Source organism: Sylvia atricapilla, chromosome 6 (assembly GCF_009819655.1).
Source record: "Sylvia atricapilla isolate bSylAtr1 chromosome 6, bSylAtr1.pri, whole genome shotgun sequence".
In the NCBI taxonomy this organism is placed as follows: Eukaryota; Metazoa; Chordata; class Aves; order Passeriformes; family Sylviidae; genus Sylvia; species Sylvia atricapilla.
The window spans coordinates 44,128,664-44,199,968 of NC_089145.1; the positions used below are offsets into that span (position 1 = coordinate 44,128,664).

General features: G+C 45.9%; 1 protein-coding gene across 1 annotated transcript; it reads right to left on the reverse strand.

The window, feature by feature from the left end:
* Window positions 1-1,297: 1,297 nt before the first annotated feature.
* On the reverse strand, window positions 1,298-22,366 carry EXOC3L4 (exocyst complex component 3 like 4). Its single transcript, XM_066321739.1, has 12 exons — window positions 22,300-22,366; window positions 20,389-20,779; window positions 17,125-17,776; window positions 14,649-14,766; window positions 13,551-13,676; window positions 12,190-12,290; window positions 10,754-10,849; window positions 8,613-8,727; window positions 6,579-6,701; window positions 6,145-6,297; window positions 4,685-4,806; window positions 1,298-2,640 (listed from the first exon to the last, which is right to left on the reverse strand). Exons 2-12 carry the CDS (start codon window positions 20,720-20,722, stop codon window positions 2,478-2,480), a joined length of 2,103 nt encoding a protein of 700 aa, XP_066177836.1. The 5' UTR covers window positions 20,723-20,779; window positions 22,300-22,366; the 3' UTR covers window positions 1,298-2,477.
* Window positions 22,367-71,305: the final 48,939 nt, after the last annotated feature.

The following is a 71,305-nucleotide window of genomic DNA, read 5'->3' on the forward strand; positions in this document are numbered from 1 at the left end:
GCAGCAGCTCATTTTGGAAAGCACATCCCTTCTTTTTCCTTGCTCAGCTGGCTCCAGGGTCTGCTCTGCAGCCCAGACCAAGCATCCCCCTGCCCAGAGGAGCCCCCTCTCCACTTGCACAGCTGTTGGGGCAGGGCTGAACCATGGCCTTGCCATAATGGGGTTAACCTTAAACTGGTTTTCTCAAGAGCAAGGAGACACAGAGCAGCAGCTCCCAGAGGAAGCTGGCTGTGTGCCTGCCACTCACTCACAGGATGCCAGGCTGCAGGATCTGAGTGTCCCAGGAGAGGCTGTGACAAAAGACAGACCATTGTGCCCAGCTTTCCTCCATGACTTCAGTGGAGCAGCTTGCTTTTATTAGAAAATGGAAACCAGGCACCTTATTTAATCCCAGGGATAGGCAGCTGGAGCCCGACAAAAGGTAGTTGTTTTGTGGAGGGTCTACCAGTAAAATATTGAGATTGCAACCCCAGTATACATTTAAATAATGCACTTGGGAAAATGCCACAGCTGCCTTGCATGAGGTGCTTGGATGAGAGATGCATTATGCTGTAGAAAGAAATTTCTGATGCACAAAGTCCCTCGCTAAGGCTTTAGTGCCTCAAATCCTGGACTGCAGGAGTGCAGTTTTAGAAGTCTCAGACCTAGCATGCAAAAGTTGAAATCCTCTTTGTATCTCTCCCACCCAGTCAATCCTTCTAACAATAAATGTAAGCCTCTCAGCATCAGCACTGTGATGCCCATCCCTGCTGCTGGGAGGGGAATATAGCTCACACACCCATGGAGGGTGTAATCACAGGGCTCCCTGCTTGCACCATGTCCCCAGGAGTGGGGAGGGAAGCTCTGAAGTGTTCATGTGTTCTGCACACCTAATGGGAGAATTAGACAATATTTTACTTCTCCTTCTCCGTAGCAAATACAGGGAGTCACCAAGCTGAGGGTTTGTGGGAATTGTCATGAGGTGTATTGAAGAATGATGCAGGGCAGAAATTCCGCCCAGGATTTCCTGTTTTAAGCTCTCAATTTATACCTGATATTTTAAAGCCTTAGAAAGACACCTTATTTTGACTGTGGAAGTAACAAGTCTACCTTAGAAAATGTTTCGTATGATGATTATGAATTAAAGGTGCACTCTGTGCTTCTTTATCCATCAGAACATTTCCCTTGGCCTGTCACCAGCACCTGCTGCTCACCCAGGCTGAAATTTATAGTGCAGCCGGAAGCAAAGGAAACAAAAGAGACTCACTGCTGATGCTGTAAGCTCTGCTGCCAGAAAAAAATAGTGTTCAAGGCTATGCCATGTCCACATTTATCATTTTAATAGATCATAAATGCATCTCTGTAAAGTCTTAGATTAAATCCTGTGGAGGGCAACCTAAAGGATAAATTGAATTAAATAAAATCAGATTTGTACAGCTTCAGGCTGAATGTCTCTTTCAGTCTCCCCTGCAGATGCTGGATGTAATGCTTTGGATCCTTCATTGAGTTAATCCTGTGGTGATCCATGCCCATCACTGGGATGATGCTGGTTAACACCAGATTAGGCTCTCATCTGTAGAACTGTCTGTCCACTTCCCATTTGGTTTCATACTCCAGTCAGATTGTAACAGATTTGTTAAAATGCATTTAAACACACAAGAAAATGGACTGGAGACATGGTGGCACTTTCCCCAAGTCAAGGAGAACTTGGAGCCTCCTTCCACATGGCATATCTGATCCAGACCTGTTTGTACATGTGGAGATGTGATGGCATGAACAGATCTTCAATCCAACAGGAGTTTTGTAAGGCAGCCCTCAACTGAGGAAACTTTGCTGAAATGCCAGAGGGGCCACCCTGGAGGGGAGAGTGTTCCATGTGTGTGTCCCAGCCATGGGGTTTGGTTACTCAGTGTTTTCCTCCCCAGGCAGGTAGTGGTTTGTGCCCTCAGATCACAACGTCATGACCTTGTGTCATGCCATCTCAGACAGCTGATTTGTGGGGGAGGAAATAAAACCTGGGTGCTACCACATCCCTGCCCAAGCTCTGCCCCTCGATTTCTCACGGGCAGTAATTATGAGGGAAGCTCTTGCTCTGCTGCTATGTAATTATGCAGAGCACAGTCCAAGCCTTAATATAGTGCTGAGGCCTTAATATAGCTCTGAGTGAACTGCTTTTGGTTTTCTCCTGTTCTTTGAAAATACATTCAATCTTCTACCAAACAGTGGAGCAGCCCCCTAGGAACAGAATCCACATGGAACATGTGATAGACGCCATGCCAGGGTTGGAGCTGCTGCACAGGAGCTCTTACACGAGGTTGGTGTCTTGGTGCATCTGTTGCCTTTGGGTTCTGAACTTGGGGTAGCAAGTTCAGGAAAGTACTTCTTTCTCCACAGCAATCAAAAATTTGGGTTTGCAGAGGAGCAAGGTGGGTTAGCAGATTTTGGATCGTGTGTAGAGGCAGGGTAGGAGGAGGCAGGATGCTGGCTTTGGTCCCATGTTAGAAGCAGCTGATGATTACTGGAACATCAATTTCAGCGAAGAGTCTGCAGCCCTCCTCTCCATCAGAGCTCTCCTGTGCAGGGCGCACTTGCTGAAAAATTGCCGCTCTCCTGGCACGCCCCAGCCCCCGGAGCGCCAGGATGGCCAGGACGTGCTCCTTCCTGCAGAAACCAAACAAGACCTGTCTCAGATCTGGCCAGCAAAACCAGCCCAGAGGTGAGCAACCAACAGCTGTGCTAGACACAGAGCAAGGCTATAGCAAAGTGCCAGGGACTGACCCCTCACCACACCGGAGGAGCCACCAGGATGGGAGTCTACAGCCTATGGAAGTACCAAATCAGTGATCAGCAGCTCCTGCCACACCACACTGGTGGGACAGCCTCCTGCTGCTGGCACTTCAGGGAATTTCCTCCTGTCCCTCCACACCTGTGATGTCCTTTGCGTGTTTTCCAGAGAGGCTGTGGAAACCTTTTATGTAATGATTATTTTGAGATGAGTAATGGAAGTGCTAATATTTAGGAAGCTGATAGGCACTAATTAGATTAGAGCTGGAAAGCCAACTTGGAAACATACCCTGTTCCAGTAATCTCAGTGTATACGACGTCTTTGAGGGCTCAGGGGAAAAATTAACAGGGACCTGAACAGGAAGCAATGCAGGTCCAGCAGGTTCCGCCTCGTTTTCCAAACTTCATTGTTAAAAATAATGTTACTCAATAATGGAAAATCAGAAATTAAATAAACCAAGAGGACAAGCCTTGAAACCTGGCTTGGGTCTGCGGCTAAAGATGAAAAAGTACCACAAATCACAGCCCTGTAATTGCTTTTCTGACTGGAAAATGGTTTTCAAATAGCCATCGTTGATGACTAGCCATCATTTACCTACCTCATCCTTCCCAGAACAGGCACTGCATGTCTGGCCACTGGAATTAAACCCTTATTGGGGTTTGCTTATTTGTTTGGTTTTGTTTGGGTTTTTTTTTTTTTTTTTTTTTTAAGATATGTATGTTCACCTAGGAAATTACTCAGAAAAAATTGTTCCTTTACATGTCCATATCTTGAATTCCCCCACACAGATAAGCCTGAAAAATATCTGAACCACTCAAGTTAAATCTAGTTAAGAAAAATTTTGAGCCTCAGTTTTGGGGAAAGGTGAATATATTTAATGTGATTTTTTTTTTCTCAATATTTGAGGGTCCACTTCAGTATTCTAGTAATTAGTTAAATCTTATGGATTATTTTGATTGCATAAATGTGCTGAAACTTTTGGGGTTTTTTTCTGAAATTACTCTGATGAAATCTGAGCAATCTGTATCACTGATATTCTTTCTCAGTGGTTGAAAGAAGAGCTTTAGAAGAGGAGGTAACTTCTGATGTGCAGCTGCTTAGCCATGCACAGAGCTAGTCACTTTCTTTTCTTTTCTGGGAGTTTTAAGTTTTCCAGATGCAGCCTTGGAACAGCAAATGGAAAGTACAAAAGAAAGAATTTGTAGTTTATTCCAAAATTTAATGGTTTTGTTGAGGCCATTTCAGAAACTGCAGCTGAACTATGTAAATGACTGCCACACTTTGAGGTCTGAGCCTGGAAACAGGAGACAAACTATTTCCTCCAAATCTGGAGCCTGCAGTGATGGCGATGCAGTGGAAAGCAAACTGGAGCTTTATTATGAAATAAGGTTCATTTAGAGCAATAAAATGGAATTCAGTGATAGAATGCATGGGAATGGTTCAAAGCTGTGTCAGGGGAGCTCCAGACTTGACATTAGGAAGCATTTTTTTAATGAGGTGCTGGAGCAGGCTTCCTAGAGAGGTAGTTGATGTCTCAAACCTGTCAGTGCTCAAGAGGCATTTGGACAATGCCCTTAATAATTTACATTAACTTTTGGTCAGGCCTGAAGTGATCAGGAAGTTGGACTGGATTATCACTGTAAGTCTCTTCCAAATAGATTGAAATACCTCTATTCCATTCCATTTCAAAATGAAAAGGCTTTTAAATTTGTGTGCATTGTAAGATACAGCACACAGGGGAAAAAAAGAAAAAGTATGCATCCATAAAGACAGAAAAATAAGTTGAGATTGCCACTGTTGTTGGCATCCTGATCTCTAACATGTGGCCACAAACAAAGAGAAGCTGAAGAGTTTGGCCCAGGCACAGGGGGTGCTTTTGGGGATGGAGCCAACAGTTCTGGCACCTGCCGCTTCACGTACCTGATATCTGGATAATCCTGGCACAGCTCCTTGACATATGCCTTGATTTTGTCTTTTTTCTCCTCCCCAATGATATTGGCAATGTGATCTATGGCTGGGAGGAGCCAGTCGGCATCTGAGCCCTGTGGACAAAGAATGACATGGGGACATCAGGGACAGCAGCAGCTGCTAAATGCCTTTTTCCCATGGTGAGAGCACAGCAGTGGGATGTACTGGAGTGAGCCAGGACTGATGCAGGCAGGACAGGCTGCCTGAGGCAGACAGCAGGGTGCTGGGTGGCAATGGCAAGGCAAGCCCAGGAACTCTCCCAGGCCTGATCCTGCACTTCCCCATGCCCACGAGCACTCAAGCAAGCCAGACGCTGAGCAGGGCATTGATGCTGTGGTCCAGCATAGAAGCAGATGCCAGAGGCTTCACCTCCTGCTGCCTGATAGTTTCATGTGCCTCATCTCTGGGATGGGATTTAGTGCCCTGGATGCCTGACTTTCCACAAGATCCAATTAATCCAACTTTGACTTTCCTGAAAATCCCAGAATGATGTTGCTGTGGGAGATGGAAATGTTAAAGGTTAACAACTCAACCAAATGCAACCAGTGTTTTGACCAACAGACACCTGAACTGCAACAATCAAATCTTGTTGCTGGATCCTCAGGTGGTGATAGTGTTCCTTTCTGCTATCTGCTCTTATCCTTTCTTTCTTTTCCTCATATTTCCTTAAGTGATATTTTTATACTTTTGTATTTTTATATTACTATAGGTAATGGCTACATACCTTCTTTCCATTGTAATAAAATTGTTTTAAAATAAACCAGTCATACACACACACATCTATCAATCTATCTATCTATCTATCTCACACTGGTCACTCAGTGTTGTGCCACTCTAACCTGTCCCAAGGGATTTATTAACAGGAGCCTCAGATACCCCATCTTCAGGAGTGGATTGTGACAGTTGTCCAGTCACAAAACACCCAGACTGCCACTGCTTTCTCCCCACACCCTGATGTACACAAACTATGTACCCAGATGGAACTTCTCATGGAACTTAACTCCATGAACTGTACCCAGGGCAAGGATCCTTTGGTGACAAAGTGCATCCCATGGCATGAGAGAAGAGGCCCAGCAAGAAGGTGGCACAGGATTAGTGTGATCCTACCCCACATGAATCATCCTATGCAAAGCTCCCTGGGGACACGTTAAAACACCAGGTGCTGCCATCAGAGAGCTGCTGGCTGAACAAGAACAAGCTGCCAGTGCAGAGAGGCTGCCAGGCTGGAAATCCACACCATGAACCTGCATTAACCACCTTGCTCACTCTCTTTTCAGCACCTCTATATTTCTTGAGGCTTGTCCCCCTCAAGAAATAAAATAAAAGACTTGCCTGGTCTCTGTGAAGCCAAGTGGGAATATGCAGCTCTGGGACTGGGGCAGCCAGGGGATGCCAGGAGACAACTCACATACCTGATCAATGAGTACATTGTGAATGGTTGCAGCTTCCAGGCTCATCTTTCTGCTCACTTGCTGACGTGTCTCCCTGTTCATTTTCCATCTGGGTTTGATGACCTGTGTGACATATTCCTTCACCACGTATTTATGAACTTCATGTAGAAGGTCCTGGTTAAAAAGAAGCAAACCTCATAGGTTCTTTTGTCCATTCAAGGTCAAGGCAGTGAGGGAGGGCTGGGAAAGCCCTCAGGTCTTTGGCAGCACCTGAGGGCATAGAGGAGGTACAGGAAGGCAGCACACCATCAGCACACACTCACTCATATCTCCAGCCCCCACAGTTATAAAGAGTAACCATTGTTGAAGAGGAGTCTGCAGGTGTTACTGCAGCCTGAAAATGATGGTGTGACCCCTCAGCTTCCCCGTGCCCAGGTGTGGGACCAGCTGCCTACCTGCCCCAGGGGCTCCCTCATGTGCTGCAGGTGCTCAGAGAACTGCGAGACTGCCGATGCCAGCAAGTCTGGCCTTTCTGTTGCCAAAATCCATTTCTTGGTCAGGATTTTCTTAAGGAGTGGCTGAAAAATAGACCAACTCAGTGATGCACAGGTATATTCAGACTAGCTGATGATGCCCTAGCTGAAGGCACCCAGCTATACAGCTGATCTCAGGCTTGAACTGAAAGCACAGAGCACCCCCTCTGCATGAAGACACACAAGGAGCAGGGTGGGTTTCTCTCTCCACCCCAGGGAATTCACACCCATATGTCCCCTTCCTGGGTAGGCCTCCCAGTGCAGAGAGGAGAAGCATCACATCCTGAGCAGGAGATGTTTTGGCATTAAAGGTTTATTTGGGATAGCTCATTTCCTTGCTATATGCCACCTTCTGATCCACCAACTCTATTTCTTTAGGTAAATAAATTTGTTTCTCTAATATACTGGGGAAGAAAGAGATGATAATCACAAGCAACTCAGGCATGACTAGAACAGGCTGTGGTGGGCAACCATGTTTGCCACTGTTACATGGGTTTGCACCAGCCATGGAAATGAGAAGTCACTTGGTAGTGAATCTGTTAGAAATTAGCACAGTAATCCATCACTTCTACAGCCTTCTCCATAAGGAAATAAAGCCCTTCCTGCAGGCTTGTATGAAGCCTTGCTGGGATATTCCTTCTGCTCCTTTCTCTGATATGGTAGTGGGGAAATGGCAGCTGGGATCATCTCCAGATTTATGCCTCAAGGTTAGTGATGGGAGTGATGACACTATTTCCCATCTGTCCTGGGTACAAGGTACTCTGACCAAGTGTCCGGAACAGGTTATTTTCCTTTGCTGGGTCCCTAGAGCTAATGTACTTTCATATAGAAACAGCAATATATGCTAAAGACTTCTGGCACCTGGAAGAGAGTTTGCCAAATGCAAAATATCCTTCCTCTGGCATGTCCCCTTTTCTCTTCCTAGCTCTCATGATCTCTGTCTTTAGACTCCTGGCAATCTCCTTCCCAATTATCTCACCCCTTGCTGTGCTCCTGGCCTGCTGGAGAGCTGTTTAGAAATGCTTTGCCTCGGCCTCTCTCAGTTCTCACGACATTTCAGCTCTCTTGCTCAATGCCTTGGCTCAGAGCCTTCTTCGCCTGCTGCTTAGGCTCCAAGACAAGATCAGCAGTCACTGGAAAGCCCCCTTGATTGGGAGGACTTGGCTTAGGCTGGAGAAGTTCCATGACTGTCTTAGTTTCTGGAAGTTATGTTTGGGGATTTAGAAAGTGAATTAGGATAAAGTGAAAAGGGATGGGACCAAAGGCTTGATTTTCCTCATCTCTTCTATAATACCAGCTGGAGCTAGTAGGCCCCAACTGGATGAGAGCAGAAAGGCTCATCTACAGCAGCTGAAACACAAACTCAATTGCAGCACATTGCCTTTAGGCCTCTTAACACAAGTCAAATTTTATCAGAGTTTTTTCAGTTGATACAAGAATTTTAGCATCCTCATTCTGGAACAATCGGTCTTTTATCACCATGGGAACAGCCTGGAAAAACCTCCGCTACCAGAATGAATTGTGTCCTATCTGAGGAGGTTTTTGGCAGACTGTGATGGTAGGTCTATCAATAAGTCAAAGTCCTGAAAAATCGAAATGATTTGATAGAAAGAAAAGTGTCCCATTGTGGTATTCAGCTGTGCTTCACTTTGGATAAGATTTTCTCCAATGCTTTGCCTGAGAGACTGGAAGCTGCTAAATATCCTTTTCTTTTGATTGTTATTAACAGCTTGGAAAATGTATCATTGCTCATAGCAAAAAATTCCCAGGATGCTGAAAGTGTTGCTTTTTATGGGGGATTTCCACAAGTAGTAAATGCATTTTGGAGGGACCATAATGTCATGTGCTGCAAAATGAAAGTGACGTTTAGTTGGTGAGACAAGGGAAGGGCAATGACCCTCAGCTGCTGCACAAAACACTTATATTGAGGAAATAATATGGCAAAGATCCTCTTACCTGTGCTTTTGTTCTTAGTTTTGTTAAAAATATATTTGTGAAGTTCCTTGTCAGAGCTGCCAAAATCTTCTGCAGTTGCTCAGTATTGACTTGAAATGCTTTTTCTAACCCTGACCTACAGAGAGACAGAGATCACCAATGAGATAATGTTAGACTGTTAACTATTACACACCCCTAAGCGTGTTATCTGGATTGGCATGTTGGATATTATTTTTAAATAAACTTGTGTTTCTATTACTTCCTCTTGGAAACACTTACTGAGTGGAAGTAATGACTCTTTTTGCACAATCCTGTAAACTGAAAATTAATCATAGATGAGTAACTCTAGTTAAAAACCCCCTCAGATTTCCTCATCAGGTGGGACAGTGCAGCCATGCAGAGCAGTTGCGTAGGCTGGTTGCTTACTCAAGCAACACCTCTGCTAAATGATTTCCAGGTACCTGGGAGGGAACGGAGAGCTCTGGGGCAAAAGCAAATAATTAAGCCAGAGAAGGGAAAGCTGCTGACCCTGTGTCCCCCAGAGCCTGTCTGATTCACTCCACACAACGTCTATGAGCAGCAGCTGAGATGGTAACTATGGTGCTGGAAACCTATGGAATTTCCTAAGGAGAGTGCATATTTCTCCACTATTTTACCTTATGAGAAAGAAAACTTCTAAGAGGTTAATGAAATTCCCAGTGTGTGTGTGTGTACTTTAGGGGCATGGTGATCTCCTGGCTTTCTTCTCACTTTCCCTCCCTGTCCCACTGTAACATGCTCAGTGTTGATGAAGGGGGAAATGAGGCAGCACCACCACCACAAAAAAAAAAAAAAAAAAAAAAAAAAAAAAAAGGTATCACCAGTGATGCCTGAGCATCTCTGCATCTCGGGATGTGCCACATCCACTGTTGTAAACACAGAGACCAGCAGGTTCCTGTCACTGCTCGGACTTATACATCTGAGGCTGCTCCGGCAGGGTTATAAAGCACCCAACACCCTCCCTGTCGTCCCAGGCTGGAACTACGGACTGTAACTGTGGTTGAACACCTGAAGTCTGAGTCCAGCATCCCAAAAATCGTGCTGTTAGGACACCTATCTCTGCCCCACAACTCATCACCCCAGGCTGATGAGTGTTTGACTTGGCTCCGGAGTAAATCCATCACCCAAACACTGCCAGCTCCCTGCCTGTGGCTGGCCAATCCCTTCACCCCCTCTCATTGCCCAGCAGGGAAGGGGCAGCAATGTCCCGCAGGAGCAGCAGGAGGCAGGGAAAGCCATTTCCTCGGCGAGGCGAGCATTGCTGGAGAGACCGTGCCATCTAGAGACTTGCTGGCGGTAGTGCTCGCTGCGGCTGGAGCCGCCCGCTCCTGTGAGACACCGAGCACGAAATCCTCTCCATCCCCTGAAAAATACTTGGTATGTGCATCCCTGCCGGAGCGGAGCAGCAGCAGGGGCTGGAAATCACAACCCAATCTCTCTGATGGCCGGAGCCCACGCTCTAGTCCTGTGGTGTTTTGCCGGGTTGACAAACAAAAGCACCACATCTGCATGGCAAGGATGTCCTCAGATGCTGATGAGCCCCTGGGCCTCAGCACGGGGCTGATGGACCAGACCCTGAGACATGCACTCACTGGCACCATCCTTCTTATGGGGTGAGCGATAGATCTTTGGTAGTCAGCCTGATGATACCTGTTCATCAGAGACAATTTCCAACACGTGGCTTGAAGTAACTAATTCATGCAAAGCCCTGGAAGTTCCAGATGCCAGCAGCAATGGCAGGCATTTATTTTTGGGTTGAGTGCTTTTGTAGAGTTTCCTCCAGCCCAGTGCCAAAGGCAGCCTTGAGGCCATGTTTCTGAGTTTATTCTGCTAACCTCCAGAACTAAAAAAAATGAAAAATAAACTTCCCTGAGGATGAAAAAGATGCTCTGAAAATGAGTTCAAAACTCATGCAACTACTGCATCCATCCATATTTCTGTCTCTTCACCCTTGTGGCTTTTATTTGCATCCCTTGAGGGAAATTCTCTCATCATATTAGAAGGGCTGGAGGCTGAGAACCCACTAGGGCACCTCAAGGAGAGCTTGGTCTTTGCTTTCCAGATCCTGCCACCCTCCCAGACCCCAGAAACACAGCAATTCAACTTGGAGGGAGCAGACTTACACCAGGTCATGGAAGCTGTTGATGTAGGCAACAAGATAGGGCACAAAGATGGGGCTGTCCTGGGCAGTGCTCCACTCCATGAACTCCTGCTCAAACCTGTAGGAAAATACATCCAGGTATCACTAACAGTAGGGGCACTGAGGATGCCTCATCTTCTGTGTACATGCTGGTGTCAGGAAACACCCGTGGCTGGCCCAGCCTGTCCTCTCTGTATGCAGACAAGTTCTTTCCAGCTGCCATAACATGTGTGTGCAATGGAGGGGAATAGATGGCAGATAATTATGGGTTAAGGATGTGCTTGCCTGAGCAGGTACGCAGCACTTCTGGAGAGATGCCAGAGATGTTGGGAGGCCAAATTTCCGACTTTGCCTTATGCTGAGGGTTTAATTGCAGGTATGGCACACAGGCTTATAAGTCTGAGCTTTCATTTCTCTGGCTTTTGGGGCAATATTATGTGCCTTTTAAGCACACAGGGCTGATTTTATAACAGAAGATGCATAGGAATAGGGCAGCACACCTTCTTTCCCTCCAGCCCAAAACCTCAGCATGGTTGTTAGGTAGTTGTTTGTTGTGTAGCACCAATTTAATGGGGTTGACATCTGTTTCACAGCCAGGTCCATGCTGAATAGAGGAGGCTCTGTGCTCAGGCAGGCTTTTTCTGGTGGTCCCATTCTTTGTCAGGGTAAAGAAACGTGCTTGAGCTGGCCCCAGCCATTTGAATCTCAGGTTTGTTTAAGTAAAAGCCTAAGTTTCACTGTTCCCTTAATCTGAGAGCCCTGGCTGCTCCAACTTGCATGTTACACAGTTGTTGTTTTTTAAAAAAAAAAAAAAAAAAAAAAAGGAAAATAAGAACAAAGAAAAAATGGAAAAACATTATTTCAGCAATTTCCTTTGGACACTGGGTAAATTTTAATGGACTCAGGAGGCAGCCTAGCTGTGTGTTTTACCAAGGTATAGCAGAGGGGGTCTTGTCAGCCATTTTTTATGCCCATAACCATGGGATGCCAGAGAAAACCACTCAGCAGGACTCCTACCGGGATACCTAGATGATATTTTGGGCAAATAGGCTTTTGGTATGAGGAGTTCATAACCACAGCTCATGACTGAAGCTGCAAGTGACCAGCATCCAATGTCACAAAAGTCCTGAGTGGATTGGACTGCAGTAGTCCCATCCCTTTCCAGATAGCAGCTACTTCCCAGAACTCTGACATTAGATTTTTGGACTCACAGAGTTCCATCTGGGTCTGTTTATAACTCCCTCCAAGTTGTTTTGCAGCTTGCTTATTACTGGGCTCATTGTGATCTCTAATTCTCCCAGGACCAGCCTTGTGCCTGCTCAGTGCCAGTGTCTGGTCCAGTGGCCTGGACTTTTTTCCTGTTTTTTTACCAGTGTGGTACACATTTAGAAAGAAAGTGCTGCCCAGAGCAGTGATGACCTTGGTATGAATTCCAGCAGCTCTGCCATGCACAACTCAAGCATTTTTGTTTCCAAGCTTCTGCTGATATCTCTAGAAAACTTCACATGCTGCGCGAAGATCTAGAAAAGGGAATGAAGAAACTCCAGTGAGTGGGACAAGCACTGGTGAAACATCCTTCACAAGGATCTTATGCAACTTTGGACAGTAGGAATGGCTCACCTAGCAAAACAGCTAACTTGTTGCCTGGAAGTTTGCATTAATCTCTGTGAGTTTAAAAAATTATAATGCAGAATGGGCCAAGAAGCACCAAATGATTTGTGGTGTAATAATTCACCCCTAATGGCCTCATGCCCTTCTGTTTTCTGAGTGCAAGTTAGAGGCAGTGTTGGCTGGAGCTCCAAGGTATCCTGGTGTCATCCTCCTCTTTTGGGGGAATTGCTGGAGGGATCAACCCCAACCCAAAGCCCAAGGGGAGCTGAACTGTCCCCGTGTATGGCCTCATGATAAGAGTGACTCTAAGCCCCATCCCTGAGGGCCCACACAAGCCCACTTCTCAGGAGTGATACCAGGGCAGCACAGAGGGTCAGGCATCACCCTGAACTCTTGTTTGTGCTAGAACTCCTCCCAGATCCCCATCCCCACAACCCCAGCTACACTTCAGGACTGAGGTGTGTTGCAGTCCTACTCTGGTACTTCCCACGGCATCCTATCCATCTGCTAAATCAATTCAGACCCGCCTTCTCTGTGATCACATAATGTGTAATATTCCTCTATGGAAAAAGAGTTACATCAGCAGGCAAAACTTTTATTTTCTTTCTTTCTTTCTTTCTTTCTTTCTTTCTTTCTCTCTCCCTCTCTTTTTCTGTTAGTCTTATTTAATTGAAGTGACTCAACCAATTGAGTGATGAGAATTAATCCTGCCTTTATTACCCTGTAGTCCCTAAAGCTAGTAGGGGCTTTTGTTTTATGTACTGTTTAAATTGGAGTGGCTGTCACTGCCTACAGCCTTTCCCCAGCTTCCACAGCCCTGGGACAAAGTTGCTCTTTAAGCCAAAGGTTTTTCAAATAAACCTTTTCTTTCCACCTTTTTTCCAATTCTCTTTCTTCTTCCTAATCAAAGAGGTTTAGAGACTTTAAAATCAGTTGCCTATTATGTTGCTGACACAATTGACAGCAGGTTTAATTTGCAGCTAGAAGGCAAGCGGGAGAGCTAAAAGTTGTAATAAACGGCATTTTCTGCTCTAATGTATTCTGCCAGTGTGTGACTTACATAAATTATCGCAGAAGGTGGTACCTCCACCCCAGAAGGAAACGATCCCGTTTCCCTGGAGCCACAGAGAGCCCCCACCCCCACCCCTTTCACCCAGCTAATTAAATACCGTTTGAATATCAAACGAAAGTGAGGCGTGGTAGAGGTTTTCCTTCTCATCTGAATTAACTTCCTTCTCCCACTTCTCCTTGGACTCTAGTCTCAGGATGTTTCCAAAATAACTTTTGATTTTCCCCTAAATATTAAACATAGGAAGGAAACATGCAGCTTAGGATAATGAAGCAAACATGAGTACAGCTTTTGCTCCATCAGCACATGCATGTGGCCACCACTCACACATGAAAACATGAGCAGAGTCACAGACCTCAGGAGAAACCAGGAGGTGTGCTATGTGTGTGCAAGGTGTATGCGTGTGAGGTTGCTCTGTGTGCAACTCCTAAATCAAAAGAGAGTCATTTTCCTGGCTGGGAAACATTGGGTCAGCTGTTTGTTTGATTGCAAAGTCCCAGCACATGGAATGCACCGGGTCAGGATTAAAGATCAAACCAGTCCTTTCCAGGGTACAGCCAGTCAGGTAAGCAGCAGCCCTGGCTGACAAATCAATCTTGTTGCTGGTGAAACAAAGTAATCTTTCACCAGCACGGTGAGGCAATACTGATTTCATTCAGCTGGGTACCTTGAGCTCACCTTGAGCTGTGTCCTGATTCAGAAATTATTTGCAAGAAAATGTCTGAGCCCAACAAAGAGCCAGGAAAGTCTTACACAGCATGCCAGACAAGGACTGCAGACAGACAACTGGGAAGTGGCTTCATTAGAGGACATGGACCATGAGCGTGTCCTCTGGTGGGGATGCCCAAAGTCTGCCAATAGCAAATATCGCATGTTCTGGAGATCCCACAAAGTAACAGTAGCTGTTAAAATGCCTTTGCCCCTAACTTTGCAGTGTGTACAATCTGCTGAAGCTCAGCTGTGACCTTTCAGTAAGTGTCTGCCATACTGACTGGGTCTGGTACAGTCCTGTTGGCTCTGTTTGGGGTATTCAGGAATTTTTTGCTTTAGGGTACAGGCCACTCTGTGTGGGGCCAGTAGGACTCAGCACCTGATGGGGCTGGAAACCACACTGCAGTCATCCAAGACCTTTGTCTGGGAGGCTGGGGCTCCTCTACCTTCCCGGGGGTACACGTGGGGACTTGATCAAAACTCTCACCTTTGCAGAAGCAATGTAGTCATTTTTCAGTTTATCCCAATCTGCTGGTGTTAACAGCAAGGACAGGTTTTCTGTCTTAACCTCTGGTTTGAGCTCAGGATGACCCAGAAAGTCTTCACTGGAAAGAATCAAATGAACAAATTATAATGCCTCAGAGTGTGAATAAACTGATGGAATATTCATGCAGCATGAGCTACATAATTATTAAGCCAGGAGAAATATACTTAAAGCTTAAATTGTGCTGCTTGTTTTCAAGGTTTAACGAGAAAATTTTTCCTTTCTATTCAAAATCCTTATTATTCAACCCCAAAATGATCTAAAGTTCCAGCCCACTTCAGAAATCATGAGACTTGTGAGTTGTTTGGACATGAAAAGTGCTGTGAGAATTTACTCTTTAAAATAAACAACATGAAGCTGATTCATTTTACTAGAAGCTTGCAAAATGCCTTTCAGGGTAATTCCTGTAGTAGGGCGTTGCTTTGGAGCTAGCCCATCTCCCTGCCTCCTCTGCCATGTCACATCACAGCTCATGTCAGCCTGTGATTTGTCCCTGTGCATTGTCCTGATCCAGGGGAGGTGGCAGAGCAGGACCTGGAAGGCACTCCCACGCCTGGGACACGAGCCATGTTCCCCTGCAGATGGAAATGGTGGGTGGATGTGCAGCTTCAGAGCCTGCCTCCAAAGAGGGCTCAGCTGACACATGACTTTGCTGCTCGCTTTCCACTGGACTGACATGTAATCAGGCCAGCTGATTAGCACAGAAACAGGGGAAGGGAGGGAGTGCCTGTGTTCCTCTCTCTGGGCTGGAAAAATGTCATTATCCTGTACAGATAAATGTGCTACTCCTGCAGCCTGCCACAGACTGTGGAGGCACCGCGTCGTGCAGGGCAGTGAAGGTGGAAAAGAGAAAGAAGAAAATATTCGTGCATTTGATGAAAGTGAATCCTAAGTTTTGAGCTGTCATCTTGTTAATCTGGGAACACAGTTGCAATGTCCTACACACAGCCTGCACATTTGCTCAGCCACCAAAATGGGTTCCCATTGCCACACCAGCACTGTGCCCACAGTGAGGTTCAGATACAAGTGAAGACTGTAATGTAGAAGGTCAGGCTGCTGCATAGTGACTGCTCAGCAGAAAATAAGTTCAGCCTGCTGATAGTGTCCTGGAGTCAATGCTTCCGTGGTCATGATTCAGATTTCCCAGAAAGGGACATCTCTACATAAGGAGCATTGCACAATCCAGCTGCTGCCAGAGCCTGCTCATTTGAAAGAACAACACAGATTTAAATATGGACTCTCCACCATAACTGAAAGGACAGTCTCAAATGTATACTCAAGGGGCTTATTCCCACCTTTTTTTCCTCCTCATTTGTTTGAATTGTAACATCAATAATGTTACAATTGGATCAGTCAATCTCTCCCTTTTTGATTATTTTTTCCAAGAGACAATGAAGTTTTTTTGAATGGGAAAATCAAATGGAAACAGCCCAGAACAGCCAGGTGATTGCAAGCAGTGCTGAAAACAACTGCAAACTCTCAATAAACCCTTTCACAGCAATTTAGACAAATATGGTGGGGGCACTTTTCTTTGGTACAGAACCTGGCTGCTGAAACTCACTTCTTTCCCTGCTCTCCTGCAATGCTGGGGTGGGGCCATGCAGGAATTTCCCTTCAGATGAAATCTACAGGCGTTTGTGATGCTGAGGAGGTTACCTACATCATTATGGCCACCACACTTTAGGTGGGGTTTTAAGAGCAACTGGATAAGTTCACAGAAGAAACCTGTTGAGCGCTGTTCAAAACAAAGACCACTTGCAAATGTTTCTTACTGAAGAACTGCCTCAGACTAGGGGTGTCTGGGCAACAGTGTGCTGCTGCTTGCCCTGATCTGTCACTGCCCCTTTTCTGACCATTTTAACGCACTCTTTGGCTCAGTGCTGGTACTCCTGCCTTCACTCCTTCTTTGTTTTATTTGAAGGCTGACAATGGGTTTGTGTTTGTCCCTTCCTTGAACATCTGGTTCCATACCTGGAGGCCAGCTACCCAGGACAGACACAATTTTGCTTTGACATAACTGTTTTCACATGTTTATTTTCCAGATTCCTGAACTGCAAGGAGCTATGTCTTAAACCCCTCCCATTCAACCAGCAGACGCATCTGAGACAGAGCTTTTGTTTTCATGTCTCTTATTACCCTCAATGGTGCCTTGACTCCTCTTTAAGAGGGCTCTGACCCCATGCATGGGGGTTAACAAGGCCCATTTCCAAATGCATCACAATTTTAATTAAACAGGAGGAAGACCTCCACCACAGGCCTCTGCCTGTGCCTGGAAAAGTCACTGAACAGCTGTTGGATATTGCAAAATATATGCGGAAAGGAGCAGGTCTATCAGAATGGCTTGGTGCTTTTGGAGTACCCCACAGCCCCATGGCTCCCTGGAAGAGGCAGAGGCACTGTGGCAAACACAGCAGCTCACCTGTGGTAGGTGTTGGCCACCCAGTCAAGCAAGGTGTAGAGCTCGGGGAAGTCCAGTTCTCTCTGGGAGAGTTCTTGCAAATGTGTGGCAATGGCATTGTGAAAAGCTTCCACATATGTGTCACACACCTGGTACTCCTCTGGATAGCATTTTTTTACTGATGACTTGATTTTCAGTAAATCTTTCCTCAGGTTTTCCTGGAGGAAATGTAAATGGAGATCAAGCCAAGAAGTTGCTTCTTCCCTTGATGGCATGGGTGCCTTCAGGACTCTTTTTCTTGCACTCTCATTGATAGCTTCCCTCCATTGCTCCTTCCACTTTCGGGGCCTGCCAAGCAAATCTGACCCAGGATGAGCAGCACTGTCAGTGTTGGGATGAGCTTCTTCTTCATGGGCAATTAAAGTCACCATAGAGGTCAGCATGGTATGCTGTAAAGTGGGATCCTCCAGTGTTTCCTCCACTATGGAGTGGATTGCTTTTGTCATGGAGTTATAAAGCAAATCCACATCCTTGGATTTCCGTACAAACTCCTGGGGGTTATCACTGTATTTCTCAGAATCCCGTTCAGAGATAGTCTCATCTTCCATTAACTTGATACTTGCAAATGCTTCCAAAAGTTGTCTTTTCTGAATAAGTTCATTGATTTCCATTACTGCAGAAACAGGGGGAAGGGGTTGGGACAAAGCAGGCATTAGGCTATTGACAGGTTGGTAACAGGACAAGATGCCCAACAGGCTGAGGGCTGTTCAGAGTAGTCAGGTCCCAGCAGTGCCTCTGAGACTGTCCCTGGGCCTCCCTGATCTCTCCAGCTCCTGTTTGACACAGGAGAGGAAAACAGTGGGAAAGCAATCACTGCAAATTGAGCCACATCCCTAAACAGCTGGTTACAGAAATGGGAAATATCAAAAAACCTGCTGATAGCCCTGCAGGAAGGCCTCAAGCAATGGCTGATGAGGCTTAGCAGAGGGACTGCCCACAGTCAGGTGCCACCTGACAGGCACTGCATCGCAATGGTGATGCTTTTTTCTCAAATGCTGAGCACTGCTGTCCCTCAGTGGTCTTGTGAGATGTGGGCATTGGAGGAGCATTTAAACCTGTGGATTTGTGGTGCTCCTGGTACTCGGGTCTCACGTGGGTTTTCTCCACCTTCTTTGTTTTTGGCACCCACTGTCAGAACTGGCTGGTGTTGGCTGGGGGGAAGTCACTCAATACTGCTACCCCCAAAGTGTCTGAGGTCTACTGAGTTTCCCATTTGTTTTGCAAAGTCTTGCTTGTGCAAGAACCACTGCCTATTTGCCATGAGATAAGAAGTATTTGCCATGCGTTGAGGAGATCCAAGAGCTCTGTTAGCTTTTGAGAGACCCCAGGAACCTCTCATTGTCTCTGGTGTTGTAACAGATGCTCTGAACAGGAGATCCCATTCTGACACTGGGCATCAGAAAAATATGAAAGAGAAGGGAAAGGGTATCCTTTAGGCATGTGTGGTGGCCACTGCTTCTGGGACACACACATACAAAATGGTATTGAAAAATTGGAGAGCGCTCAAAGAAGGACTGGTTCATAGCACATAATTTCTGCCTTTAGGCTTCTCTGCACACAGGTTTTATAACATATGTACCAAGTAATCTCTGTAGCATAAGGGTATCTGTATGAAAACAAAAATATGCCAAATAACCAAACTGTTGATGCATCAGGGAGCACATAGATCTTTGAGTGCCTAAATGGTGCTGCAGTTGCTTCTGCACTCAGAAAGGAGGGAAATTCTACCAATTAACTTAGCTTCTTCTAGATAAATTAATATAAAACCTGTGTTTACACAAATGCTTGCATTGAGAAACTAGAGGAATACATTCTGTTCTGTTTATCAAAGTGAGAAAACACCATTTAATCACCATCTAGGATAATTATTCAGGGAGGTGATGTTGGGTGCTAAATGGATCTTTAATTCAGCAATACAAGATCAGCCAGCTGGTGGTTGAAGGAAGACAATTGAAAAGCAATTAACTATTATACGGCTTAATGATGCACATGGTGGAATCTCCATCACTTGCCATATTATCCCAGGATGGGATGTGTTTCCAACAGTGCTGCTCTAGTCCAGGCCAAACACAAGCTATTGGGCAGAGAATGGACCTTATTCCTGCAATTTCTCGTTTATTTCAGGAGATCAGAAAGCTTGTGATAGCATTTTCAGCCACTCCTCATCTATGACCCTTGGAGGTCAGACTAGCAAAGTTTATGATGAAAGTTTATCTGAGATGGGCTCAGATCCAGCTTACCAAGCCCACATTGTACAATGTAAAACAGTAAATCGCTTCCCAGCACATTACAGGCAGTATCAGGCAGTGTCAGCCCATGCATCTGACCCCTGTGGCACCCTATGCAGTGCACCAAGAATTTATTTCTAGAAATTTAGACTGAGGAAAGGCCAAGTCATTTTCCTTCACCTCAGTCTATCTCCAGGTGAATGCATTGTAGCACCTCTGCCTTGAGAAGGTGGAGGACAGCAATGCTCAAACCATGATCAAAGTCATTGCAGTCTGCTCATACCTGGGGAAAGATGAGAGCTATGCCAAAGCAAATTGTTATAATTTTTCTGAGACCTATCTATAAAATGCTGACAAAACACATGAGAGAAACCAGCTTGAGGAAGACAAAAAGGAAATACTTGCAACACTGGTGTTGTGAGGACAGGCAGAAAGTCAATGCAAGAGAGCAAAATATCTGTGGAAGCCTCTTTGCAAGACAATCTCTAAGATTAGGAACCAAAGTCGAGCTTCCAAATGAGATCATAGCCAAACCATCCTTTTTCTCCTCTAGGTCTTGCAGCACCCTACAGAGAGCACAGCTGGAGGACCATCAGTCTGAGAGCTGGAGAGCAGAAATTGTCCAGGATGGCAACGCAGGCAATAGCACACTGCACTTGTAGGTGTTGTCAGACCAGCAGTTCCCAAACTGTGCTCAGCAGCTTGGTGACTGATAGGTGTGATGGGCAATATCACACTGACAGGCTGACAGGTAGGCTGTTGATATGGCTAAACTAAAGCAGAGGAGGCCACAGAGCAGCATGTTCAGTGACAGAGCCTTGCCCAGGCTGGGCAGGTAACATCCAATGAGCCCATGCAACAAGTGCAGTTACCTCTCCCCTGTGAAGGGATGCCCAGTTCTTTAGCAACTCTGTTGGGCCCAAGCCTTGCACACTTAATGTAAATTAATGTTACATTTATCCTGCAAGAAAATGGCACTGGTGATTTTATGTCTTACCTGAAAGAGGTTTTGCTTCAATGGGCTCACATAGTTCACCAACCTTCTCCATGCCATTACAGGTCATGGGTTTGTTCTCCTCATAGCTCCTGAGTGTTCTCAGAAGTATTTTTGCATTCCAAGTGCCAGTATCTTCCTTCCCTCTCTCTTTTTTCAGACTTCGTTTTGATTTCCGGATGCTGAGCATTGTTTTAATACCTCTTTCAAAGAACCCATTGTCCCTGCTCTGTGCATCTGAGCTTCTCAGTTCAGAAGCAACCTCCATCTTTTCCTCCCCTGAGCTGTTCATTGGAGAGGCTGGTTCTGAGGTCACACTCCTTGTGTCTATCTCCATATTTCTATTTATCTTATCTTGCAACAGGAGGTTTACCAAACAGGTTGATGGCAATCACTGAAATGCATAAAACAGCAGAATTAGAGATGTCCTTAATAGAGTATTACTGTGTCTTCAAAGTCATTCCTGGACTGAAAATCTTGCCCATTCCTTTCCTGTCCCTAAATATAAGGACAGAACAAGATGTTGTAGCCTGTAGCTGCTGAAACAATCTCTCTCCCCACTGACAGCAGATGCTGGCCTGCACTTGGTGCTCTGGAAACTTCATTTAACTGCATAAACCAGGCAAGTGGCAACTATTTCTCCAGCACCAGGGAATCATGAGATGTCAGAGATGTTGAAATTTGTGTAAACATACTGTTTCAGTGGGTTACGAGGTATGGTTTTACATTCCATTCTTCTAGGCGGATTTCCAGCCATGCAGGAATAATAATCTTCCTGAATCTCACTGGGTTGTTTCCACTTTCTGATGTGAATATGGCAACTTTGGGTTCTGTTGCTACTTCTGCTCTGCTCAAACCCTGAGCTGGTGCTGCTGGAGGTGGCCCAGGGGTGAGTGGTTCCCAGCAGGTGGCTGAGCTCTGCTCTAGCCCCTTCCACCAAAGCCACAGCTATCTCTGCACTCTGAATTGTCATGGTTACAGCACAGCAGGCAGTACAAGGCAGGAAGGGTTCACATCACTCATCCTGCGGAGCACTGCATCCCAACATGCCAAGGATGGGTATCTCCATGGTCAAACAAACCTCTGCACAAGCTGCAGGGGATGCTGCAGGAGATTCCATTTTTCAGCAGAAGTGTTCCTATCAGCAGTCACAGCCTCTGCACTTGCTCAGTTCCTGCCCTGCTGCAGACAAACTCCCCCCAGCCCATCCTGAGGCCTGGCCCACGTGTTTGGGAAGAGGGAGCAGAGAGGTTTTGCCTTCCCTCCCTTGCAAAGGTATGGGCTGTATCACCAGCTGATACAGCCCATTCACAGAGCCAGTGTACATTGCAGTGCCCTGAGGATGGAAAATGCCACATTTCTCCAGATCAGGCTTAAGGCAGCTGAGTGAACAGTTCAAATTATTAGAAACAGCTATTGCTTGAGGTGACAAAGGAACTGCCTGTCTTGGGTCTGTTCAGCCCACAGAAGCCAGAGACTGAGAAATTATTGCAGTCAATAGACATGTTGGAACTCTGGAAATAGATCTCATCCTTCCTCGGTCAGAATTTTGTTTCCTTGTGCATGGTTGTTTCACATGCTGTGAACTGCAAGGACAGAATCTTCCCATGGGTTTGCTGAGCTGTGGGGCTCAGACCCTGCCTCACACACTCTCACAGGAGGGAGTATTTAATCATTTACTGCCTTGCTCAGGAGCCCACCCATCACAGCCCAAACAGAGGGTGAGGGAGAGAGGAGGGCACCCCACTGCCCAGGAATTTCAGTGAAAGGAGGCTGAGATCTCAGCTCAGATTCAGCCTGGGGGATTCTGCAGACAGAGCAGAGCAGCAGCAATGGGATGACCTACATGGTGGAGAGAGCCAGGAGAAAAGGAATAAAAGGTGTGAGCCCATGAGAAAGGAAAGGAATACATACCCTAGTAGTGACTGAAGTGATCCCCTCTGCAGCAAGCTGGTATAGCATAGGTGTGATCCACAGAAACCGAGAGCAGCTCCGTGCCACAGGAAATCCAGTGCAGAAGCAGTGGCAGGTGAGCAGCTCTACAGGACAGAGTTCCAGGCCAGCTCACCCTCCTCAGCTGACTGGGGCACTGTCCCTCACACATGCGCTGGCCAAGGGGCTCCCACTGGGAATGGTGCTGCTCTCCATTCTCCTTTGCCCTCTGAAAAGGGCTGTTCAAAGTGGGAAGCCTGTCTGCACCTGCACAGGAGCTTCAGCACCTTCGCCTGTTTGATCTCTGGAAAAGGCTTGACACTGTTTCACTTTCACTATTATCTGAGGATTTAAAAGAGGAGGTGGGGCAAAAATTCCAGGTTAATTATTATGCTACAAGTGGAGATGAGGCCTCGAACCAGAGGTTCTCCAATGGGGTGAGCTGCTGCCTTGAGATGGCCTGAGGCAATGAGGGGAAGGAGAATTTCAGGATGAGGTCCTGTCCTGATGGGCTGAAGCCCCACTTATCTGGGTAGGGGGGTTCAAAAGCAGCCCCAGAGCTGCTGTGTGCTATTTCACCCTCTTCTGCCCTGTTTCTGCAGGTCACGGGTGGCTTGGTCCCAGTAATGATTGCCAGACGTGGGTGAGGGACAGGGAGTAATGTGTCCCCTGGTTAAATATTTATATATTCACATCCTCACTTAGACCTGGGGGCACTTATTTTCGTGGGGTTGCTAGCTCTGGATCCCTCCACTCTCAGAGCATTTGGGAACCTTGGAGGGAACTCAAAGCAAAAGAGCACAAGAAAAGGGGCATTGAAGGTTTAAACAACATTAAAACATAGTCACTTGGTTTGTCACTGATTTGTGCAAAATTATTAAACCCTGGGGTTCCTTTAGTGCCCAGACAGGGGTAAGTCAGGCTGCCAGGTGTCCAAGGTCCTGGTGCAAAGCACGAGGGGTAAATCAGGAGGTGCCACCATGCCACGGGCAGTGTGCACTTCTTTGCTTTAGGAGCCTGCCAGCATGTCACCTATCAGTGTGATAAGGGACATCAGAGGGTTTAGTGATGGATAGAGGCAATAAATGACATCTGGACTTTGTGCTGTGCAGAGAACAGAGGGAAAGAACAGAGGATAACAATCTCCTGTACTTCTGGGAGAGACTGTGTGTCCAGGAGATGAAAAATGTGTGGGGTGGGAATAATTATGAGCCTATTAAAAGGGAAGTGTGGCAGCATGGACTTGGTGTGAATTTGCCCTGATGGTGAGAAATCTGGGCAGAGCATCATTTGTGACTGCCCCATGGTGCAGGGGGAGTCCTGCCTGAAGCCTCCCTCAGCCAGGCAGTGCAGTGCTGAGCTTTCTGTCCTTGGGCTCTTCAAAGTCATGTGTAAGGCAGAGACTGCCCTGCTGTACTGGGGAAAACAATTACTGATAATGCTTCTGCCACCTGGTGGGTCGACAGCGTGAACAAAGGAATGAGCTATTTATTCAGGCACAATGAGGAGTGGAAAACCCCTTTGGACACAAAGTCCAACTAAACCTCTTTCCATCCAGGTTTTAATTACCTCATCCACAAAATATTTACATGGTGTTGGTTTGTACAGACAGACTCACTGTGACTGGGGTGCTGCCAGAGCAGGCAGCAAGTCCAGCATGGATGGGGTCTAATCTGGGCCTCTCTGGAGGCTGTCAACTACCCCAAAACACAGCTAGCACCAGGGCCTGCTGAGATGTTAATAAACACAATCCTGAGGGAGCTCTGAATCCCACAGTCTAGGACATGTCTCTCTCTACAACCCTTTCTGCTCTCTCCTAGCAGCAGCTCTCAAGGAACACTACTGTTCCTGGAAAGGCCATCAGGGCAATGCTGTTTCTAGGTGTCTGTCCACAGAAGGTCATAGGAATTTGAAGATGTATTAGGTTTTGCAGTTGTTTACCGGTTTTCTTCAGTTATGTCTTTTGCAAAGTGTTCTGTCAAGTTGTAGGTGCATTAAAATCTGCAGGAGTGTTGCTGTCTGACAGCTCCCTAATGCCCTGTGCCCACTAACTTCTGTGAGGCTTTCAAATACTGCTTTTCCTTTTGACCCTTTGGAATATTTGGTTTGGGGTTTATGTGATCCCTCATCTCTTCTCTCTGTCTTTTGCTCATATTTCTTGTCTTCTTTCTTATTTCTATTCCTGCAATAACACCCGTGGAGCAGTGTAAGGCTCCAGAGGTGCAGTGCTCTTTGGCAGAAGTGAGGGGCAGGGAGAGTGATTTGGGGGGGTCCTGCAATTCCATCCACAGCACTGAGGTTTTCGTCAGCTCCAAAGGCCAGGAGAAAAAGCATATTGCTGAGGCTCCAGGGGAATACTGCTGTGATGCAGATTCAAAAAGCTGTGCTGGATGCCCCTCATGGCCTCGGCAGCCCAGCTGGCACAGCCCCGGTGGGGTGTGCTGTGACCCCTCCCTTTCTGCAGGTTTCATTTGAAATCTCAGCCTGTGTGGGTGGAGGAGATCCCAGAGCTGCAGTGATTTATTGCAGCAGAGAGGCCTGATATTTTTAACAGCATCAGCGATGATGGATGAGGCAAAGGCTTGCTTGGAGGCTGCACATGCCTATGCAGCCATTTCCTCCTGAGGGGTGGTTTGCAGGGAAATGAGAGATATTGTTTCACCTGAAATATTTTTCTTTCTGCTTTTAGGTTGAGGGGAGTTTGAGCCTTAAGCTGAAAAGTCCATTTGTGGGAAAGAAACAGGTTGTGATTTGGAGGCTGGCTTTTACAGAAGGGATGCTGGCCCCCAGATTTGAGTGGAAGAATTTGGAAGGTGCATTTCTGCAAAACACAAGAGAGTTTTGCACTTATTTTTCCACATCTGGGAGAGGATGTGCTCCAGACCTAAGGATGGTGTCCTACTCTGTTCCTGTGTAGCCATGGGAGGAGACCACCTGAAGTAGTATATATCACGCCAGGGAACAAAATCACAAGTGCTCATTTTGTTGCAGAAAGGTGGCCCAGGAGGATTTTCCATGAGAGCTGCCACTGCTGTGGAACTCTATCCTAGGTGCTTTTGAAGGATAAGCATGGAAGTTTTCCTTCCTCTCCTTCTAAAGAAGGTCTGGAACAGGCCTGTTCAAGAAGGATCTCTCACACTGGTTTTCTTCTTTTGAAGTGAAATTGTTTTAACACTTTCAGTAAGCCACCAGCCCTGTGTGCTATGCCGGCTGTGCTAGAGCATGCCAGGACTCATGTGAGCCCAACAGGAATGGCAGGGCTGGGAGACAGGCTTCCCCACTCTCCTGATTCTTACTGCAACAGCCTCACAAGCATATTTTGCCAGCAGGCACTGACCAGCCCCCACTGGCCCCAGAGCTGCGTGGTGCAGCCAGGGCTGGGGCAGTGCCCCTGTGCTCCCCCTTCCTGGCTGCAGCTCTGCTCCTGGGGATGCTCAGCTGGTGCATCAGGGATGCCCTGTGGTGGTGCCTGCTGAGCATTTCCTCCTGCTTGTTTGTGTTTGGTGTGAGCTGATGAGTAGATGGATGGTAATTGCTAAAAACTGTCTGTGCAGGTTGTGTGTTCCAAAGCCCATTAGTTTGCAGTGAGCATCAGCAAGGCCAGGATGGAGTCCACCACCCCAGCCCTGAGATTGAAATGTCACAGCTCACTGGCTTCAGGAGGAAGCTGCTGTGTCCTACTGATCAGGGTGCCCTCATCCCTCTCATCACAAGAGCTGGCAAACCAGAACTCAAAGAGCAGAAATTCTTTCGTGCATGGCACCGACAGTGGATTATCTATGTGATTGTGCTTCTGCTCTTAATTCACCCTACGTTTTGCTAAAAATCCGGTCTGCTGCCACAGCTTTCCACTGTGGTGTGACTCCACTGGCTTCAGTGGGATGGAGTGCGATGTCTGAAAGAAGAGGGGGTAACCAACCCCATGTCCTGACGATGAGGCATCAAACTTAACTTTGTGAGGATTTCCTCTTGGAGCTGGCTAGGGCTGAATGTTCCCAGTGGATAGCAGCCTTTGAGCAAGAATAAAGCCCTGCCGAGCAACTCAAGAAAAGTTAGACTATTCTGTCATTTAAATTAGGTGACTAAGAGCAGACCACTTCTGGAGCCAAGGCACCTGCCTGCTGTGCCTGTCACCACAGCTAGATGCCTGCTGTTGAAAATGTGTCATTGAGGCCAAGGACTGAGCTGAGAGCTCAGCACTGCCTCTGCTGCAGATGACGAGGGGGTTGCATAAAACAGGAGCGTGTGCTTCTCCTTTGCGGAGTTTTGCTTTACTGCACCAAAATTTCCACTCCACAGTGCTCAAAATCTTTACCAAGGCCAGGTTAACATTTATTTGCCACATTGCTGCAGGACAATCTAAAGCACAAGGACCTTGAGAAAAACTAATGGAACCTTGGGAAAAAAACACTTTGGCCTTTTTGTGGCAGAACTTTCTCCAGGTTAATCCCAGGCTTGGTTTGATAGAGGGAGGAAAGGTGTAGGCTGGTTCTTCTCTGTATAACACTTTGAGTCCCTGGCTTTCTTCAAGTGCTGAGGAGTTCTTGTATCACACCTTTTTATTCCCCACACCAGTGTGAGCAATGCCTCAGGGAAGTGGGAAGCAACTTTTACTGAATATCTCCCTAGATTAAGCCTGACCTCTGGAAATCTGAATTTTCTTTACCTTTGGTTGGTGGGGGAAAATCGAGAACTAGTGCTTTATTTAAATATATACTTCTGTACCATTTTTAAAAAATGAGTGGTTTTGAAGTTTCATTGAAGATGTTGTCACTGTAGTCATTGTATTTCTATAGAGTATAATGACTCCTTTTGAAGTGTTAGTCTCAGTCAGTCAATGCTTAATTCACATATCAATGACTCCATAAACCCTAAACCTATAAATCTGCTGAAACTGCTCAAATCTATTGTGCTAATGAGTGCTATTGTGCTAATAATGAAGGGGTCCATTGCAGAGATAATTCACTTAAGGAGCTGCCCCTATGAGGGTGGGTGATCGATGATGGCAGAGATGCCTCATCTCTGTGAGGCAGCTGAAGGTTTTATAACCCATCCACGCTCAGAGCAAGCATTAGAGCCCAGTCACTCTTTTTTTGCTTGATTTACTCCAGGCTATTTCATGTACAGTCCATGAGTCTGACCGCCAGAACCTTTCCCATCATATGGAGAGAGCTGGGCATCATTTCTGTGTGATGGTGGGGTGGGTGGAACCAGTTGGTGCAGAAATCATGATGTCATTTTGTTCAGAGTGAACTGGTTAAGCCATAGCTGGTTATTAAGCCAACAAAGGCAGTAGCTCTTAACCAGTTATTAGGGTGTTTGCAAACCCTTGCTCCTACTGCTGCAAAACACTGGGCATCTCTTCTGGCTGACTGGAATCTGTCTAATGATGCTATTATAAACCAGTCCTAGGAGTTTGTCCTTTATTTAATAAATGCATAATCCCTATGGAAAACTGGAGACCTGTAGAAAACCGTGCCAGAATCCCCTGGAGCAGCAGGAGTGTGGGCAGCTGCCGAGGAGATAGGTGGGAAACTGCATGTCATCGTGGCAGTAAAGTGATGCAGGTATGTAATTTGAGTAACCCCAAAGCACTCGGCCCTGACAGGTATCTGTCAGTCCTGCTTGTCCTTTCAAGTGGGCTAGTTCACTGGCAGTGTTTTTCTTCCCCAGTCCAAGGATATTTATATAGCCGTGTTTTGAAACCTTTTAGTGTGGAGGCCTATAATGGATCCCTAATTGCAGAGCATAACAGGTGCTGCTGCAAAAATTCTTTTTTGTAGGGTCTTATTCATTTTAAAGCAGTGACAGGAGCACTGAGCATTGCTCATATGTGCTGGTGGACTGTGTTCCCCCCTCCTCGTGGCTGCCACAAAAATGGGTGCAAGGGCAGTGTATGGCAGCACATGTGCCACTGGAGACAATGGAGAGGCTGCCAGTGCCAGCCAGATGTGTCTCCATCGAGTTCCAGCTGCAGTGGCGCGGGAGAAGCCCACTCGTGTGCAGGCACCCCCACGGGGCCATGGGCCACCCTGCTGCCAAACGTGCTGGCTGCTTGTGGGGAGCGCGGCCATCGCACCGCTGCTCCCCCTGGCCGTGCTCCGCGGCCACCCCTGGCCCACTGGCTCCCACACATCTGTTCCCGCTGGGCGGCAGCAGCCCGGCTCCTCCGGCATCGCTGCCTTGACAAACACCCTGCAAACAGCTCAGCTGCCCCTGTGTCCGCATCCCCGGCCGTGCCTGCCTTTCCTCCGGCAGCGGCACCGGGAGCCGGCGGCAGCGATTTCCCCGCCGATGAACCCCGCAGGTGTCGCAGGATGTCACCCTAACCCGGACCGGCACACATCCCCGTGGGTTTGCGTGGGCCGTGTGGCCCTTTAAGAAAACCTATACATCCCATTTCCCCAGGGGAATAAAACAAGGAGGCAAGTGGAGCAGATGTAATTCTGCAGCGCTGGGCTGACTGCGCGAGTATGTCAGCGGGAAGCTGGGGTTTATCCGGGGTGAAACAAGGAGAAGCTGCCTGGGGGTTGCGCTTCCCTCCGCCGCAGGGTTCGTGCCGCTGGGAGGGCAGAGCTCCCTCTGGGATGTGTGGGTGTCCTGGCTCCCAGGGTGCTCTTGCAAAAATCTTGCAGTGCTGGAACCAGAACCTGAAAGTAAAAGATCTGCTTAATTGCCTCAATCTGCTCCAGCATCCAAAATCAATGATGCAGTGTTGGACCGGAGGAGACAAAACCGACTTTATTCCAGCTTGGGAAACAAAGGCTTCAGATTTACAGTGTTTCCCCACCTCCACGTGCCACTACATCACACAGATGTGGGCTGTAGTTGTAACCTGTCTGCATGTGCTTGCAGAGAGATGGTTGTGTTCACACGTGTGTGTCTGTGTGACACAGGGGACAGGAAAGGATCGCGGGATATCCCATGTCCCTCCACTCCAACCCTTGCGGTGAACATTTCACCCTCCTGTAGTGTTTCTCTGCTTCTTTCCTTCTGCAATGCTCTAGTGCCAACAGAGTGAGGATTAAGCAGGAAATAATTTTTTATTTTACTCTCTGAATAGTTTTCCGGAGACATCTTCTCCTTCTGAGTCCGAAGGTCACTGAAAGTCAGTCTGACTGCCCAACAAATCTTGCAGGAATGGAAGCAAACAATGATACTAACTGAAGATTCAGCTTTTTTTCTGTGGTACAGTGATGAAATCTAGCGCTTGCAGAGGCATGAGAGTAAAAGCTAGAGATTGCAGAGACCCGAATTCCTCAGGGATTTGACAGTCCAGACCCTACTGCCCAACAGGAGCCTTGGACCACTCTGTACCCCTCTGCTGAGGTGGGCTCAAAGTTCAAGGCAACACTGTGTCTTTATCCCTGAGCCCACAGAAAATTCCTTTGGGCAACATTTGTAGGTTCCTGCAGCATCAAACTCGCTGTGGCACAGATGAGATTGAGCAACTGCCATCATCTGCACCACCTCCTAGCTGGGCAAACCCTGCCAACCTCTCTCTTTTACCAGCAGATGCAATTTAATTTGACCCAAGGCTACTGACACTGTTTTGAGGACACAACATGCCCTACAAGTCACAGCAGAGCCTTGGTATGCAGACAACTCCAGTTCCCATCCCTCCTAGAACTGAGCCAAACTCGCCTCTGTAGAGCCGAGGGTGTGCTGGAAAATGTGGTGTGAGTTGGAAAGCTGGAAGACGGATGGAGCTCTCAGTGCTGTGTCAATGCAGCCCTCTCAGCTGTGCCACCAGAGCTGGACTCTCCAGGGAGCTCTGTTCCCACTGCCTGGGCACTGTCCTGGAGCCAGCCCTGCAGTTTGCAGTGGTGCCTGTGTCCCTGCTGAGCACATTGCTGTGGGCACAGCACCCATACCACCCCAGGGATGGGGTTCCCAACCCAGACCCTGGGACTCTTGGCTGCTTCTCAGTGCTGCCAGTGTCACATGGCTCTTCCACTGCCACTACAGGAGAGAAAGAATAATATAAAAAATTATTTTGAGCTCATCAGAGAGGAATGAGTTGAGCTCTGTCTGTTTTTAAGGAGCCCCACATGAGTTGCTGGCTCCTGGTGTCTGTCATCAACATCCCTTCCCAGAGGGACACTTTTTCCTTTCTCCCTGCAGGAAAGCAGCAGCTCCTCCCTGAGCACCCAGCTGCTCCAAACACTCGTCCCACACACTGAGCAGCACTGCAGAGCTCTGCCTTGGCCATGCAGTTGGACACCATTTGGAGCTGAGCAGTCCCAGAGGGAGCTGCAACACCCCTGGCCGGCTGGTGCCATGCTAGGGGACATCCCTCTTATCTGATTTCCCAGACCAGCAGCCACACTAAGGAACCTGATGGGGGAAAAGCAGAAAACAATTTATGATTCCACTGAATTTTAAATTTTTCAATGTTTTGTTTTATTGTTTTGTTTTGTGGGGTTTTTGAAGTGTTTTACATTAAATCTTGCCTGATTCCTACCCCTCACCACTTTTTAATTTCATGCTGTGGTTAGAACTGGCCAGCAGGAGGTGGCAGGTGATGCCTGATGCCCTCTTTGGTGTCCCCCATCATTCAAGCACACCTTGGCAGCCAGACCCTCACCCAGATATGTACAAAGTTGCCCAGCCAGAAGTGGTTGCCTAGCCTTGCACCAGGGAGTGCTTTCTTGGCTCTAAAAGGCATACTGGCACCATCCTCCCAGGGCAGTGCCTGGCAGGAGTGCTGGAACCACAGAGCTTTGCCCTGAGTCAGGCTTCAGTCCTCTCTCATGCAGGAATTTGGATTTTGGTCCATATCTAGCAGTTCTCCAGAACAGCAAACATAGATGTGTTTAAATTAACAGGACTCCAAGGGCATTGACTCCTCTGCATTGTTTTCTAATCAGCTATTTGAGACACATTTTCTTGGAAGGTGTGAATGAGGATGAGAGAAAATTACACTAAGGTGTGTAAATCCTCCCTCTCTATGATTGCAAAATAGCAACGGGAGCAGTAAATAACATTTTAAGTTGTAGCACAAATATCTTCCCCAGCCTTCTAAAAAATAAAGCCAAATTTGTATTGCTTCTGTGGCTATGGCACATTTTGTCTCCTGCATTTTAACTGCCTCTCTGGCCTCATCTGCTAGACTGATGTTTAGAAAATTTGGCCTCATGGTGATTATCTTTGTACCACGTTGCAGAGTAATGTCAGTCATCTCCTTTTCTTTGATCTAATTAACACTTATCTCTAAAATATTATTGAGTTTTATCAGATTGAAAGAATACAACCAATGGGACTTTTTGTTTTTCCTTACTTCGTTTCTCTGTTCTTTCCCTATTAGGCATTTGTTGTTTTTTTCACCCTCGTATTCTGACATGCAATTCACACTCCACTCAAGCTGCAGTTGTGGGCTCTGAGTTACTCAGTGCAAGTGCAGTTTGGTTTCAGATTTACTACACACTGCATCACCTTGTACAACCCACGGTGCTACAGAACTGCACTGAGATGAAAATAATCTCCCCCACAAACCATGACTCAGGTCATTATGTACAAACCAGTAATTGCACTGGTGTAATTTATTAAATCACAGCTTCCAATCTCCCCGTGCCTCCAGCAGCACTGATACATTGGGATAGTCCTTATCCCTGTGAGCAGCCTCTGCAAAGTCTGACTGCTTTGGCTTCAGCTTAATACTTCCAAAGTACTTTTTATATCTTTGAGGAGCAGGTGGCATGAAATTAGTATGGCTTTTCCTCAAGCCAAACAGTTTTGGTGGGAGCACAGCTGCCAGACACTGGGCACGGCACTTTTGGGAAGTCCTGTCAAGGACTGAGTCCTGAGTCAAGTTTCCACATGTTGTGGAGTCCAGTGGCAACAGAGAAAGTCAAATAGATGTGTAAAACCCGACCTCGAAAAGCCAAGCATCAGAATACATTGTAGAAAGTTAGAACTGCAGTAATTATTCATATTTACCTGTTGTGTTGTCTGTCAGCAACTGAGGAGCATCTCTGGATGGCCAGTGCACCTGAGAGCATTTGAATACAGTGGTCAATAGCCAAGATCTCTCAGTAAGATAAAAAGCAGCACTTGGCCGTGGATGTTGACCAGGATAAATGAATGCATCCTGTTTGGTTCTGGTGACAAGCCAGCTGCTGAATCACAACCCTTATCACATCCTTGAACTTTACTGACCTCACCTCTGAATATCTGTGGCCAGATAAGCAGGATAAAGCCATGCAAGGCGAGCCGTGAAAGAATCATTACTTGGGACAAAAGTCTGTGCCCCATTTTTCTGGTTCACATAGACGTCTTAAAGAAAATAGGGTGTGAAACTAGTGCAGGTACAGTGCTTCTGCTTCTCAGGAGGTGGGGCTGACTCTTGGTGAAGGCGAGCCCTGGGTGCAATGTCTTTTTGCAAGGGATGTAAGGACCAAGATCTGACAGTGCTGATTGGTGTCACCCTGCCCAGGTCTGCTGCAAGCATAGCGAGTTCCCAGACCCTTCCCACGTCCCCCCAGCAGCTGCACAGCCCCTGCCAGGAATCGTTCGTCGTCGCCGCGGCGTGTGGGGCAAACACGCGGCAATGTTGACACAAGCAGCCGCCGGGCACGAGTGGCTCCCGCGCTGATCCAGCGCAGCGCCGTGCCAAGGACTCCCGGCTGTGCCAGCAGGCACCGCCACAAGAGGCTGCGCTCAGCTGAATCCACTTCTTTATGTAGGCACTCGAGAGTCTTGTTGTGCCTCAACACACCAATCCTACGCAGGTTCCCAGAGAGCTGTGGGAAGTTGGCAGTCACATCCTGCCCCCAGCCTCCTCCCTGCAGCCCCTCTCCTTTCAAAAATCCTCCATCACTTGCATCACCCGTGCTTCTTGCAATTGAGTGGCTTCTAATCCCAAGACAGAAAGCAAAGGGCACTAAACTTAGGGAGACTTATCACTCTACCTCCAGGAGGGTAACACACCAGGTCTGTTAGGCAAAGGCTTTCTCGTGTTTGGGCTGAACTAGTGCATATTCGAAATTGTTACTGGTGTGGACAGCTAATTCCCAGCATCCCACTGGTGGCCCCCACATCTGCTCCCCTGGAAGATCCACACACTGCAAGGTGGTCTAGAGATGATGGAGAGCAGAAGAGGCAGCACTGAGTGGGGGGAAGAGACAGGAATATAATACATTTTGTGAAGGAAAACAAGTAAAGACAACAGAAGGAAAAAATGAGAATAGCTGTCAGAAATAAAAATCCTTTCAGCAGAGGAATGAAGACAGATGGGAAGGCATAGAGAAACAGTGAACAAAGAAAGAAATTCAGAGAAGTCAAAGAGAGGTTGGGGGAAGGCTGTGCAATCATTTGGCACCAGCTCCTTGCATTAGTTCCCTGAAAATTGTGTGAAGCGGGGGTAGAGAACTGTGGATTACTGGAGTGTAGCACCACAATATCGTGGGCTGGCCACTAAATTACCATTCAGAGAGTCTCTTGGCTTAGCCTCGCTGCTGCCATGAGAAGGAGCAGGATGTAAGCTGAAAAACAGATCTATGGAAAATAGGGTTGAGGCTAGAAATTCCATTATATTCTTGGCACTTTGACATTTTTCCTCCCCTTTTGTGAAATCTCAAGGGAGTGCTGCCTACTCTTGCAATAATAATAATTTTTTTTAAAAAAAGGTAGCATATGAGTTGGCATGGTAACTTCATCTGCTAAGTAACTAACATGTAGGATTTGCTTCTTGATCTAGAATAACAATGTCAACAGCCCCCAGGAAGATGCTTCCTTGTGACTGACTGCCTATTGTCACCTGGATTCCATGCTTCACTCATGCTCAGTGGCCTTGGTGAGACTCACTGTGGTGCAGGGACAGACCTGTGCTACCCTGACACCAAGACACATTTGGTGGCTTCCTACGTTACACCCTTCAGGCCAGCAGTATTTGGACATGTCCACATGCTGGTTTACATTTAATCACTGTTATTCTCAGACTTTTCTGAAAGGTCAAAGTGTTTCAAATGTGCCCATGCTGGGACCACTGGGCTCCTGCCAAACATGGCCACCAGTAACTCCCAGTAACTCCTGCATCCTTCCCTGCCCATGGGAATAGACCAGGAGGTTCCAGTGCTCCTGCTGAGCCTCCCTGGGCAGGACAGACATCCTCAGAGCTATGCTGGCCAAGCAATTCTCCCTTTAGTGCCTCCAAATGGAGCATGTGCACTGCTATCCTGGAGAGCCGAGGTGTGGAGAGCTCAGTGGAAGCAGCAGCAGCACAGGGAACAGAAGAAGTGGAAAATACTTCTTGTTGCCAGTTTCATAAGATGGGAGCGGGGGGGAAGGAGAAAGCAGCTTGATACTTTATTTTGCCCATGTTTATGGCTGAGGAAGGACTGAGGTATGGTTGGACTCGACACACCTATGCCCATCTGCTCCTCCACTCAGGGCGGGTTGTTCCAGACAAACACGTACAAACTGCCCAGTGCAAAGAAAAAGGGTTGCCTGTGATGAGCAGGAGTGGTGAGACTCTGCACCAAAATGGAATTGCTCCTTTTCTTTCTGTATTTTTATATCCCTGCAGATGGCTTTCCTTCTGGGCTGGTGAGGGGATTGTGGCCATCCTGCTCCAGGAGCTGGTGAACTGCAGTGTCCTCATCAGGGCCCAGGGAAGAAAGGTAAGGGGCAGGGCATTATCCAGAGAAAACTTAGCATTCTGTGGCATGGCTGCTCCTGGGAGCTGGCTTCTCTTATCACTTCTTGTTTTAGATTCCTGCATCCTTCAGCTCTTCCTTTTCATGGGTCCCACGTAATATATTTTTGTCCCAATGTACAGACACTGTCATACTGGTGTAAAGATGACTTGGATCAGGGCAGCTTGCTTTAAAAGACTACAAATCTGGGAATACCACTCCTGGTGATTGGTCCACCGATCCCAGCACTTGTCTCTGAAGGGCATCGTAAATGGGCATGCAGAGAAAAGCAAGAAGAAAACAGATAGATCAGATACTCCTCCAGCCTCCAAACATTTTCAGCTCAGGACTTCCTGAGCTAAACATGGATTGCAGTGTGCATGTAGCAACATTCTGTAGGCTCCCTTCCCAGGAACTTCTCCAGCTTCCTCCTGAATGCATGCAGACTTTTAGCATGCAAAACATCATCAGCAAGGGGTCCCATAAGGCCATCTGCTCTCTGAAGAACAACTTGCTTTTGCTTGTTTAGAAGCTGGGCTTCACTATGAAGCAGGCTTTATTTCTGCCCCTAATTCCTGTACTGGAAGAGGCAGAGAAAATTTCCTTCAAGGTACAGGAGAAAATAAATATTTCCTTCAATGTATGGTTTTAAAAGATACCTTTTAATCACTGTGTGGCCTGAACAGTGAGCTGTACTGCCCCAGTGACACTGATTTCAGTTCAGTTCAGCTAAGCAGCACCAAGCAGGTTGCATGCCTGCCCTGTGTGCTCTCCACAGCCTCTGCAGGCTCCATCCTTAGTGATAAATTAACATAGATGCAAAAAACTCCAAGTTAAAGGGTGTCCAAACCCTTTCTGGGCCGGAGTTTGTCCAGTTCTTCCAACATATCAGCTGTTACAATATGAGGACACCTTCCTGCACTCTTTACCTCACTTACAGCCTGGGTCTGCCACTGCCTTAGCACAGCTGCATGTTACCAAGAGTGTGCTGGCTTTGTAGTCCCAAAGAGAGCATGGTGAGTGCAGAGATACCTGAATGAGTTTTGAACAAGTGAACTCAGTTCCTGTTAGCCAGCAGTTAACCCCACCAGGCTGCAGTATCCTTGAGCCCCAGTGCAGCTGGGTTGGGGAGCTGCTTCCCCCAGCCTGCCCTGGGGATTCCACTGATGCCCAGCTCTGCTCTGCCCTTTCTGGGCTGCTCCAGACCCAGTGGGTCCTTATCCACACACCATCACTGAGGGTCAGCTGCAGGATAATTCAGGCTCAGCCTGCTGTTGGAGAGGGTGGCTCCATCCATGAGGACATGTGGTGTTCTCCGAACACGGGCCCATGCTTCTCTGCAGGCATCTTTTAAATGTGAGAGATATCTGGTTTAAAGATTTTCATAGCATACAAAGCTATTTGAAACAGCTGAGTGATAACTTTCTCAAAGGAAGATTTATAAATATTTGCATCCAGCTCCCAGTGGTACAATAAAAATATATTGTACTTTAGGTAAATGCTTTGCCTAGAGCAGTCCCAATAAAATCAATAATCTTGTTTGTTTGTTTGTTTGCTTGCTTTGAGTGAGCAACAAGCTCCAAGGCCCTTTATTTCCTCCACTAATCAGTGATTTAGAAATATTCCTCAATGCAACCTCTTCACTACAAAGCTTCCTTTATTTTTTTCTATCTGTGCTGGAGAAACAGGCTATCAAACACCAAAAGCAGATACCACATAAACATTTAACTTATATTTTATAGTATCTAAAGAAAGCGTGAGGCACAGTGGGTTTTCTGACAGTTGTTTCCAAAGCTCCGGATGAGCTTTGGAAATGCAGGATGGTGAGGCTGTGTTCGTACCTCGTGGGGGTGGCGAACCCTCTGGTAGCTGGCTCCCCATCAGAGGTGTCTGTGAGGTGCTCCTGTCCTGGGGTCCCCCAGCATCACCCTGCAGGGGAGCAGTGACACATGCACAGCAGAGCAAGGCTCCAGCAGCATCCCTGTGGGAAGTGGTGAGCAGAAACGGGGATGGCCTTGGGACACTGCTGACAGACTCTATGGGTGTCTGTGTCAGTGTGCTCGTGATGCTCCATGGGTGATGGCATGGATTAGGTAACCTGGAGAAAAACGTGGGCTTGGAACAGAGAGGGTGAGAGCGTGCTTTATGTTACTTCTGTGAGGATCCCATTGTAGTGCAAGGCAAACAGTCATGACTTGTTTGTCCGGGGCCTCCTCCCGCCGCTCGTGTGCAGTCCGGGCTCCGGCTGCGGCGCTGGGGCTCGGTGTGTCACCGCGGCCGCCACTCACCCTCCTCTGGTGACTCAGGGATGCTGGGGGAGGCAAACAAAAGGAAGCTCGAATCTCTTCTGTAGTTCTTTTTTCCTTCCTCAAGGCAGGAAAGAGGCCGCAGGCAATGAGGCTGTGCCCAAAGCCGAGGGAGGGGAGCGAGGGAGGTGTCAGACCTTGGGGATGGAGACGGGCTGCTGACGGGGTGTTCTGGCAGGGACCTCTGCTGTACAGGTAACCTGTGAAACACTCTTCCCAGGGGCTTTACATCTCCTTTTGTCCGAGCAAGAAATCGTCCTCCTCTTTGCATGGGGCATCTGTAAAAAACCAGAGTGTAACTGGCAGTGGGCAGCAAAGAGCCCCACTGAAGAGGACTCATTAACGCCATATGATTTTTGGAAGGTGAGAAGTGATATAAAGCAGATTAAATCCCTTCACAATTTTTTTGTGTGTCACTAAGAGCTCCTTAAGGCTATTATTTAATTGGTGCTAATGATAATGATGATCAGCTGATGGTTTACGGCTGAAATATGTAACTATGTGAACCAACAAAACTCCTTAACTATAGTGGACGGTGGCACTGCTGTTTTCTCCACAGCTGTGGGCAGTAATCACACAAAACAAACCAACCAAGAGGCATCTCTGATGACTTTATTTTGTGCTTTGTGCTAGAGTTAGAGTGAGGTGAGTTGTGATGCTCCTTGGACCTTCTGGAGACGAGAGTGATTCTTTGTTGACCGTCTGTGAGGGCAGGAGGAGCCAGAGGGAAGCAGAACTGAGGCTAAGCGCTGGGGGCGTGGTGTGTGCATAAAGATGCTGAAAGCTCTGGTGTGAAAGGGCAGCTGAAACAGAGCACCTTGGGGTGAAAAAACAAGACTTTCTGTTTTGATTTGTGTTAGGGGCATGAGGATGTTGAAATGTCAGGTTGTGGATATTCTAGTGCTGGTTTATTCACATGAAAATGAATTTGCTGTGGAATTTTGCTTGCTGCTGCCCATATAATTACTTTGGAGTTTATTTCAGAGTGACTACTTCTTCTCTTCCTCAAGCCAAATGTTTTGCCAAAGATGCTCAGAATGTTCTGTGAATGAGCCCAAGGAACAGATTTCCTGGCTGATAGAAACTGGCAAGGTTCCTCCAAAATCAGGCAATATTGGGAGACAGTAATTTTTGACTGCTACTAAAAATCTGTAAACTATTGCACAAAGTTGTCTAGCAATATTATTTTGTGAAGTTATATAAGTTCACAATAGAAAATGTTTTAAAAAATAGCTCTTTCTGCTTTCCTAATGCTATACCAAGAGGCAGAAGTCAAAGTAACATCAATGCTCCAATTCAAAGGCAAAAAGGTGTGTGTTTTTAGGATTATATTTAACACTTTACAGAGAGATAAAATTAGGCTTTTTCTTTGGCCGTATGAACAGCTGAGACCCTTTTTATTACCATATCATTAACACTGAGTGTCATGAGATTGGACACAAGTTTGAGGCATCTCAAAAGCTGTAATACGGAGGCTCTAGCTACCCAGAAAGTTCAGGCAGTATGTAAGAGCCTTGCTGATACTGCAGGGATCGTCTTACTTGAGATCAGCTTGGTTCTGATGCTCCTGCTGAGCTCCAACCCACACCCCTGGTCATCCTGACACTTATCTCCCCTGCCAGATATAGGATGGAGAACTTCTCCCTACCAGGCAGTCATTCAGTCGACAAATGCTTTTTATCTTCTCAACCTGTCCCAGTATAAAATCATTGATTTCTTTGCTTTTATATTGCAGGGATGGCACTAGGCTGTTTTTCACTTGGGTTTTGCCTATAACAGGGTTTGTTCAGAGACCCTTTTGCCCAAGTTTTGTAGGACACACCCAAGACAATTCTTCCCTCCCCTGCTGCTCATACTGCTGTGTGTGGACCTGTGCACTGTAAGATCTGAGCAACTTTTGTTGTGCCTGACCACTTTATTCTGAACATCTGCAGCAGGCATTCGTGATAAAAGCTATTTCACTGCTGTTGGCTGGATTTTCCTTTCCTCTAACACTCTGACCTCCGCTTAGTGCACTGTTGGTAAAGAGCTGTGTTTCAGTGCTGGAATTCCACTACTGATAATGGGGGAAAAAACCCCAACAAACACCCAACCCAGAAGTGCTGTCTGCAGCGGATGAAGCTACCAGATTTAGGAAGACTGCTGCAAAGCTAAGTAAATGCATCAAAAAATCTCAAGAATCCTGTTTCTAGGAAGTCCTTTGAGGACAAACTGACTTTTTTCCCTCTCTGATTTTAAGATTTTGTTTGCTGCTGGCTGGTTCAAACTAGGCTGCTGGTATGCTGTTGCATCCTGTTTATCACTCAGGACATAAATGTTGTTAGATAAGCCCAGATCACTGTTCCAAACATGGAACTGCAGTTGCCATGAGAAAGACCAGTTCCTTCCAAGGAGTGAGTATTGGTTCCAGCACAGGGAACGAGAAGCATTTGGTCTTCCTACACAGTAGTAGCACTGAACATTTCTAGGTGTCTGGATGGTTCCTCTAGATTTAGATAAGCTAGAAATATTTGGTTATCATAAACCTTCAGCCTAAAAGGGAGAAATGGGGAATATAAGAGAGGTCTATGAAATCACAGGAGGCAATGAGAGAGTTGAATGTGTAAGGGTCATACCCTTTGTCTTGTCAGGCTGAAGAACTGAAGACCATCAAGTGTAATTAACAGGATGTAATTAACAGGAGGTTGCCTCAAAATGTAAAAGAGGTTAATTTTTTCCACACAGTTGATCTGTGAATTGCGTTGCCAAGAAATGTAGATGACAATTTTATGAGGATTCACAAAGTGAGTAGGTAGTCAAGGAAAATCAAAATTCACTGAAGGAAATTAAATGAGAGGGTGGTTTTCTGGCACAGTGAAACCTTAAATCATAGGTGTTTGGGGTGGGAAATGAGAGTAGGACACCTTGAGGGGACAATAAATCACTGTGCGTGCTCCATACCTGTGTTCTTCACTAAATACTTTTTGTTGGCTGCTGTTGGAGCCAGGACATTGGGCTGGATGGACCCTCCATGTGACCTGTCGTGACTGGTCTGGTGCTAGACCTCTGCCATGTGAAGTCTCTGTCTGCCCTGTCAAAGATTTTCTGAGAGCCAATATGAAATGGCCACATGAGAATGCTGTTCTTCCATTTGTTTAAAGAATGTGGAAAATATAGTCAATGAAAGAATAGGACAAAACCCAAGTTGCATTGGAAGCCTGTTCTTGACAGTGTTGTGGGCTTTGTTTAGTGCTGGTTTGCCACAGGGATTGCCTTGGAACAGGCAACAGCATGCTTTCATTCTGATTGTTGCTGTAGTTTAAACCTGCTGAGGAAATTTTGCATTTCCCCATCTTCGGGTAGATTCTTTTCCCACGTTCAGCTGAGGGGATATATCTTTGTTTCAAAGATTTCTTTACAGAGCTGCTGAGAAAAAATGGCAGGAGCATAATGGTGTGTTGCTCTCTAAGTCTGTACTTTGTTGGCAATCACTTTGAAATCATCTAAGGTGGTAACATGATTAATATAAAAATCTACCTTTATGATGATAAAAATGAATTTTGATTCAAGTAGTATCTATTCAACATAATGAATTAAAAGGTCTACTTAAAATATTCTTTGTCCTTCATGGATAGAGTGTGTCAGTGGTGATTGAGTCACTGTGGTTGCAACTTGAGGTTTGGGAGAGATATCACGCACTCCTTTGTGCTTGCCATCTCATGTTCCTGGGCAAAGCTGTCAATAACATTTAGCTTTTTCTCTAGTTGATCTTTTGCAGCCTCAATCTGGAACATACTTTTCATCAGTCTTTTTCTTCTCTCTATTAATAGTGATTGAATTCAGAGCAGCCTGTTTATTTTCATGAGGACTTCTCCTATGGTATTTTGACATAAATTTTGCCTTTTATCTCCTGTCCCTGGGAAATCACAAAACTCTGCAATATTCACATGCATGTGCCTGGCATACATTATTAAGAGCTGGATCCCATGTGGATAAATTGTCTGAGGGCTGGAATTCAAGTTTTCTTGGGCATCTTAGGAGTTTTATTTATTTGCTTTTTGACAATTACTTGGGAGGAAGGAGAAGCATTTGGATTCCTGGCAATACTGTCCAGAGCTGCCTTGTGCACTTACACAAGCTCTTTGTAATGATGAGAAAATTTTGCTGGTAATACATATTTCACTTTTAATTTTTCTTGGGGAAAAATGTGAGAAGTTGCCAGTGATTGACTGGCAAAGTTCCTGTCTTTATTTCTAATGTATGAAACAATTCCCTGTTGTTGATGCCCATTGATGTTGCTTTAGTTCATTGTTATCGGTCCTCACTTGTGCTGTCACCTTGTCTGTGGAAGGTTTGGTATTGGAACCTCGCTGTAACAGAGTCTTTGATGACATGACAGTACTTGTCTCCATTTTCTGTCTAGACCCTTCTTGTTCATGCTGGATGATTCCAACAGCATGGTCCATGTCAAGGGTCTTGCACCTCTTGCTGGTCTTTGTGTCTCGGGGTCACCAAGAGGCAGGGCAGTGTCCTCTCATCTCTCATTACTTCCTTGTTCCTCAGTGTGTTGCAACTTGTTCCTGGTGCTGAGCAGGTCACTGCTCTCTACACCTTGCTGGTGACTCAAGCTGAATTTCCAGCTGAAGGTTCATAGTGGAAACCAATCTGCAATCAGTCTGTTTTCTCCAGGCTTGCTCTTCATCATACTGACCTGTGTTTAGGATCAGTAGGTAGGGGACCACTAAATCGCTCAAGGATCATAAATAGCCATCAGAATACTTTTTTTTTTTCTCCGTATAAGAGATACCTTCTGCCAGGCTGAGTTGTTAGCTTTGTCCTCCATCTAGAGCCTCAAATCCTCATCTGCATTTTTTGGCCTGAGAAATCAGTTTTGCCCAGCCTGTATACTTGTACTTCCTAAACCCCTGCTACTGTCAGGTCAAAAATCCCCCTGGTCCTGTGCACTGTGAGCACACTGAGAAGAGGGTGAGGCATCTTGTACTGCAATGGGTTGAAGTTTAAGTCCCATATGCTCGTTTCTCTTATGCTTACGGTAAGAGAAGTAGCAAAGAAGAAATGGGCACTCAGTCATTTTCTTTGTGTGAAGATGGTAGAAAAATTGTTTTGTTTCTTGTTTTTACATTAGTAATTCAGGTCTTGTCTACCCTGTTTGTTTTTTCTTCACTGGAGAATTAATAGTATTATGACAGTGCAAGTAAAAGCTGATGAATTTCAACTCAAATTGCTTTTCCTACAAAATGTTTTAAGCAATCTGTATTTAGCTAACATTTATCTAACTCCACTCCCAACCAACAGTTGGAAGAAAAAAATCTTTGCAGTTCAACACCTCCTCCTCTCCCCATTTTACTAGAAGCTGCAAAACCTCCCACTCTACTTCTCTAGATCTTCCGAGGAGACCTCTGCCAAAACACAACTTGATGTTGGATTCTTTTTTTTTTTAAGTATGAAAAGCAGAAAACAAAATACTTCCAGCTTCTCATACACAAAGAATTAGAACAGGGCGTGAGTCCAACTTGTTTCCCTTCCTATATTTCCTGAATATGTACTCTCCCAGATGCAACCAAGGCTCTCTGCTACAGCTCTCTCCACCAGACTTACTGTAGCTCTCTGTATCAAGCTATCCCCAATGTGACCCTATTCTTTAGGGTGAGCATCAAAATACGGACTTCTCAAGCTTCTGAATGTTTGGCACAAAGCAGTTACTGTCTTTGTGAGCCTGAGACAAACTCTTCAGTGATGACATCAGCCTATAGTGAAGACTCTGGTTCTTCCTTCTGGACATTGTTTCTACAAGCATTGACCATTTCTTGTGAAATTTGTGAGTGTAAAGGGCTTTTCTGAAGTAGAGCATGGGCAGGCTTCCCAGGGCTTTCCCAGAAGGTGGCAGGCAGGGAGCATCTGCCCCACACTCTTCTGACAGGATCTGGGAGAGGCTGTGCTGGAGTGAAATGGGCTGTGCCCAGGGCTTGGGAATAGGCCTCCAGTTCCACTGTGGGCAAAGTCTGTGTGGAGGAAATGGAAGAGGCTCCCAGCCCGGGCTCCCAGCCAGCCTGTGGGTGAGGTCCCAGCTGGGACAAGTGAACGAGCCCTTTGGAATATCCCTGGCTGGTGTGGGGCAATGCCTGTGCCAGGGTCACTGGTCAGTCTGCAGGGCAGCAGTCTGCACATGCCAGGCCAGAGCCAGCAGCAGGAAACTGGAATAGGTGTCTGTTTAAGAGGTTTATTTTCCTGTCTAGAAACTCTTTTCCTTAAAACCTGCTGATCAGCTGGGAAACTTCACTGCAAGCTCCTAACCCCTAACAGCAGCCAAGCTATTTTCCTACCACGCATGAGAAGTCAGTCAAGTCTGTTCCCATTGACATGTAGGCAGTGTCAGCTCCAAGAAGACCTTCAAAATATTTTTAATTTTTTTTTCAGTCCAGAAGTTTCTTTATCTATAAGACCACAGCTTCGAGGAAGGCTGTTACCTCTTTCCAGGCTTTACCTGCCACAAATGAGCAACAGTTCTGGTGTCTCACATTGCACAACCTGTCTCTGCTCAGCCAAAGCTGCAGGTACAGTCTGGGGCAACTCAAAGCAGATTTGCCTGGGAGGTGGGCTCACCCCTACCTTGTTTGCAGTCTCTAGACATCCTGAAGGATATCATAGGATGCCTTTTTGAAAGAAAAATCTCTGATACATGCCTATGAATTGGCTTTACAAACTCATTGTCTTGCTACTGTTGCCTCACAGGGCAGCTGCAACCACAGTTCCACTGATGCTCAAGAAATACCAATATTTCCAGTTAGCTCTTAACAAAGTGTTGTGAATTCATCAGTCTCTCATGAGATGCTTATCAGGTGCTGCAAAGTAAAATGAAATCTTCAGTATCTAGTAAGCAAGGGAATGCAGAGTCCTGGTGCATCTCTGAATTCAGCACATGTCCAATTTACTGGAAAATGAAATGTCAGCACCCCTTGGTCTTCCAGTTTCTCCTTGAATTCCTTTTGATCCCACTATGTGAAACCTGCTTCAAGCTTGACTTCTTTTGCAAACTTTCCACAAGCAATAGTGCAACTTGACAAACAACCCGCATCACCCAGACCTGTCCTAGGACAGCTCAGATGCCACTCTAATGCCTCCAAGCTAAACATACAAATCTGTACAGAAATTTCATTACTTTTGGAAGCATAGGTGAAAAATCTCTCGATCACTGATAGCTTACACCAGTGGTAGGACCTCTCTTCCTCATTACAAAGGCTGTACAAAGAGTTCCTCTGCAGAAATGCTTCTTGTGAATTTGCAGGTTGGAGGTGGTGGTTGCTGCCTTCCTGAGTTGATTGTTCTCTGGTGACTACATTAGAACAACAGTCCTGGAGACCTGTCCTTTCTGAGTCCCTTGTAGAGTCAAACTTGACAGCTTGCACGTTAAACACTGGGTTTCCTATCTATCCTGGCTGCTAGGAAATAGAGGGAGAGGTAAGAGACTAAGCCTTGTGCAGGGCCTGAGATCATCCTGCCTAATACTAGGCACCAAGCTGTGGTCTTAAAAGTAGGAGCAGGGTTCCTTGTATAGCTGGTTAAGAGAGAGGGATCTCCTTCTGCTCGGCCCTAAGGCATAACTCTGGCTTGGTGCCCTGCTCAGCACCCACCCCAAAGCACTCAAAGCATCTCCCTGCACATCCACCTTCCCTGGGAGCAGGCTGGAGGTGATGGATGAGTGTGTGACTGCATTTCTGCACTGCCTGTGCTGTGCTGTGAATCGAATTGCCATTAACCTCTGCACTGTTAACTGCTGCTCATTTGTCTGAATTACACACACAAGAGATGATGGTGCCCTACAGAATTGTACACACTGGTGACAGAGTATGGGGCTGATGTGCACTGCATCTGGCCTGAAATCAGAGGGAAAAGGCGATTCCCTTCTGAAACAAAATCAAGCCCTTTAAAAGCAGGAGGGGCTAGAAAGCTCTGAGAGCAGCCAAGATATCTGGCTTTGATGGAAGATTTTGTCCTGGACCAAAGGAGAAACTTCATCAATATTTTTAATAATCCCCACCAGCAGTGGAGCATTTGCTGACAAGATGGTGTTCCACGAGCACATTATGTGCTTTGTCAGTTCTTGGTTGTTTAACATTTGATTGGGTAACTCAGATTCCCCCCCTCTTCTGCCTTTAGGGTGATGTACTGTGAAGGCTGCATGACATGGAGACAGATGGAAGAAGGGAAACTTTTGTCTGACTGTGGTTTTTCACCTCTTGACTTTCTCTTTTCAAGAAAAAAAAAAATTAAACAAAAAATGCTGCTTTGTGCTTTTTGTCAGGAATACCAACATAAAACCTTATTCTCTTTTAAAACTTCTTGTCAGCTGGAATTGTCCTCAGTCAGGCTCCTGGAGTCAAATGGGTGAGTCCCAGGCTTTGCCTCAGGCCAGGTTTGGTCACCTGTGAGCATCGGTGGGTGCTGTCTTCAGAAGTGGCAGAGGTCTATGCTGAGACCAGCCCATGTCCCTAGCTAAGGCAAGTGTGGAAAGGGCTCAGACTGCAAAGCACGGGGGCAGGCAGTAGGTGTGTAATGCCAGGTGGTACAGGGGAAGCAACTCAGGGATCATTAACCTTTTGCAATGAGGCTGAAAGGCAATGCACATAAAACTGCTGAAGGGAAAAACTCCCTGGTGTATGGGTTGGGGAAATTATTATCTCAGTGCTGTGGGGGCAAGTCTGAGAGCTGAGCAGGTAGGCTGCTGCCCCTCATCCTTGATGCAGGTTCAGGCTAGATGATAGGGGAATCCATTTGAAAACACTTTTATTTTCCTCCATATACTGGAAAACACATAACTGATGTTGAATTCCAAAGGTTTCCACACAAGTCGCTCTCAGTGAGGCACAACTTTTGAGATTCCATTGCAGTTGTAGGAAGGCATTTTCCTGGGATTTGCTGGTAAGGTTAGTAGTCACTGGAATAGCAGTCCTAGGCATGCTGCTGTGTGGCTGACAGAGGCCAGGCTGGGTGACCACACCTCCTGTTAAACCTCCCTGTGCTCGGCTCTGTCCCCATCCTGCTGGCCTGCAGGAGTTTTAGGGTGATGCTCCCTTCCATGCTGACATTTCAGCTGAGTGCAGATGGCATAAAGTTGTCCTCTGTTTAATAGGGAAGGTCATGTCTGGGCACTGTTTCAGGGACTCTGCAATTCCCAGTTGCTTTAGCAAATGGAACAGCTTGAGACTGATGTTTCCATTACAACTTGGGCTGCTAAAATAGCTGTGTCCTGATGGCCAATGGAGGCAGGGACGGGCAGCAGGTCAGGGATTAATCCACAGTGTTTGAGAGGGTTGCATTTTATGGGGGTTTTATTATTTTATTTTATACTTTAAATAAAGGGTTTTTTTCTGCAGTCTCCTAACATTGCGTACTCGCTTTTACAGGAATATGACAGAGCATTGAAATATTAATGGCAGACTTGGAATGGAGATGTATGACTGGGTATGGCTCGTGCATAGGCAAGGCTGGTTCAAAAAACTCCAGAGGTAAATCAAGCATGTGAAATTCGAGATTTTGTAAAAAATTTGGCTGAGTTTGCAAACAGTATATCTAGCTCTATAAAGACTTAAGCATTTTTTTTTGGTTTTTTTGTCAAAATAGCACAACCAGATGGCAATAGGCTATTTTTGAACTTCAGTTACATAATTTTGCTAAATATTTTTCCTTTCTCCTCCAATTCAAAATTATCTGTAACTCAGACTGTACTGGTGCTCTGTATGGCAGTCTCCTGACAGAAAGGCATTCCTAGTGTGCTCCCTGTGTTAGGGAGCAGCCAGGGCCAGGCTGACTGTGAGGAGAGAGGAGCCAGGAGCTGAGATGGCCCCAAGTGTGATGTGCCTTCCCCAACATGGTCCCCCAAGGACCAAAAAGAGGGACAGGTGATTGTGGCATCCATGGGAAGTCCCAGACACAAAAATACCAGTGAGGCCAGGTCTGGCAGAGTGCGGATGTAGGTTCCAGGCGAGGAAATTAAGGGCCAGGAAGGAGTTTTGGTGCCCAGGGAGGAGGTGCATGGACCTTTCAAGATATTGTGGGGAGCAGCAATGCTTGGGAGAAGAGGAGGTGCTGGATATGCAGTTACAAAGGGCCCAGAGGGGTTCAATAAATTTTACCAATGCAGAGGGACACTACTTTAGGGGAAGGCATGAAGCTGTTTGTGCTTCTCACACCATTCTCCTGCACCAGAGTATGATGGGTTTTAGAAGAAAAATTCTTTTGTTCTCCTAGTTCAAACCATCCATTTCCACAACTGGAATGGTGAGAAGTGAAGAAATTGCCTTTTTTCAGTCTTGAAGTGACATGACTGCAAAGGTCCAACTGGAGCAAACCTTGCCTGAGAGCATAAGGGCCTGCTGACAAGGTAGAAATCACACCTCTCTGAAAACAATGTAAATAGTCCTAAAGAGCTTTTTTTCCTCTTTGAGAGACCTCAAATTGAAAACTCAATTACATTTTAAAGAAGAAGCTCAAAATAAGTTTTAATAAATACCAGTTAAGGACTGCTTTCTGAATTTTATTTAATAATGTAAAAAAAATCATGTTGCTGGCATCCTATTACTCCATAAAAATAACCAGAACTCATGATAAAACAAATAAAATTTGTAGCTGTTTTTCCCTTTTCCTAGTAATATTTTCCTGTGGATTTGGTCATATGCATGCAGTTGTCATGAGTTCCCAGTTCATGACAGAGATCACCAAATAACTCCTAGCTCTAGACCAAGTTGGAAAAAGTACTAATAGATGATTTTCTGCCAGAAAAATGAAATTTTTTGCAGGAACAGATTTTTTTTAATGACTGTATTTTGATGATCTAACTGATATTACTTGAATGAAATTGCTGAGGATGGAGAACAGGTCAGAAAGGCTTTGTTCTCAAATTTGGCTTTCATATCAAAACAGATGTGCTAAAATTCTTTCTTAAGAATTTGACTCAAATTTTTGATTGAAACCTGGTATTTTTTTGAGATTTTTAAATAGGGTGTTTGCTATAAAGCAGAACTTTGGGTTTCTGGCTCAATTCTGACTTCTCCACAACAGTGCTCCTGTATAATCCCCTTGTGATGATTCCTGGTCACAGCAGGACAAACCCCGATGGTCTTTGGATGAGTGAGCAAGGGACTTCTTTAAGGCATGGGCTCAGTCTTGATTTCTCCCCCTCTCTGGATGCCTTACAAGGCTGTGATTACCTTCTGTGTACTTGTGAGTTTAGCCCTGCCCCGAGTGCTCCTGGCTCTGATCTGCACCGTGGTAACATCTTGACAGGGCCAAGAGCTCCAGGACACCAACCACTTGCTGTGACGTGATCAGGGAGGGAAGTCTCCTGAAGTTATTTGTAGCAGGGGGGAAGACGGCCCTGTCTTTTCTTTATTTCTTTTAATTTTTTTCCTTTTTCTTCAAGTGAACTAAAATAAGTGCTTCTATTCACAAATATTTCTGCAGTATCACCATACAGGAGGAGAGGGATGGGTGGCTCATATCAGCCTACTGAGCCCAAAAGAATAACATTTTTTTTCAGGTTGTTCTGATTTCTTAAAATATTTTGATTTGGGATTAAAGCCAAAAAACCTCAACTAGTTTCACAGTCCTAATTTGAGCTCTCAAGAGTGGGGTGTTGCCTCTGTCTACTGAAAAAAGAGATGATTCATCAACCTACAGAAGTCTCATTGCTCAAATCTCCTCAAAACATGTCTCTGCTGTCACCCACGGTGTAACATTACCCCACACCATACATCCTATGTACATCTGCCAGTCTCTTGAGGTCTTCTGCCTTCTTCCTATTTGTGGGACTACTGCCCCTGTGCAGGTTGGGCAGGGTTTATGTTTGCATCTCAAGCACCTCATGAGAGCTGAGGGCATGGCAAAGTGACTGTGCAAGTGTGAAAGTCCTGTCTGGAACTCTGGGTCTCTCCTCTTCCATGATCGTCTGTACTTTCATAGCTGTGCTAACTGCTGGCACACATCTCCTGGGAGCAAAATTATGGACCCTCTGGAGCTGACTTGGCTCTAAAAGTTGCCCCAAAACAGTGGCAGACACATGGGCAGGGATTTCCCACTAGAAAGGAGACAGTTACTCCTGGTCCCACTACTGGCACACCACAGCTGCAGAACCAGCTGAATCAAAGTGGTTTTGCTGCTTTCCGAGCTCTCCTTGCTCCTTTGAACCAGCAGGAAGGTGAACCAGCTGCAGGAGTTGCCTGTAGGCAATGTCCCTAGGCTGTAATTCAGAAGGGCCAGCATGTTAAAATCATTGAATACCCAACTTGTCTGAGCCTTGATGAGGTGGGAGTTGCTAATTACTGTGTGAAGAATGCCTTCAGACCTGCACTGGCTATGAGTTAACAGGGTGCAGAACCTTTCTCCTCCAGGCCTAAAACGTTTCTTCAATCTCATGGATATGGGCTGGGTCTCCTGACACCTCACAAATGTGCCATTTTCCAAGGCCACTGGTATGCTCAGAGCTGGCCTGGAATTACCCAGGAATAGCTTTTTCCATAGTAGTTACCTGGTTTTATGCATGACACATTTTATTCTCTGTTGAATGTCCTGTTCTGTTTCAATATAACACACTTGAGATGAGTTGAGATACTTAAGAATGGGGATTGCACTTGCAAATAACTACTTGTAATCTGATTTGTCTTTCAAGTGTAGGGATGGCCCAAAAGTCAGGCCAGGAGCCCATGGAGATGGCTGCCCCGAAGGGAAGTCTTTGCTGTCACAGGGCTGAGGGGTTGGATCAGAGGTGTTAGCTGTCAGAGGGAGAAATAGAGGTTTTCATTCACGGTGATGGTAAAGGAGAAGTCTTTCACCACCTCCAGGGCTATGCCATTTTTTTTCAGGAGCAATTTTTTAATTTTTTTAGCTCTGTCAGGGCTTAGTGAGGAGGAGATGAGCTCAGTGCAGTGATTTACTGAAGCAGTTATGGGTAGAGTATGACTGGTTTCTCCTGGTCTCAAAGTCCCTAGGCAGTGACAAACTTGCGTTAGACCTGGCCTGAAATGAAACTGATGCAGCTGGAGAGCTGCTCCGGCCCTGTACCTATGAACTGGGAATGCAATTCCCCTGGCACAGACACACTCACAGTTTTGGGTTGGTAGATGACTCTTCTAATATTTATCAAGGAGAGGCTCTAATTATTTTTTGTGAGTTTGTTTAAACCTCTAGGTGAGAGGAGAAGACTGCTTATTTTTCAGCTGGGAGAAAGGAGTTACCTTCTCTTTGGTGAGGATGAGAGTTTGGCAGCAGCAATCTATGTCTATCTCTGTCAGGCCAGCAGCAAAACATCAAGAGACCGAACCATGCCATGAGGATGACGGCTGGGAAGGTGCTTAGACTGAATGTGGTCTGTACTCTGTCCCCTTCCAAAAACAGGGGCAGTCCTTTGTGGAGAAGTATGGCCAGAAAGCATCACAGATTTGCAGTCCTGTGAAGGGACATGGCAGAGGAGAGACCCAGGATCAATATTAATGGTGGCCCCAGGGGGGCCCCGGGGTCCTCATTAGAGCAAGTGCTGATAATATTCTCATCCCTATGATGATGTCTGCTCTTTCATTCCTTTCATTCAGTAACACCTTCCACACCACCTGAGCTCAGTGTCCTGGAGAAAGGAGTGCTTAAAGGTGAGGTCAAGGTAATTTCAAGACATGCTGAAAGAAAAAGTGAGGGCAGGCTGGCAGCCAGGAAAGGAAAATTGGCCCCATTGTTAAAGGAAGAAAAGAACATCAGAGAGCTTTTAAAATGTCAGGAGTGGAGTATTGCTGTGTGCTCTTTGCTTATTGAGTAGAGTTGGAGGGACATTTGCCTTAAATATACCTTCCATACAAATACACAGAAACATGCTTTTTAGTGTCCTCTAAACCCAAGTTATATTAGTCTCTCGATGAAAAGGCAGTCATTATTTCTTCGAGCACACTCTCTACTGACAACCAAACGTTCCAGTGTGGCAGGCTGGTGCCTTTAAAAATAGCTGTTCACTCCCAAGGCTCTGAGCATGGCTGGGAGGTAAATTAAATGTTTGACTATGAGCAGTCATTGATGTGGTCCAAGAGCTGCAGCCAGCAAACCCTCATTTCACTGAAGCCAGTGGAAATACAAGGCAGTGGGAAAAGGTTGCAGAAAGAGAAGGTTTGGGCGTCTTCAGGAAGCTCCAAGTCTTTTGGGAGCTGTTTTAAAATTCATTACTTGCTGAAGCGGTAAAAGTCACAGAAAACTGGGTGGAAGAGCACTGACAAAATGGCCATAGCTGCCATTTCTTACAATTCTTGTCCAATCTCTTGTTAAACATCCAGAGACATAGACCCCACTTGCCTCTGCTCAGCAGCTCCAACTGCACCAGCCCAAAGTTCTCCTGGGTTTTGTCTGAATCTTTCCTGCTGTAACTTGAGCACATTATTTTTGTCCTACCCACAGCTGTAATGGGGAAAAAATATGTTTGTTTCTTTTCTTTACATCCTTTGAATTCTTCCTCTCTTCTCCAGGAAGAACATACCCACCTCTTCTGACCTTTCCAAGGTCAAGTTGTGGTTTTGGGTCCTTGCTCACCCCAGCTGTTGTCTCCTCTGAACTCCCTCCAGCGAATTCAAGACCTCAAAATGCCTCCCAGCTGAATGCAGTAGTTGAAGCTAAAGCTTTACTGATGTTAAACAGACTTGAATTACTTCCTATGTCTTATCAGCCACAATCCTGTTTGTATGTCACAGTACAGTATTTGACTTTTTTACAACAGCAATGTTGATTTTTTTCTTTAGTGTGACCCTCTAAAACCTTCAGCTCCTTTCCTACCCAGCTGATACCAAAGTAGCTTCTTATCTGCCATAACAGGAAAGCCTGTTCCTTCCTGTAGCTGAGAGTTCAAATTTGTCCTAATTGAATTTCATCCTACTTTTTTTCAGAATATTTCTCTGATTTTTGGGGGCTAACTTAACACTCAGTTATAATCCAGCATGGATTTGCCTGTCCCATGCTGGAGCTATTTGCAAAAGTAATATGCATCTTTTCTATCCCAGCTCCCCACTGCTCCCACCCTGTGCCCTGGACATGGCATTCCAGCATTGATTTGTTCTTCATCCTGGATTTGATACACATATATTTTCCAATGGAAATATACTTAACTGTGACAAAAGGGAGAGGACTCACTGGAAAGTTTCGTTTTTGGCAAAACAGCAATTTCATAAGAAATTTCAGGAAATGTGAAAATATTGATTTTGTCTCCACTTGTCAATTTTCAAAATAAAAAATTCTTTTTTTTTTTCTTTCAGTCAAGTTTTTCTTTTCTGCTCCCTACCCTTATCACCACCTCTCAACTTTTCCTCCATATGCTTGCCAGGGAATGTACAATGTTCAGATATTTTTTCCAAATCTTCCTTTTTCCACTGTCTAACCTTTCAAAATTTCAATTTGGAGAAGTTAAAGAGTGGAAAAAAGACCCTGTGTAAACAAAAATTGCTGATTTTTCTAGGACATGTGTAGAGCCACTCTTGTGCAGGGACACAAGCAGGAGAGTCCTAGTTAAGAAAAACTAACATTAATGTCACTCAGTGGCCAAGAGCAAGCAACAGGGAAGAAGGGAAAGCACTGCAAAAGCAAAATGCATTTAAAAGCTGGAAAGGAGAGATGTTCTGCTCTGAGCTGGCAATGACTAAGTGCATTCACCATTTGAAAATGGTTGATAATCTCCCTTCTTCCTGCCTTCCTTTGTCCTAAGCAGGTTCTTCTGATGGGCTCTATCTCCTCAGTCTGGTTCTGCTTCCCATGGAGATGCCTGTGACACAGACAGGTCTGAGGCCCTCTGCGGCTTTCTGTCCCATCTCTGTAGGACTAGATACATCATTTTCATGCCATAGCAGCAGTAAGAATTTTCAGTGACCATGCCACAGGATGAAAGCCAGTCTTTCTTTTTTTTTCCTTAACATTTCATGCAAAGAGCCAAGAAAGAACTGATTACAAAAATACAAGGGATAAACTCTTCCAAAAATTTAAAAAACAGCACTATTACTTTTGGAGAGGGTACAAGTTGTGACTCAGAGCAGGACTGTTGACTTGAGTTCAGCTGGCCAATGTGTCATCCCTAAGAGGAGCAAGGCTGCTTCTCTCATCTGCTGGATAATCCCACTCCCTGCTGAAGGCAGTAATAAAGGGCCATGTTTTCAGCAGCCCTACTAAAATAGGCTTATTTGACTGCAGGAACTGGACAAATTGCAGCATATGTAGGCAGCACCATGGCCCAAGTACTGATTTTCCACATCACCCAGAGACACTGAGGGTTTATTGTGGGTAACTGTTGGAGATGTGGCTGGAGCTGCCTGCATGCCCTGCACTAAAGGCTGTGCCTACAGCCCACATCCCACAGGGAAAACTCACCACACTTCCCTGGCTGCAAGGATGACTGTAGGGGGTGGCAGGATTTCAAGACCACTCTTGCCACATTGAAACAGGAAAAAATTCATTACAGTGAGCATGGTGAGGCACTGGCAACAGGTTACCCAGAGAAGCTGTGGAGCTGTGGATGTCCCATCCCTGGAAATGTTTGAGGCCAACCTGGATGGGGCTTGGAGCAACCTGGCCTACTGGAAGATGTCCCTGGCTGTGGCAGGGGATTGAAACAAGATGCTCTCTAAGACCTCTTCCAACCCAAACTGTTCTGTGATTCTATGATTCTTCTTGTCTTGAATACAAGGCAGCTGTTTTCTCCCACTCATGAGTTCAGCCTTGACTGTGACTGAAAACCAGAAGAGGTTACTCAGGGAAGTCCTGGTGTCTCCATCCTTGGAGACATTCACAACCTGAGTGGCCCTGAGTAACACAGTTTCAGTGCCCTAGCTGTGGCTGTTGCCCTGCTGAAGGCTCACTGTCAGATCTGTGGCTCTCCTAAGGCTTATCAGACAGTGAAAATCATAAACTCTGGGTTTTTCTGACAATAAACAACTTGAGTTTCCACTACTTTTTTCTTTTTTTCCAAAAAACTCATGGATTTTATGATGGCTGTTGAGAAACTGCACTTATTTCAGAGTTGTTGCAAATGCCCTGGTGATTTCTTTCTTAATGCCCCTGTTCGAAATAATTTGTTTTCCTTTTCTAGGTAAGCAAGCAAAAACATGACTCTCCCATCTCTGCCTTCAGATTTGGAATAATCAAGTTAATTACTGACATTCTTTGTAATACTTGGTAATTTCAGCCTAAAGACATTCTGAATTCCATGGCTCTGAACCCACAGTGATAGTGGGGAAGCTGATCCACTCTTAGCTAGACCCAGGTGAAGGCACAGTAAAAAAAGAAAACTTTAAATATTCTGCTTCTTTTAACTGTCTTTTAACTATCTCAACAACCATATGGAAAATATTTTGTAAGGTTTCTTAAAGCTTTGTCCAATATTTTGGGCATCTTTCTATTTTTTTATTGCTGAATGAAGACCTCATCCTCTCACCTCTCAATCTGATGGAACTGGAGATTTGGGATAGATACTCATATACTAATTGTGCAAGACAACATTTACTGAATAACCAGCAGCAGAGAGGTAAGTGATTGCAGACATCTTTAGTGTCTGCTATTAATTGGCATACCTGTTGCACAGACCTGCTGGTACCATGGGATGTAGCAGTGAAAGATGAAATCATGGTAATTGAAATCTCCCCACAAGCTGTCTTTTAATTTACATTTTAATTAATTTATGTTGAAGCAATTAAAGGCATGAAGGAAAGAACGTGCCAGTGTCAATCAAGGACTGTGAGTCAAAGAGGTGAGTTTGGCTCAAGACGAAGTTCATATCAAAAATAATGCTTCGTAATTTACAGTTCTGTCTATGTGACTTTTCTAAGTTCTTTGGAAACTTGAATAAAAGAAAAGAAAGTTTTAGAATCTTGGCCATTTTGAGAGATCGGTGGCTTTCTTAGTTTTCAAATGGGGAAACTGAAGCAGAGAGTGTTTGAACATCAGTTCTTTGAGCCCAGGGATAAAAACCACAGCAGAGCTGGAAATCAGATCCTGAGCTGTAGAGCAATCCAGGTAAGTATCTTCCTTACAAGAGCATTCTTCCAACTGGCACACAAAAGGGAATTATGAAAGACGTGTTTTTGTGAGTAGGGTGACGCCTTTGCTACACAGATCTCATTACCTGGCCTTTGGCTGCCCAGCCATTTGGTGTTCTCAGAAAATGGCTGCTAATAATGACAGAGCTGCTAGGTCTTGTGATTTCAGTATTCACTCTTTTCTTAAAATCTCTGATCCTAGACGCAGAAGCTTCATTTCTATTTAAATGAAACTTAAAAGAACTTAGATATCTTTGAATCACACCCAGTGTAGCATATCTCAGCTTTTCCGAGCCACCTTCTCAGTTCTGAAGGACAGATTTGGGACTTTCAGTGTTGCTGCAGTTGCACATCAAATGGGAATGAGCCTGAAGTTGCTGAGCTGCTCTAAGCAGTTGGCAAGAAGTGGCTGCCTCTTAAACAGGGGGACAGCAATGCTGACTTCAGCTGTTTGGACAATAGATTGGTTCAGCCCAGTGCCAGAGTGGGGAAAGAAAGCAGCTGGGTTTGCCATCATGGGAAATACAAACATCTGAGAATTAGGTGCTTTCAAAGTAGCAGCAAATGCAGGAAACTTCTTACACTAGTAAGGGTACTCAGTCACCATCAGGCTAAATTCTGTGCAGAGGTGCAGCAAAGATATGACAGGAGATTTATGGTCTTTTCATAGGCAATTGTCAGTCCCCCCGTTATACTCCTATAAATTCTATAAGGGAGGACACAGAGTAGAGAGTTTTCTGTTTGCTTGATTCAGACAGGGATAGCACACAGCCCAGCCTTGGAGGTGATGAAGAGAGGGCTGATCCCCAGAAAGCACTGCTCTCCATGCAGGAAGACACAGACTAATTTTGATATTTTTTCTACACCAAAGGGGTTTCTGTTCTCTTCTGCTCACAAAACCTGGCTCTAAAATTTTGGGCATTTGTAGAGCTCAGGGTGGGGAAAAGGGCCAAGTCCCTTCAAAGTCTGTCTGACATATCTATCATGTGGGCACTGACACCAGTGGAGACTGGTCTGACTGGGGTGGCCAGGAGTCCTCTGAGCAACCAGGCTGCAAGGACACTTCTGCCACCAGCATGGACATGGTCAGAGCTGGCTTGGACACACACCTGCATGTGCTTGCCTGGACACAACTCCAGCTTCTCAGGAAGGCAGCATGTTCATCTCTCACAAAGGGCTTGCAGAACCATTGGTGTAAGAGCAACGCCACATTTTCTGGTTTTCCTCCCTGCACTGTTCCTGCAGGGAGCATGTCTCCATCCTTCCCTGCTGCTCCTTGGCCGGGCAGGCTGCAGGTTGCTCCACCAGAGTTTGCTCTCCCCCTCCTCCCGGAGCCTTAGGGATGCTGTCTCCCTGCCCAGCCACTGCCCTGGCCGCTATGAACCTCCAGTTCAAGGGCATTTCACACCATTCTAGCCAGGGAGATGCGGGATTCCCGAACCAGTCCTGGGCTGGGGAGAGATTGTTCTTTACCTTCACGTGCTAAAAAAAAGCCGCTAAAAGCAGGAGACTCCCGGCTGGGGAGGGATGGGAACAGGAGGGAGCTTCCTGCCGGCTTTCGGGTTGCGTCCCTCGGCTGGTGGCAGCGCTGGAAAACAGGGGCTGCGGTGGCTGCGGTGGGGACACATGCTTGGTACCATCTGCTGGGGGGACAGCGGGGGCAACCGCAAGGAGCAGGGAGACGATTATCTTTGTTCTGGAGGGAGGAGGCCGGGTGGAAAAAAACCATGAGAGATGGGATGAAAATCAGCGAGGAGAGCGAGGTCCGTGGGCCAGATCTGCTGCAGCTGCCAATGTCATCAACGGCAGGGCTGGCGGGAGCCACCCTTTCCAAACACGGCAGAGGACATTGGATGCTCTCCCAGAAGCAGCCCTGCAAACCCACCCAGAATGCTCATGACACAGGCAAAGAGAAATATTATTCTCATATTTTAAAAATAAAAAGACTGATAAGATACCAAGAAAGCGGTGCCGGCTCGGCCCTGCTCCTGCTCCGGGGGGTTCCAGTCTGGGGACAGACACAGATGTCACACTGTGTGTGGCAGGACAGGTGCCCAGGGAATGAAGGGATGCTGTGAGAGCTGCTGTGAGAGTGGAGGCAGGGTAGGATGCACGGAGCCTCTTGGATGCTCCTCCTGCAGAAACAGAGCTGTGCCTTGGTCTTGCTGCAGTGACCATGAGCTGCCTGGTGAGCTTTGCTGTGGGTCTGGGGCAGGTCCTCCTGCCAGCAAAGCACTCGCTTTGGACATGGCTCGTGTCCTTACCCTGTCCCCGTGAGACAGCCCCAGGACACTCCTGCGAGGGGGAAGCTGAGCTCCCACACCAAGTCAAACCAGACACGGGGACTGAGTGTCGGCTTGCACAACCTCTCAGCTCACGCATGGATTTTAAGCCACAAAAAGGCCTACACTGCCAGACTCTGAGCTGTAGGAGATATTTCCAGACTTTCCTCCTCTGCCTGTGCTCCCATGCTGTCCTGCCCATCACCTTCCCAGTGAGGGATCCTCCCTGCCTTTGGAGGAATCCCTGCATTTCCCAAGCTCCAGATGTTGCAAACACTGACACGTTCAAATCTGTCACTGCAGATCATTAACGTGGGAGAGCAGTTTTGTGAGGAGAGGTGAAAATTTTATTAACATTCTTTTCACGTGGAAACTATACTTCTTCTCCATAGTCTGAGTGATGAAAGAGAACAGCTGTGTCAATGGTCCATAATGGGAGAGAAAAAGAGTTGTTTACAGCCATATTGGCTCTTAGAGAATGTCCACAGGCTCTGTTTGAAGCTGGCTGCTCAGCACTAAAGTATTGAGGGGATGAGGGGTGCAGGTCTGCTCAGAGCACCCCTCCAGCCACTGTAAGGAACAGGTAAAACTGAGCAGCAGGAGAGTCCTAAAAGGTGAGGCCAAAGTGTCAATGAAGATCAGAGCTCAGATGCCAACCAGGATTTCCTGACTGGGACTTGTGGAATGCAAAAGATGCTCATCTGGGCTGCTGAGAAAGTGCTGCTTACGAAGGAAAAGGAGCACATCAGGGCAGATGTCACTGAAGGAAGAAAGACAAATGTCTGGGGAAATCTCATGCAAGAGGTTCATCCTTGTGCTGGCCAGAAGGTTCTGGACCATAAGTACCAGACCAGAGGTAAAGAGCAGTGGCTGCTTGGTCTTGCAGGAACTACAGCCTGCAAAAGAAAGCTGAATTCATATTCCCTGCAATTGCTTTGTGCAAGTTGAGGAGGATTTTGAAAATAACTGACTTTTTTTTCTTTCAGATTTTCCAGCTCCATATTTACCCACTTTTTCCTCAAATGCTTGTTACTCTTGCAGTAGATATTCCTTTTTATTTACTTCTCCTATTATTCCAGGGTAACAAGAATTGCTTACATTAGAGTTTAGGTTGTTTTTCCACTGCTTTCTTTAGCTGAAAAACCTTAGAAGCACTTTTGTAAGTAAAATACTGAAGCTTCACATTTTAGATAAGTTGGCAGGTGTCACAGAAAGTTTAATTCTGAAATGTAGTAATATCAAATTAAAAACCTCATCTCTCTGTCATCTAAATGAATGCTTTTCCCTGCAATACCCAATGTGATTATGCCAGAGAGGGTAGAGAGAAAATATTTCTATGTTCTTTTCATTTTTTGTGGAAATCCCTCAAGACCCTGATGCCACAAATTTTCCATATATGTGAATGCAGTGAGACACTTTGTTTATCTTAATTTTAAACATCCAAAATCTCAAAAATTAAATAAATCTTCCTCTAGAAACATCTCCTTTTTCCTACTGACTTCAAAGAGAGTAGCCTGGTGTCACCTGGCATATCACCATGGGTCAGGGAGTGAGCAAACAAGGTGGAAGGAAGCCCTCCCTGCACACAGGTACATCTGAAAACTTTGTATGTCCTGTATATTGAATGGAGTAACTTGGATGTTCATAGATATTTGTTGTGGTAGTTAAGTTGCTCCACGCTCCTTTGGGCAAGTGCACAACATTTCTCCATTGTCTGGGAGAAAGGCAGGAGCCCTTCAGAACAGAATGGCAGAAATTAAGAAGGTTGTCAAAGATGGCACTTGATTAATGACCCCCTTCATGCCCTACCCTCTACATTTGATGTGGACAATAAGGAGAAGGTGTTGCCAAGGCTACAGGATATTGTCAGTCTGCCTTCCAGGTCCTCTGTGGCTTCTCTTCTCCCCCTAATTGTGCCCACACGTTCTGTTTAAATACCATCTGCCTCAGCTGCAATTTGCACAAGTGTCTCAAAGGTTTTCACTCCTGATTCTCCGATAATCTGCCCTTTGTATGATCAGCCTCTACAAGATGGTCTTGTTACAATGAAAACACACTTGTCTTTGAAGAATGATAAAATAAGGATGTGAAGAAACAAAAGAGAAGCAGGTCAAATCTGAGATCAATGTTGCCTGAGCCAGATTCCCTTGCAGATAATTCCTGAAAACAACTTGTGATCAAGCAACAACGCAAAAATTTGTCATAATCACTGAAAGGGTTAATAGAAGGCCCAGTCTGTATTGAAGATCTATATGGTGTCCATTACTGCTTATATTCTACAAGTGAAACTCCAGCTAGTAGGAGCAAGATGGTCAGATGGAGAGTAATAACTTTGCACAGTGGACCAGAGCAGCAATGTGGATCAAACCAGGTTTGAAACTGGCTGAATTTCACAGGTTAGAAGCTGATCTCTTTTTGCTTTCCGCCTCTCTTCCCACAGGTTTTGTCTATTTTACATTAAAAGAAATTTGATATGGGGTTGTGCTGACAGGTAACATCCCTTATACAACCAGTCTGATCCCATGACCATTGGAAAATTATTTAAAAGTAGGACTAGTCCTTCCCAGCAGGTACCCAGTAAGATATTTTTCAGTGTCTTACCACTACCTGTGCATTTCTTGTAGAATACAGGAAGAGTATATAATAGCCAAATAAGTAGAATTTATTAATAATTTCAGGTTCTTCCTTCTTGTTTTTATACTCCTACAGCAGGTGGAGTAGTACTTTTGCTGAGAGCATTGTCTTGGGAAAGGCCCACTGGCATTCTGCTCTGGGGTGTTCTGCAAGGGCTACCTTTTATTCAAGCTGCTTTGCTGAAGCTTCTGATTATAAGATACTTTTTTTTTCGTTTAGTTTGCAGTCTTTTCCTGTTTGGGCTAAAATGGAGCATTAAGGGTATTCTGACTGAGAGGTCAGAATATATTTACTGTCTACCTAAAGTGTTAGCCTAAACTAGCAGTTTCTGAGAATAATGCATAAGCATAAAGTTTTGCCCATTTTGTGAAAGAATGGCAGGAGTGATTTGGAACATGATGGGTGTCTTGTATCAAGATGGTATTACTCTGTAAAAAATTCCCCTAAATGAAGCCAAATGAGTGAACTTTCAAATATTCACAGTTTGCTCAGGAAAACCTTTCATGTGTTTCACAAGTGATTTCTTCAAGCCTCTCCACTTCACAAGCTCTGTGCACTGCAGGGAAGGTTGCCTCAAAACTCAAAGCAGTGTTGCAGTCTCAGTTCCTCACAATCACTTCTGCACATCACCAGAGCTCTAGGTCCAGTCTGGAGCTTTCCTCAAGATCCAGCAGGAGCAGATGTTTTCTTCAAACAGAGCCAGCAAAGAGATTTTCCACTTCATGCCTTGGGATGATATCTTATACCACTTCATGTCCTGCAAACCAAGTGCTGTGCTTTGTGTCAAATCAAGGGAGAGTGGTTAGGGGAAAATTGGAGCTGCAAGACTTCTGTTCTGAGTGTGACTCTGTCAGCCTGGCAGAGTCTTCCCTGCCTCTTGGACTTTCCCCCGGGTCTGTTTCGTGGGTCAAGGTGTGAACAGACCCCTGGAAAAGAAGCACATCTCCCCTGATCTCTGTGTAATGCCTTTACTTGCTCCTGATGTCTCTGCACACTCAATTGGGTCCTGGTTTATTAAATGCCTTCATTCCTGTGTGCCCTGGGATTTTTCTCTCAGTTAAGAAGGTGGAAGAATGGTGAGAAGGAGTAATAATGGACAGAAGGCACTGTGAGAAGCAACAGAGATGAGCAGGAGGCAACTCTGTCACAGTCATCTGGATGGCTGAGGAAAAGAGGGCGTCACATCTGTGCAGGAATTTCCAAAGTTCTTGCTTATTGGTGTGGCACTATAGGTTCAGAGTGAGACAGAAGATAAATGGCTTTTGTTTACTGTCCTGGTTTAGTGCAAATTTTGAGTCACCCTAGGACAATCATAGGAGGCTCTTCAATCACAGGGAAGATGGAATAGTTTGAGAGTTAGTTATACAGAAATAAAAGAGTTGCAGAGATCTGGGCTTCATGAGACTTTGACCGACATCTTTAACTAACACACTTTGCCTCTTCAGGGGTGTTCAGTGTTTATCATTGGCCAGCAGAGTCTCGAGCTGGATGGAGAAGTGCAAACCAGGGAGGAAAAGGCGGCATACAGGGCAGAAAGCTGAACACCCTACATGAGCACAATCAGGAATGGTCTCCAGACTTCTATCTGGAATCCAGGTCCAGATCTGTCTCTGTGTGTGGAGGGGGAAACTGTTTGAAACACATTTAGAGTTGTGATTGGCTCTGGGCTCCCTAAAGCTGTCACAGAAACGGGGCAGGTGATGCTGTGCTCCTACAGACCTCTCCTCTCCTGGAAGACTGGACAGTCTTCCTGGGTGGAGCTGCCACCTCTCTCCCCGTCAGCACGTGTCACAAGGGGGCTGAAAGCAAATGTACTGGACACCAGTGACCCACGCTTAGTAGGAGTCAACTGCTGGAGAGATGAGCAGAGGGTGGTTTGCTTGCACACCCAGAGCACAGGGATTTCTGTGCTGGCTGATTCTGCTGGGTGTGCTAAAAGGTCAGCAATGTTTCAAGCCAACCAGCCAATAGCTATTTTTGGCTCCCATTTTGCAAACACCACATCAGAAACAAAGAGTTATTTCGGTCCGTCGGGATTGCTCTGATAACTTTGCTCAGTACAATGTTAAATAACCAAACCCCACAGGAATAACAGCACTGTTTTATAATCCCATATAATCAGATATATAGAGGCACACAGGGGTGGGTGGGTGGAGGGGAGAGCTTAAATCTTTTAACAAGTACAAAGGAATATTTATGTTATTCATATCATCACAGTCCACATGCTGCAATGATTTGGAGTATTGTGTAGGTGTGCACAGAGGTGTGGATATTTAAACAAGGGGGTACTTGTCCCAACAGGAGAAAACAGCAATAGCTATTGTCACCCACCAGTTTTTAGCAATGCCAGTGCACAGTGTGGCTGGTGTAACAAGGAGCAGCTGAGGCACCTGTAGAGCCCCCCCCCCTCCCACACACTCTGTCACCATGGCTTCCTCCACATCTGTGCTGTGGAAACACCTTTTTTACCCATGAAAATTCTGGTGGAAGTGAAGCGTATTGATTTGTGAGTCACCAGTAGCACAGCTACAGCAACACCCATAGAGAGAAGGTCCCACTGCTTGCTTTCTATGGTTTTTGTCACACAAGGCTAAGATAGAATCAGAGTTGCCATTTGCTGAACATTGCATGGACTCAGGAAAGGCAACCCATACACAAAGACCTTGAAAATGTCCCTGCAGAAGACAAATAAAGGAAAGACAAAAAGTCTTGTATTTTCCAGTTTATGGCTGGAGAGGTTAAGCACAGAGACCTCAAAGACCATCTGCCCTGCGCTTATCAGATCCAGCACATTTTTTTAAAAAATTCTGTTTAGGCGTCAAAGAAATGCCTGCATTTTCAAGCACAGTCTTCACGGCAGGTGATCACTACATGGAAAAAAATCTAGTCCTAAGTGTCCAGATGGCAGCAGTGAGAAACTAACCTCCTGTAGTAACACAAAGGGGCTCCCCTGAGAGCTGGACACTTTGGAGCCAAGTTCCTCTGATTACCTGCCAAAGGTGTCGGGAAGGTTGGTGCTGGGTAAGTCACTAGGCCAAGACATCCTGAGCACCAGGCTGGGACAATGGTTAATCTTTTTATTAAGTCCACCTTTCCAACCCCCAGAAGGCTAAAGAAAGCTCCCTTTTGTCTTGTCTTGTCTAATCAGTGGATGGTTATGGAGAAGAGACAAGCTCTTCTCAGGTGTGTGCAGTGAAAGGACTCAAGGTAACAATCACATATTGTAGAAATGAATGGGACATCAGGAAAAAAGACATTTCATGAGGTAGTTCTGTCCTTTAAGGTGTTCAAGTTTCAATGGGACACAGCCAGGAGCATCTTGCTCTACCACCAAAGGTAGCCATGTTTGCAGCAGGGTTGGACCAAATAAAGTCTGTAGATACCTCCCAATCTAAATTATTCCACAGTTTTTCTGAGTTGAAAAAGGTCACTGGCATGCTCCTCATCCTGCCTGAGTGGCTCAGTGTTGTCCCCGGAAGGCAGCATCAGGATAAAGCCATCACTTTCAGACCCAGGGGCTCAGCTGCTTAGTGCACACACTGGAATGTGAGGAAGCCTCAGGAGTTTTCATGTCTGCCGGAGGGATTTGACCACATTTCCTGCCTCAGATTGCTCTGTAAAGCACTAGGGAGTTGCAAGGCTGCAGTTTATTTTCTATACCTTTAAAAGCAAAAAACCTGCTACACTTTGCACGCAATAACTAACAGCTGTTCATCTGCAAAAGGAAAAGAAAGACCCTATATGCTTCTGCGCAGGGCAGCCAACTGGCAAGTAAATGTGAATTAAAATACATTTTGCAGTGAGGATTCACTAGAGCAGTGGTTGAAATCTTGGAGTCTCACTTCCCCTTGTCCCCAAATTTCTCCAGACACCAGTCCCCGAGCTGTTTTCAAGCTGACCTAGTGGAGGGGAGGCCCTGGGATTCCTTTCCCTGCAGGGCCCCTGTCAGGTTGGGAAGTGGAGAAGGCTGAGGCAGCCCCAAGAAGGCTCCTGGCTGCAAGAGCTGAGCAGAAGCAAACATCCTTTGACACCAGTGAAAGTCATTGGGAGAGGTTGGACCAGAACCACCTCTTTCCTCAGGATTTCCTGTAGCACAGCTTGAGCTTCCTGATGTGTATGAGGTTGGCTGTAATGAGTTCTGCTTCCCAGGCTCTGCATCTTCCCCTGTGCCTCCTGGGGAGCTGCTGTGAGCCCTCTGGTGAGTCTGCAGGATGCACAGGAGCCTGGCCCTGAGGCTGATGTCCCTGTCTTCGTTTAGCACAGAGGCACTCAGGGACTGGCCCAGCATCGCAGAGTCAGCCTGAAATGGTGACCAAACATGAATTTCCAAGGCAGGATCTCCAACTAAGGTTTTTTTCTCTCTAGATCACATTATCTCTCTGGAAATCTAGCAGCTGGAGTCATGGGACTATCAGAGAATCGCAGTTTGGGAGTTCTCTAAAGGTGGTTCTCAACCCTTTGTGCAGTGATGGCTGAATATTAAGTACCTCTCCTGTTCCCTTGCTGTAAAAAGCAGTTAGGGAGCCCAGATCCATTTGTTTTGAGTCTTGCACTTTTAAGCCCAAATTGTAGAACTTTTGAACACCTGGAGTTGGCAATCCTGTGTCTCAGAGGTCCTTGTGCCTAGACCACCCAGTCTTTGCAAACATCTGCACAGATACAGCTGTCTTCAATTTGCAAAGTATTTTGCAAAAGCTGTTCAAATTTATTGAAACAGGCACTTGTTATCTTGAACATTCAGGTTCCTGAGCATTGGGCCCTGTTGAAGTATTCGTGTGCTTTTTGTCTGTGTGATGGAGAGGCTGCTGTCACTTAGTCAGAAGGAAGATAATACATGCAGTTGCATATTTGGGTGGTTCATCTTTTGGAATGCTGAACGGACTTCCTAAATGATGCTTCTATCCTTTATTCAACTTTCAAAATGAATATCCCAAAGACGTCTGCATTGTCTCTCTCAGAAAGGCTTTCAAAAACAATGAATCAAAAAGGGCATGATTTTCAAAGAATTTGCATGGGGAATTTATATCTTTGCTTCTTCCATGATGAAAATCCTGATGTAGCCTAATAATTTATTTAGATGCTTGCCTTTAAAACTTAGCTTGTGACTTCTTATGGGAAACAGAGGATGGGTAGATATAAATCAGCCTATGCTAAATGGAATGAGTAAGACTTCAGGAAGAGAAATTCAAAGGATGTACTCTTCGTGGTAGAGTTAAGCTGAGCTCAAATCCAATGTTACCATTTCATTCATCTGTGCACACAAGACCCTCTGGCATGAGTTTGATGGCACTTCCAGCCAGGTGAGCTGACATGAGTAGGAGCAGAGTCAGCTTGCAGAGGAGAGTCAGGCTCATAAACCTTCCTTGGACCACTCCTAGAATTTTCCACCCGTGCCAAGAAAGACAGAGGTTTTCCCAGGACTGTTCAAGGGAAAGAGCAGGATACATTGATTTGGGGCAGCACAAGAAACTCATTACCTCATGACTCACACCTAGCCTTGCTACCCCACAGGCAGTGATGGACATCCAGTGTAGACGATGTGAAAGCAAATCCTGAACAACTCTGCTGGGACAGAGAGAGGGGAAAAAAGTTAAACTGCTACTGCGAAACAGTGCCATGCATGTTCCTGATTAGTTTATATTGAAATATGGCTGCCGAGAGGTTATTTTAGTGAAAAAGGCAAGAGCTCATTGTGTCCCTCACTCTGCTCCCTACTCCACATGGGTGGAGTGTCACTGCAATCAGCTGGAGCCCTTCCACATACAGCAAACGGCAGGATTAACAGTGATGTTTTGCAAGTATTCCTCTTACTGAAATAACTTATTAACCAAAATGCTCCATTGGGCTGTAATCACCAGTAGGATTGTTTTAGTTTATGGTTTCTATGGTGAGCAGTGTGTTTCTGGAAGCTGGGGTGGGTACATTTTTTTTCCCTCCAGTTGGAAACATTGTGTTGAAGAAAGCTGAGATTGTTAGATGTTTTGAAAGGTGTGCTTCTGCAAAAGACATTCCCTTTTGAACGACTAATAATAAAAATTAATTTGCATGATGGTATAGGCTGCAGGTTAAATTGCATGGCTTGGTGGTTATTTAGGAAGATACAGAGTTGCTAAAACTAGATTCCAGTCCAGAAAACAACCTGACATTGCTGGAGTTCGCAGACCAGTGAGTCATCACAGAGCAGAGGAATTGAGGAGCTGGTGGCACCACACAGGATGCTGCGCAGTGGAGGGACTGAATACCATACAATGCAAATCCCAGCATTTAGCACAGAATCGTAGAATAACCAGAGTTGGAAGGGACTTATAAGGACCATAGAGTCCAACTCCTGGTTCTGCACAGAACAGCCCCAAGAATCACACCATGTGCATGACAGAGTTGCCCAAAATCTTCTTAAACTGTAAGGCGTGGGGCCATGACCACTTTCCTGAGTCACCTGTTCCAGTGCCCAGCCACCCTCCAGGTGAAAAACCTTTTCCTAATATCCAACCTAAACCTCTCCTGACACAGCTTCAGGCCATTCCTTTGGGTCCTGTCACTGCCTCTCTTTCCTGTGTGAGGAAGCTGTAGACCATGGTGAGGTACTTGTGGGTGGGAAAAGGCCAATAATTCAGCTTGTAGGTGCAGGTTTGGTGGCACTCAGAGGGCTGAGCACTGGCACCTGCTCAGGGCAGGCAGCAAGGTTATTGCCAGCAGCAGGTCTTGGCTGAGCATCACTGCAGCCACAGGTTTGGCTCCTCAACACTCCCAGCTCAGAGGCAGCTGTGTCCTGGGGAGGAGAGAGGGGTGTGTAGCAACATCAGGCGACTGCTGATAGGAACGTGGAATATTTGAGCTATTTCACTCTTTGTGTACAAAGCTCAGTGTCAGCACCAGAAATGCCACACAAAAGCAAATGTCAAAAGGAGAAGAGTCAAGAACTGAAGAGTAACAGTTTCTGGTAACTATGTGCATGTTTCTACCCATTAGTTTGGAGATGTAATTTCTAAATCATGCCATCCTCACCAGTATGTTTTATGCAAACTGTTACAGTCACCAGGAGCTGCAAGTGAAAACACTGTTGTTAAACTCATATTCTTACATCGTGTGTGATTCTTGTCCAATTTGCTAAGCAGCAGTGTACATTGTCACATTGTGTGGGCACTATATGGTAGTCTTTTGTAATTTTTAACATTTCTGAAATGCTACACATATAAATTGCTGCTTTTTAGTTTGAGTTGAAAAGGGAAAAAACAGTAGGGGTGTCACTTTAACCATCATGTCATCTTTGTGCTATGCTCTTAGCAGGGAACACTTAAAAACTGTTCAGCAACCTTCCTCTGGCCCCAGGAAGAGGCAGCCAGAACCTACCTGTCTGTGAGGGCACTGTTTCCTGGACAGACAAGACTGATGAGAAAGTTTGTCAATCCCACAGGTGAAAGCAGCTATGGATGTCAGGTGTAAAAATGCAGAACACTACTGAGGAAAAGTAGATTCTCTCATGATGGTAGAAGGTGGAGGGGTTCACAATCTGGGGACTGACAGTATAAATCTTGTGTAACTTCAGCTCAGACAGGTGACTATGCCTATGTTTGTGGTGTAACAAGAACCGGAACAGAAGTTTAGGGTCTCCTACAATCCAGCAAGAGGCGTTTCTCCCCCTTGGTTAATCCATCTTCTTTTAAATCATTTATGGATGTTTTGAGGCTGCTTATGAAGTTCAGAGGCATTAGGCTGAAGAAGAAAGTGCAGAGAGGCATTGCATGTGCTGTCAGCCCCCCGGGGTGTGTCCATCTGCTCTCGTGTGCTAACGAAAACCTGCTGCGTGCTGCCTTTCAGGAAGCTCCACTCTGCAGGGTCTTTTGCATTAATCTTTAATATGCACTCTGTGTGCTAATCATGTAGGAGTTCAGACAGAAACTAGGTTGCTTAGCAAAGATGGGGCATATTAGCTGACTTCTTCTCCAGGCTGTGGGCCAAATCCACCAGCCTCTGGCACAAAGGAGGCAGCTTGGGTTAGCATTCCCTTTTGCCATAGTCTCCATTTTGCAAAATGGAGGGGGAAACATGTCAGCACTGCAAGGATTCCCATTCTGTGGTTTTTAATCCTTCCTCTGGCTGAGCTGCCTGATCTCTCCAAGAAGACACTTGAGGAAAGTCCTCAGTGGAGGACCAGCAAATCTGCCAGGAAACGCACATCAGATAAACGAGACCACAACCACTGTAAAATTAAGATCCAGTTACAGTCCAAACATTCAGATTCAGTGTATTACCAATGTAAAATCAGGTCTACAGAGTCACAGGAATTACCTCTGTACATACCTGATCTCTGTAGAACATCAAGCTCTTGAGCACAACTTCACCAGACCTAGCTCAGCAGCACGGACACTGTGGGGCTGGTTTATGCCTTTGTGATAAAAGCTGAGTATGTGTTAGCTGTTTTCACATTCGACACTGGAGATTCCTGCTCTGTCCTGTGTACTCTGTGCAGGGCATTTTGCTTTGAGTTGGTAGCAAACCACAACTCAGGGGATAATGGTATCCTCTGGAGAAGAGCTAATGGTCACCCTAGGAAAGTTTAGTATTTGACGTTCGGCACCATGTGCTCTGTGCCAGTCTGTCTCATTCATTCTGTGTGTGTTTAACTTGTGTAAATTCACTACTTTGCAGTGGTACAGTATTTACAAACCTACCTGGTGTGAGACAACCCCTACAGCATATGCTGCTACAGTAGCTCTGTTGCTACTGAACACTCCAGGCAGGGTCACAAAAAAGTGAGAGCTCTGTTCTGCTCTGGTGTAAAGCATGGGCCTTACTCTGCCATCTGCAGTCATGTATCTGCTAAGGGCTCACATCATCTTGTGTTCAAGGCACAAAATTGCTGCCTGTGGATTTTTCTTTCTAAGTAAGAGTTGTTCCACAAGCAGGAAATTCTGTTAAAATGTAGCAGCATCTGGTTCTCATTCTGGGAATCAGCCATTTATCCAGTTTTCTATGAGTAAGACTCAAGAGGTCAAATGCCTTCAGGCACAGAGCTGGTGGATCAGGTTGATTTACATCTCAAGATGATCTTCATTCTCTCCTTTGGCCGCCGGATGTTACAGAACAAGACAAGAGAGAGTTTCCAGCATTACTGCAGTATTGCCTGTCTCTTCTTATGTAACCTACAACCACCTGTGCATTAAGACTCTGTAAGATCCCATCATGGTGTTTTCCCAAGCCTGCAGATGTTTTCTGATTAGATATATATGCTAGATTCAGCCAAATCCCTACTTAAGTGCTATACTCTATGTATCTAGGTCATTTGCACAATATTTTTATTGCAAATCTGGAACAACAAACACAGCTCTAGGCAGAGTTCTGCATGGCAGAAACACTTTATGTCTTCAAATAAATACATGGGAGAAAGGAGGGGGGGAAAAGGCAACAAAAGAACAAATTGATTAATTTGTCCATAGTTTTCCTGGCAGCTCAAAAGGGTAACCAGCAGAGATAACTGGAGAGACACTTGGAGTCATCGCTGTTATTCTGCTTTTAGGCAAATGTGTTGCGCAGTTCTTCGGCCATTTCACCAGCCTTCTCTTGTCTCAGCCCACTCTTGGTTTGGCCCTGGGCACCTGCAGTGGTGAATGAAGCAAAACCCTGTTGGCTTTGTCTTTGCCTGAGCCAGGTCACCCACACAGCTGTGCTCCCTGTGTGGGCTGTCAAGGGGAGCAGGGCTGGTGGCAGAGAGGAAATGTGCAAAAGGTACCCCAAAGAGGGGCAAACTCCAGCCTCAGGCAGGCTATGGACCAGGAAAATCTCTGAAGGCAAAACACTGCAGGCAACTCCTGCTGATTTCCCCCCAACCCATGTGCTTGCAGAGCAGAACCTACTGCCAAAGGCACTGTGCTCCTAAGGTAACTCCAGTACAAAACAACCAAAAGGTAGATGCTACCCCTAAAGAGTTCAAAGACAAATCACTTGGAAGGAAAGCTTTGGCTTGGTTACATTAGTGCTTATCACAACCCGAGCCAGATGCCAGGTTGTGACAAAATCACCCTTGCGAAAGCAAGGTAATTACACGTCTGGGTTATTTGTGAATTGGATCAGTTCTTTCCTATTTGTTGGAATGAGATGCAACCACCTAAGCAATGTAGTTTGCTGGGCTGTTCATAGAGTGAGGCATGGCCAGCAGCACTCCTGCCCAAACATGCTGAGGCTCTGCACATTAGAAGGGCACACATCACTGTTAGAAGACCAAAATTCTTTGGAGAATGCAATAAAAAGTGAATGGACTCAGTGAGCTGGCCTTGCTTGGGTCAGCAGCTTAGCGTGATAAAAACACTGGTTCTGTTTATTAAAAAAAATTACTGAGCATTTCTATAAAGCAGGGGTTTAAAATACCCTCATTTTTTTCCATCTTTCTTCCCCTTGACACCCAAACTGAGGGATTCAGCTGCAGTGAAACTTCAGCAATGGCAGCAATTTGAAAGGATCACTATCCGGGGATCTTCAAGCAGGGTTTGTACCCACACACCAGAATTTAACATTTTTTAATAGCTTCTTTTTCACAAAATGCATATGAAAACCATACAGATGATTTCTAGCAGGACAGTGGTTCACGCTGAGCCAGCAAATAATTCTCTAGTCTTATTTTGAATCAATCTTGGAACAAGTTTTAGCTCTGCATGTACAAACTGGGCCAAAACAGAATGGGTGGGGAAAAAGACACAAGGCCCTTTGTCCTCTCTGGAATTTGTTTAAAACCTCAGGGATGAATAAGGCACTTTATTTAACCCATCTGGCTATAAATAGGCAGCAGCACCTTAGCCTCTGTGTGAACTAGGGAATTCAAATGTGCCTCTTCAGTTATGTTTGAGGGCACAGCTTCAATCTAAACGTGTCTCTGCACTAAAGGGTCATTAAAGGCAACTGAGGGCACCGGGTGTGGTCCAAAGGGAGACCTTGCAGTTGAAAGAAGGTGCTGAGGCCAGCAGGACTCAAAAGGCTGCCTTGCTTTTGCTCATGTTTTCTGGTTGCTTGGTGCTTTAAGCACCAAGTCTTCCTGGCATTTAGCATCCCAAAACCCATCTTAATTTTTTTTTCATGTTCCTACTGGAGCAGAATTG

Bases quoted from the DNA above. Each gene is read 5' to 3' on its own strand.
- EXOC3L4 (XM_066321739.1), bottom strand. From the start codon at position 20,722: ATGGAGATAGACACAAGGAGTGTGACCTCAGAACCAGCCTCTCCAATG. The intron at 13,677-14,648 runs GTGAGAGTTTTG...TTTAATATTTAG, and splicing joins ACTACATTGCTTCTGCAAAG to GGGAAAATCAAAAGTTATTT. The intron at 4,807-6,144 runs GTATGTGAGTTG...CTTTGTCCACAG, and splicing joins ACAATGTACTCATTGATCAG to GGCTCAGATGCCGACTGGCT.